Source organism: Poeciliopsis prolifica, unplaced genomic scaffold (assembly GCF_027474105.1).
Source record: "Poeciliopsis prolifica strain line A6 unplaced genomic scaffold, Auburn_PproV2 SCAFFOLD002, whole genome shotgun sequence".
Lineage (NCBI taxonomy): Eukaryota > Metazoa > Chordata > Actinopteri > Cyprinodontiformes > Poeciliidae > Poeciliopsis > Poeciliopsis prolifica.
In genome coordinates, this window is record NW_026562377.1 from 4,373,430 (window position 1) to 4,438,633 (window position 65,204).

The 65,204-nt window shown below is 37.1% G+C and overlaps 4 protein-coding genes and 1 long non-coding RNA gene across 5 annotated transcripts; 4 read left to right on the forward strand and 1 right to left on the reverse strand.

Annotated features, from left to right (window-relative positions):
- Positions 1–667: 667 nt before the first annotated feature.
- On the reverse strand, positions 668–5,322 carry LOC129374977 (uncharacterized). The gene is made up of 3 exons (XR_008607588.1): positions 4,748–5,322; positions 2,618–3,546; positions 668–1,181 (listed from the first exon to the last, which is right to left on the reverse strand). It is a non-coding gene; the product is annotated as an uncharacterized LOC129374977 (long non-coding RNA).
- Positions 5,323–5,451: 129 nt separating this feature from the next.
- On the forward strand, positions 5,452–7,447 carry foxd3 (forkhead box D3). The gene has a single exon (XM_055053698.1). The coding sequence runs from the start codon at positions 5,849–5,851 to the stop codon at positions 7,046–7,048; it is 1,200 nt and encodes a 399-aa protein (XP_054909673.1). The 5' UTR covers positions 5,452–5,848; the 3' UTR covers positions 7,049–7,447.
- Positions 7,448–14,739: 7,292 nt separating this feature from the next.
- Positions 14,740–30,805, forward strand: alg6 (ALG6 alpha-1,3-glucosyltransferase). The gene is made up of 14 exons (XM_055058128.1): positions 14,740–14,836; positions 15,055–15,139; positions 15,228–15,317; positions 15,801–15,889; positions 16,271–16,353; positions 16,441–16,505; positions 17,688–17,873; positions 19,218–19,353; positions 23,170–23,255; positions 24,320–24,404; positions 25,595–25,665; positions 26,702–26,770; positions 28,008–28,200; positions 30,075–30,805. The coding sequence occupies exons 1-14, from the start codon at positions 14,755–14,757 to the stop codon at positions 30,270–30,272; spliced, it is 1,518 nt and encodes a 505-aa protein (XP_054914103.1). The 5' UTR covers positions 14,740–14,754; the 3' UTR covers positions 30,273–30,805.
- A 9,694-nt stretch (positions 30,806–40,499) lies between these two features.
- Positions 40,500–50,546, forward strand: efcab7 (EF-hand calcium binding domain 7). Its single transcript, XM_055058141.1, has 13 exons — positions 40,500–40,757; positions 41,671–41,882; positions 42,491–42,577; positions 42,791–42,980; positions 44,232–44,353; positions 46,876–47,017; positions 47,579–47,688; positions 47,846–48,009; positions 48,128–48,261; positions 48,338–48,486; positions 48,595–48,804; positions 49,669–49,776; positions 50,174–50,546. Exons 1-13 carry the CDS (start codon positions 40,628–40,630, stop codon positions 50,252–50,254), a joined length of 1,839 nt encoding a protein of 612 aa, XP_054914116.1. The 5' UTR covers positions 40,500–40,627; the 3' UTR covers positions 50,255–50,546.
- Positions 50,547–53,473: 2,927 nt separating this feature from the next.
- Positions 53,474–63,495, forward strand: pgm1 (phosphoglucomutase 1). Its single transcript, XM_055048700.1, has 11 exons — positions 53,474–53,846; positions 56,079–56,241; positions 56,359–56,502; positions 57,147–57,272; positions 57,358–57,548; positions 58,309–58,463; positions 58,554–58,669; positions 58,754–58,889; positions 59,795–59,978; positions 60,637–60,771; positions 62,820–63,495. The coding sequence occupies exons 1-11, from the start codon at positions 53,601–53,603 to the stop codon at positions 62,907–62,909; spliced, it is 1,686 nt and encodes a 561-aa protein (XP_054904675.1). The 5' UTR covers positions 53,474–53,600; the 3' UTR covers positions 62,910–63,495.
- Positions 63,496–65,204: the final 1,709 nt, after the last annotated feature.

Consider the following 65,204-nt stretch of genomic DNA (forward strand, 5'->3'; position numbering starts at 1 on the left):
GTAATTGACAATTTAGAGGTGCTGTCTCTAATTTCAAGAGACAGCACCATGACTTTGATAAGGATGTGCACTTCCCCACTGCAACAATAGACAAGGACACTTTTATAGAGCAAATATGAGATAGTGTAGAAAATGTTGCTTTAATTATAAAATGAAGTCTGGATGAAAATACTATTTGTAATGTCAGAAAAGTATATTTTCTGGAATATTTCTGTTTTTAGCATAATATTACCAATAAAGAAGCCTCTGTATCCAAACATGTTTCTCTGCCAAGCCAAAACCTTTTGCCTCTTCCTCATCTTCTGTAATAATTGGGTTCGACAAGAGGTAAAGTGTCTCAGAGTGGAACCTGACAGATTAGGTGGAGGAACATTATTATGGGTACAGGGCAGGCAAATGCAGAAGGTAATTTCCTGTGATGTTATATATAAATGTATGCATCAATAGGCAGAGGATATTGAGTTCAAGGGTCATGCCGAATGAAAGGTCCCTTTTAACCTGGTTCATATGCAAACATGAATATCTGCAAGTTTTACATTTTCATTCGGTAACCTTGTAGATTATTTTTGTTTGGGGTATTTCATTTATTTTTATTTTGTTTAAAAAAATAAACTTTCCTCCAAGAATCAGTGAAGAAGAATCGACTTTCCACAAATTGTTGCAAAAATACACATTTATTATGATTTCATGTAACAATTTTACTCTTGTTTTATAATTAAACCATATGAGCAAATTATGTCACTGTTCGATCAGTCTCGGGTGTGTTATTAAGTCAGAGTTTGCCCCTTTTCCCGCATACTGCGCGTGTTTTAACTGCGCGTAAAAGGCCAGAAATGGGACCAATTCGCAACTGTTCGCCTTGATCTGCCTCATGCGTGCGCTCACGCAACGAGGCAACATCCTGATGCGTATCTTTCAGCCACCCTCTGAATGACAAAGAGCTACAAACTGAGTGACACCGTAAGTATTTAACGAGTATACATTGGCATGGTAATCCCCCGCTGCATTTAGCTGGAGGTGTCATTTTCCCAGCAGCAGCAGCAGCGACATTAGCGGATGAAAATCCTCCAAGTTTGATGCAGGTCTGTCCCCTCCCAGTGGTCTTCGCGCTGCCGGGGTGTCAGGATTTGTCCTGGTCTGGTGGTCCAACGATGAACAGGTGGCGAGAGAATTTTTTTAAACTAAAAAAGCAGACAAATAAATAACAATAGGTATTGTCTGGCGTAAAAATATATAACTATTTTATATGAGAATCAAATCCAAAATATATATAGGCCTATTTTATTTTCCTTCTAGAGTAGTCTTTCAAAGTTTATACAATTGTATTTTTGACAGATTAAAAAAAAATCACATATAACTTCATTTTTTTTATTAATTGGTGTTGCATTTCAGCAATATATAGGATAAAATGACAACCAAAGGAATGCATGAAAATGTATTAAGAAGAAAAAGCACGGAAGTCAATATTTCATCTTTTCAACTAAGACTGCAATTGGAGAAACGTGACATAATTTATACAGAATTTGTGAAAGCTTGTTGTTTTATTGCTGTCTATTGTCAAAGATGAAACTTTTGCAGCGTTATTGATTTATGTTGTTATTGTAAGTTAACTCATTGAAGGCCTGCATTTATTGAAGAGGATAAAAAACAACAATGGTCGGGCTCACTTTCTAGAAACGTATTGTAAAAGTATGACAACTGAAGAAAAATCTGTATAGACTTTTGTTAAGGTTGCCACTAAATTATTCGCTAAGCCATGAGAGTGCTTGGTACAAAAACCATAAACAAGAGGAGCGCATGAGATGCGTCATGTAGAAAATGCAAATTTGCTGCGTTTCTGTAGATGTACAAACATCTTTTATAAAACGGGGCCTCCCGACTAACAGAAATTCAGGCGCTTGAGACACCGCGTGGCTCAGCGTCGGGCCCCTGCGCGTCTCTGATGTGAGAGCCGCACATCCAGCAGGAGGAGGGCTTAAAGATGAGCTCCGTCATATTGTTTGACACAAACTTGCAGCTTGATGGAGTGGACGCTTTGGGAGAAACTGAACATTGTGATTTCCCCAAAATAAAAAGTGGATAAAAGGGGAGGAAATAAAACTACCCTCTCTTTGATGAGATACACATTGTCCGATGTGAAACATTCAATTTTTGTGACAAAAATAAATTCCATTACATCGCGCTTCCATTTTTTTGTCAACAGCTGCTTGAGATTTTCACTTGTCATTAAATCTGACAGGGTGAAGATTTTGCTGCTGGTATAAAATAATTAGCATAATTACAGACGCGCCAACAATGCATTAATTTATCATATCTGTGTAATAAAGCGGCAGCCCTCAGATGCACTCTAACCTAATTAATTGAGCTGAGTATGTTCAGGAATGCCTTGCACTTTGCATATTGCAAAAAAAGAAAAAAGAAAAAAAAAGATGAGGTACAGAATTCAGTAGAAAAACATTTAAAATTGCAAACATGTTTTTTGCAAACAAGTTTTTTTATGTTGTGTTTGTGTGACCAACTACAGAATAGATTTAAAAAAAAACATCCTGTAGCCTATTTAGTTCCAAAGAAACTAAAATTTGCAAAAAATATATTTAGAATGAGCCTTTTTTTTAACCTTTACTGAGCCTAAACAGCTTCCGCAGGTGACCCTGACCTCTGACTGCAGCTCCACGGGTGTGACCTGAAGGGAGCGGAAAAAATCTATTCATCAGAGTTCACCGGAGCAACACATTATTATGATCACAATTATTTGTTATACCAGCGACCTTGGTGGCAGTTTTTCCTGCGCTGTTTTCATCACCTCAGCTGCTGCTGCGTCTCCTCTGTGTCCCTCCCAACGGTTTCATTCAGGAGCAAGATGGCTTATTATACTAAAAGGTTTTTGTCGCGCTAAGCCGTGCATGTGTGCTTAAAACGTACATTTCATTAACAAACTGCGGAGGTATAAAAGCGGATTTACGAGGCTTCAAAAGATCACAGGAAGGACGGGTTAGAAAGCCCCCCTCACTCTGTGCTTGTTGCAGTGAGCTTTTATCAGCGCTACGTATACAGAGCCAAGCCAATACTTTATATGGCCCTGGGCCTTTGGGCCCCAATTCACATTGTTTATTGGATAACAGCAGAGAAAAGGGAGGGAAAAGGGAAGTTAAAGTTGGGTGGAGAATGGAGGATCTTTCTGTTGATTGATTAACTTGAATAAAATTTGACTAAACTGTAAATACAAAAATATATATTGCACTAGTTACATTACATTTAAGTGTAAAATGCATGATTTAAAAAAAATACTGATAATTCTTTAAATGTTGAAGCTAAATCTATTTTAGCTTCAAATCTGTCTTTTATATATATTTTTTAATTGTATTAATTTATTTTAAATCCTCAAAGCAAATTTGAAAATTAGCAGATTTTTCAACATTTAGGCACATTTTGAAGATCTACGTCTGTGTGAGAGGTCGAGCGGCTCATGGGAACGTCCCTGCTGCGGAGTGGTCCTGAGTAGGACGGCAGCTTGCTTATGCCTAAGGCTGGCTGTGCCAGCTGCACCTGCAGGTTCAAAGACAATACAGAAAACAGTGAAAGACAGCTGACTTATTTTTTTTTTAATTAAAACGCATGAATAGTACTTTTTTAAAAAGTAGATTATTTGAACTGCTTGTTTTGCTTCTATAAAACTATCTTTTTAGCATGACTAACTGATGCTTTATGCTTATATAAATGCATAAAGTAGAGCTAAAAATCTAATTTCCAACAAATAAAAAAGACAAATATGTTGTTTTAAGCATTTCAAGAGAAAAAAAAAGAATATAGTTCTTCAAGGTGCTTTTTTTTTCATTTAGGAAAGCAGCAATGAGCAGTTCCCTAAACACACACACACTCTCTCTCTCACACACACGTGCGCGCCACGGATGAGGAGGATGAAAGTTGACGCGGACTCTAGTTTCATCTGCTAAGTAGTCCATATTGACGGACCTTCGTATTTCACAGGTCAGTTCGAGATTAAGCGGGAGGCCAGGCTAATCGGAAGCCGGGTTTCCGTCCCTTTGACCCGAACGCGCGTTATTAATGATAGCGTCTGATTAATCCTCGCTTTTATCCCGGACTGGAAAGCAGCAAAGGTGCGACAGGGAGAAGCGCCTCTGCGCAGCGCTGATCACATGTCGACCAAACAACAGCCAAAAAAAATTAATTAATTAAAAAAACTGTTTTTAAAAGAAAACGAAAATTTATTTTTGCTTAGGTTTCTTCTGCTTTTGTAAGTTGAATTCTGCAAGTAATTAATTAACACAAATTACTTTATAAACAAAAGTAAATTTAATTAAAATAAATAATTATAATAATGATTCTAACAATAATAAAATGAATACATTAGGCAAATCCTTTGTAAGAATAACAAACTTAAAACGAATATTTATCTACATAAAAAACAACTCAGCATTTAAATTTCCTTTATATATTAAATAAAAAAATATAATTTTAATTCCTTAAGCTGCGGTGCAAACTTTCTATGTTTCGCTTCTAGTTCTACACATTTCTCTTCTGCATGCAAAGTTTGCGTCAATTATTCTCAATATTAGCGCCGAAACATAAGGATCTCGCTTTTTTTCCCAAGCCCAACCTTCAGCCTTTAGCGCTCACCTCCAAGCTTGTGAATAAAAAATGCTTCCTTTGCATTCACCCGCTGTCTACATTTCCTAGATTTCTTTTTTCAAATGCAAACACATGCAATGATCGGGGTCGTTTGCACCTCTTCCAAACTCTTAAGGAAATGCGTTCCTCTCCCCCAACATTCATGGTCGATTCCGCTGCAGCTGCTTCCTCGCGTTCTTCCCACTAATCCTGCAGGAATAAATAGACTTGGAAATCATGTTTTGTGTTCACACATTGAAGTTTCACAGCGGGATCTATGATAATGCAAACATAAAGCGGTGCATCTCAGCTAAGACAAGAAAAAGATTAAGCAGTAGAATTCACAGATGGGGAAGAAAAACCTTCTCATGCACAATTTCACAGTTTAAAAGGTAAAACACACTCAAAAGTCAATCAAGCAGATTCCTTTAACTTAGCTGTCGCTGTTGCCGCTCTGCAGCTGTCAACACAGTTCGAATTAGCAAAAGTTAAAGGTTGTTTTTGCGCAGCCACGCTTCAGATCTTTCAATCACGCAGGCCAATTTTCTCCCCCCGCTCCTCCTCCTCCTCCCTCCGCCACCGTTAAATGGTCTATGACGGACGAACACAGAAAATCAGCGGAAAGCAGCGCTGCTGATGTCCCATTGTTGACAAATCCAAGAAACAATTCCAGTTTGCCTGGTTTAACGGAGAGCGGAGAGAGCAAAGCTTTGGAAGCGACAGAGAGATGAGAGGTGGGGGGTGTGGCGTCACCGAACCACGTGTCCAGCTCTGATAGTATATCTTATACAAGGGGGGAAAGTAATCTATCAGTCAGTCCGGTTAAAAAGCTCCGGCCTTTTTTCCAAAAGCAGAATGTGTCAGTTCGACTCAGCTCGCCAAATATCGCTGGTTTAGGACGCACGCAGCCGCTCAGGAGAGACGCCTGAACGCAAAACGCAAAAAAAAAAAAAAAAAAAAAAGGAAAAAAAGTTGCGCTTTCTCTCCAAACAACTTCTAGGGCTAAACGCACCGCACTGCAGGCCCCGCTAACTTCCAGCGTGGGGAATATTTCTTGAAGTTTGAAGTTTTTCTGCACACCTTCAGATCGTTGGAGACCTCCGATTTTTGTCCAGCAGACCCCCGGTGTGCGCGCACTGGCCGCTGCACAGCTGTTTCCACTCCTGTGAGTTTCTTCTTCTCCTATTTTTCTTACACTAAAGTGTGAGTAAGCCGTGAGATGACCCTCTCTGGAGGCAGCGATCGAGCCAGCGACATGTCCGGCCAAACTGTGCTCACAGCCGAGGACGTGGATATCGACGTGGTGGGAGAAGGAGACGATGAGGGCATGGAGAGGGTGGACAGCGACTGCGACAGCCCGGGGGGAGGCAGCATCCTGCACGGCTTTCGAGGAGAGCCGGCCGACGATGACTTGGAGGACGAGATCGAGGTGGAGAAGGAGGAGATGAGGTCCGGAGGAGGGAGCCCATGCTGCGAGAGCTCCGGGGAAGGAGAGCCGGGCGCAGGGAAAGGAGAGGGTCACGACCAGAGCGCAGCGACGGGAGGAGCGATCCAGAAGCCCAAGAGCAGCTTGGTGAAACCACCTTACTCCTACATCGCCCTCATCACCATGGCGATCCTCCAGAGCCCGCAGAAGAAGCTCACCCTCAGCGGGATCTGCGAGTTCATCAGCAACCGCTTCCCGTACTACCGGGAGAAGTTCCCGGCGTGGCAGAACTCCATCCGCCACAACTTGTCTCTGAACGACTGCTTCGTGAAAATCCCCCGGGAGCCCGGCAACCCCGGAAAGGGCAACTACTGGACCCTGGACCCGGCTTCAGAGGACATGTTCGACAACGGCAGTTTCCTCAGGCGGAGGAAAAGGTTCAAGAGAGTTCAGCCGGACGTGCTCAGGGATCAGACCGCACTCATGATGCAGAGTTTCGGGGCGTACAGCCTCGGAGGCCCCTACGGGAGGCACTACGGCATCCACCCGGCTGCGTATTCCCACCCGGCGGCTTTGCAGTACCCGTACATCCCACCTGTGGGGCCCATGCTCCCGCCGGGAGTCCCCCTGCTGCCCTCGGCGGAGCTCAACAGAAAAGCGTTCAACTCTCAGCTGAGCCCGAGCCTCCAGCTGCAGCTCAACAGCCTGAGCACGGCGTCAATGATCAAATCCGAGCCGTCGAACAGGCCGTCCTTCAGCATAGAGAACATCATCGGGGTGTCCAGCTCGTCGTCCGTGACGCCGGGCGCAGCCCAGGCTTTCCTCCGGCCACCGGTCACCGTTCAGTCGGCCCTGCTGAGCGCGCAGTCCCTGTCTCTGACCCGGACCTCTGCCGCGATCGCTCCCATCCTCAGCGTCCCTTCAAATATTATTTCTGGACACGTTTTACCTTCAGCGACGGCGGCAGCGGTCTCCAAATGGCCCTCACAGTGACTGAACAGCAAGAAAAAAAAACATTTTATTTTTATATAGAGACTTTATCACTGGGAGGCGTGGAGAGTACAAATCAATAGGCAGCACTGGACTGTAAAGCCATTAAAAGACTCTTGAAATACAAGAGAAATGAAAAAAAAAATGACGAGAAAAGGATAGTATTTCTGTACAGGTAACATTTGTAAATATTTGTAAAAAAAAAAAAAAAAAGGGAGAATAATTTTACCCGTCTGACTTTTATCTGTCCTTTGTTTCTGTTTGAGATCTGTGATAATTATTTTTGATTTTTCTTTTTTTCTATTGGAGGCCCGACTTGACACATTTCATACAAGACACGATCAAGTGCAAAAAGACTGTTTATAATAATATTATTAATAATAATAAAAAAAATCAAATATATGTAATTCTATGTAGTTATCTGGTGTTGTAAGATGAAATTATTTGTAAATAAATTTATGAAAAAGTTAAAACTATTTTCATTTTTTTAAAAACGTTTAAAATAATCTGACGTGTTTAAGACGAGAGTAAACATCCGTATTGGTTTAATTAAAAAAATAACTAATAAATAGGCCTAGCTAAAAAAATACCTAATACAATGAATTTACATAATTTATAATTTACCAGCTAATAAAAAAACGGAATAGCAATAACAAGAGACCCCTTTTTATTAATCTTATCAGTTCCAAATTGTTCAGCTATTTGTTTTCATATATTATCAATTAATTTTTGCAAAACCCCAATAATAAAAATTGCATTCATACATAAATCAGATGTGTTGTAGAAGAGGATTAACCTGTTTAAATCATTTTGGTGTGAAGTTTCAACCGTAAATCAATATAATTTTTTTTTTTAAACTCGAAAAAATAAATAAAGCTTTTTAAAGTTTAGAATATGTTTTGGATATAAATTTATAGCACATAATTATGTGGAACTAAAGAGTTTTCCACTTTTCCAGTCAATGATCCCGGCCTGAGGTCACAGTTTAGACACATTTTCATCTCCCATCATATCACAGCCGGATCATCTTACAGAATATTCTGCGGCTTGGCCACCATAAAGGTAACAGTTTCGCAGTTGTGTCTGGCTAATCGCTTCTACACAAACAGCAAATGGCGAGTGTGTGTGAGAGAGAGCGTGTGTGAGAGGGCTTTCAGGACCTATATTTATCCGATCCACATGGGAAAGGGAAAGGACTTCTGTTTCTCTGTTCTTCCGCAGACAGTCAAGATGGTGCTGCTGATGAAGAGTCTCATCAAATTGCTTCTGCTGACGGATTTCATTCACTCTGTTTGGTTTACATTTATACATGTGACGGTATTACCTCACTAAACATGTATGTTGGGTAAAATTTATTCTCGTTGCTGATCGATTCGAATCACAAAACCAATTACGGCAAAAAAAAAAAAAAAAAAAAAAAAAGAATAAAAAACAAAAAAAAGAAAGAAAAGGAGGGAAAGAAATATATTTTCAATTATTTTCTTAAATAATTTACCCGCTTGTTCTACCATCAAATTAAATTTTAAAAAAGCAGTAAATAAAATAAATAAATCATATTTCAGGATCTCGAACTGTAAAAAAAAAAAAAAAAAAAAAAAAAAAACAAAACAATTCCAAAATGCATTTTAAGATATCAATGTTTTTTTTAGATTTAGATTTTTTACAAATCACACAAAAAAATACATCAGCAGTTCAGACATTTGTTCTGTTTCGCCTGTGATTCTCTTCAGAGAGAAACAAAAAGTCCTCGTCTTTATATTAAGGGAGGATGTCCGCATACAAATCATACACAATAATTGAAGTGGGACGTCGCACCCGTGACGCTGCAAGCTGGAAACGACTCAGCAGAGATTAAAACCCCTAGAGGGCGCTAATCAGCACCTAAACTCCCAATTAAGGAAATAACAAAAATAAGATATTAATAATATTTAATCACCATGTGATTAATCAGTTATGTTACTCTCCTATACTACAAACAAATCCAATGACGTAATATTTTTTTTACTTATAAAAATCCAAACAGTTTGGTGTGCATTTGTATTCAACCCTCTTCATTCTGGCACCACTAAATGAAATGCAGTGTCTCCCGCCCAAAGAAGATTACGTTTTTCTGCAAAGACCGGTGTATGATGAGGTTGTATTATTTAACAATATTACAAGTACAGAGTACTTTTCAATCCCTTAACCAAAATGGCACATCCGCAAATGTGCCATTTTGGAACATGGCTGTCCACTTACATTGACAGGCTGGGCAAGTAGAATAAAAATAATTATTTGTTGTGTTTTACACAAATCTGGCTTTTATGCAAGAGTGGCAAGATAAAAAACATTGGGATAAAAAAGCTTTGAGCGCACAAATTCTACAGTGAAACATGCTTGTGGCAGAATCTTGCTGTTCTTTAGCAGAGACAGAGAAGCTAAGAGGCTGCACACGATTTTTAACTGAGATAGAGGTCCTCCTTCCAGCAGGACAACAAAAATTTAACCAGTACTTCAACTGAATGGGGTAGAACAGGATTGTCCAAAGTCCAGCCTGGGGGCATTTGTTTTGAATTTATGTGCCCATTGCACAAATTTGACTGACCATCAAAGTCAAGTCAAGTTTATAGGAATGGCACATTTCAGCAACAAGGCAGTTCAGGGTGTTTTACATAATAAAAGCAATCACCAACTAGAAACAAGCAATAAACATTGCATGTTGTCAAAAGCCACCATCAAATCAATACACACCAATGTGTCAATGTTGCACTAACTACTAATGAAAAGCAAATATAAACAGGTGGATTGTTAGCCTTTATTTAAAGGAACTCATTGTTTCAACTGTTTTGCAATTTTCTGGATATTTCCAGATTTGTGGTGCATAGAAGCACCATGTTCTGTTCAGGTTCTGGGGATGCAGAACAGACCAGAACCAGAAGACCTGAGCGCTCTGGACAGTTAATACAATAACAGAAGATCTTTAATGTATTATGGTGCTACGCTATTCAGTGATAAACTAACAGAATTATTTTAAAGTCTATTCTTTGAGTCTCAGTCTATTCTCACAGGTAACTAATGAGTTGTAGCAAGCATTTTTTAAAAAAATTATGTGAGCCTTATTCTGTTCCTGTTGCTAAGAATAGACTGACAATTAAAACTCAAATGTCAGAAATTATTTATTTTTAATAAGTGCAAGACACTACATGAATCAATTTCCTACAAAAAAAATGTCACTTTGGTTCTGTCAATAAAATATTTCATGTTTAGTTTATTGCTAAGCACATAACAATTCAAAAAGCACAATGAAATAAACATTTATGCTTGAATTTTTAGCTTTTGTTGTCACATAGCATAACATTTGGGCCTCATTGAGATAGATTAAAGTACATCCATGAGTTGGAATGTCCCAGTCAAAGTCCAGATATGAATCCAATATTAAATTGCCTTTCCCAGTTGCCAGAAAGCCAAAACAAAAGACTTCAAATTGCAAATATATAAAATCATTGACTCAGGCAACATAATAAAAATGCATTGACTAATCAGGTCAATCTTATGCTACAATTTAATTTACTCCAAGTTATTGTATGTTGATCAGGATCAGGTAAAACAGCTGGGGCAACAATTAATTTAATTAGTCTCTAAGACTGGATCAGAAATGCATTTTATTTGTTTTCAAATCAAAAATATCAAACTATACATGGAATTTTTAATACATTCAAGATAAAATTGTTATTGTTGGAAACTACTATATATGATGGCAAATAGGCCTTCCAGTCTCAAAGACTTCAACCCATAAACAAAAGAGCAGTGGAAATATACAAAAAGCTGTGGAGCAATTGTAAGATGGACTTAATTGCTTTAATGCCAAAAGAGATTTTTACACTGATTATTAAAATGATTATTATTTGTTTTAGACTTTTCACATTTTATTCAAATGTGCAAACACAGATAAAATATTTTTTTAAACAGATTCCTCTTTTATTTTTTAACTATTTAGAGGAGTCTGTCTCAATATTCTACCAAAAGCAAACTAATTATAAATCTAAATCTACCAGTGTTACAAATAATTTTAGATTTTGCCAAGTATCAATGAAGTCTATCCATGTATTTAAATTTAGTTTTATTTCAGTTTATTTATGTAGCACGAATTTACAATACATGTCATTGGAAGTCACTTTAAGAGACAAAGATATTCAATTTATATAAAAAAATTCTATAGTTAAATTGAGATAGGTTAATATCTTGCTACAAACATTCAATCTTACAGTAATACAGTAAAATTTTATTTATTGTGTAAATTGATAAAAAGGCATTCTATCAAAGAAAATCCCTGAGACACCTAAAATGATAAACTTTGCAGCAACCAGTCCACCGGAATGAGAAGTATTGTACAGAATTGTTACCTTCATAGCAATTCCTCATATTAAGAATGCATGTGGTGACAGTGAAAAGGAACAACTTCATTTTAACAAGGAGTAACCTGCAGCAAAACCCAGCCCACTGTGAGCGCTCATCTGCTTTGACCAACTAGGGATTTGAGAAGACAGAACAAATAGACAAAAAAAAAAAAAAAAAAAAACAGAAGCACTGACCCTGGAGTACTTTCTATGTTAAACAAATATGTTTTTAGAGCTAATGACTGAAGTAGCACTTTTTTTGGTTTTAGCTCAGAGAGAGACATGTGGAGAGAATTATTATTTTTAATTACAATATAGGGCATGCCAAATTAAGCACTTATGGAGTAGTTAAGCCAACGCCGGGATGCAGAATATTACTTTGTCATCATTCTATCATTGTGCTTTTCGGAGTCACACATGTCAAATTCATATTAGCTTGTGAATTGGTCAAGTCATCTGCTCCATTCTTTCATTAAGATGACTTTAAACTGACATAAGGGTAAAAAAGTGATTGTTTTAAAACAGCAAGTTTTCAAACAGTTGACACTAGTAACCCACCCATGCCAACACTGCTGTGCAACATCATCCTCCACCAGATGCTGCAGTCCTTTTCTGGGCAGAGAACACAGACAGTAAACGTAGATACATCAGTTGCTGAATATTTAAAAAGGCATAGAGATGAAGCAATAAATGACAAAGTAAAGCTGGCGTGGCCAGGCATTAATAACTAATAGGTAGCACTGAGTTATAGGCTGCTGCCGTCGGAATGAAAGTGTCATTGCAAATCAGCAGTTGTGCGAGGTTATTATTATTTATGCATAATTGATGGCGGAACCACAAGGAACATGTCACACCCAACAAATCCTAACACCTTGGGAACAAGGATGATGGTGTCAACAGAAGAAAAGGTCACATGGAAGAGGAAATGGCCCTGCAGGCTGGGATTTACATTGTGAGGGGAAGATGTACCGTAGCACAGCATCTGTGTACAGAGGGTATCTGATACTAAACATACAAGGCAGGTAATGTTTTCACTACAATCTAGCATAAAAATAGTTCATTCGAAGAGGTTTCAATTTTAGCCATTAACACATTATGTTTGCTTTTAAATTGAGAGTTGAGGTTTTGAAAGCTTTGTAAGCTGTAATTACAGTTGTGTTCTTAGCTCTTTAAATTCTACACTTCCTTTTATATCACAGTCAATATGATGTGCAAGTCTCAAAAATATAAATACACCCCAATTAATGTTGCCTCAAATTCCCTTTGGCTCAGAAACCACACCTCTCTGGCTGAATATTTGGACAGTTTCTGTGCAAATAGAGACTGTTAGCTTTCAAGTTAGCAGTCTTTGTCAGCTTTAAAGGTAACAATTTTGAATTGTTAAGTTTAAAATTTTGACTGTGTTTCTAAATATAATGGCCAAATTTTTATTAAAGCTGAGATTTGGGCTTTGAGAAGAACATTTCAGGAGACTGATGTTACGCTGTTTCATCCATGCCAAATCCAATTTTAAAGTGTTTGGGATTTTTGCCCAACTGAAACCCTGATGCTTCAACCATCCGACTGTTGAACTGAGGTGAAAGTTAAAGAACTTAAGAGTTTGTTTTCCTTCTTCAATGTTCTATCCACTTTGTGCATTTCACTAATACCACATTATGCTGTGAGATATCATGCTATGTTTAGTGTAACACTAAACATAGCATGATATCTCACAGCATAATCCTGCCACCAACATGTTTAACAGTGGGAACAGTGTTCTTAGGTTGCAAAGCCTGATTTTGACTTGTCCAAAAGTTCAAAAAGTTATTTTTGTCACTGTGATTAATTATCTCAGTCAGTCTTGTTTGACTATTTCTCCAGTTGACCTTAAGATCAGAAATAAAAGAAGTTTTTATGTTTGAAAAAATATTGTGGCTCAATGGAAAAGCAGGCACTCTATAGAGGCTGTAGTCTAAGATTCGATTGTTGACCCTGGGTCATGTCCAGCATGTCCTCCCCTTCTCTCTCTGTTCTTTTTTCCATCTAGCTACCGATGAACAGAACCCAGAAAAACATCATATCTTTTATAAAACAAATCACACATTAATGTTTTACAATTTTTGATAAGACACCATCATTAAGAGTTTGAAAGATATGTCAAGAGATTAAGGTTAACTGCTCAAAAGCCACTTTTTATAAATAAAATTTTAATTTTTTTTCTTATTATAACCAGAGGAACAAGTTCTGATTTGTTCTGAAAAATGAACGACAAAGAGTAAGCTAAACCCCACCTATGAAACCAAAACATCTCATAATGTGGGGAATTTTAACAAGTAGGCTATATCTAAAAAACACAAACTAACACACACAAAAAATGTATTTATATATTCAACAAACTAAATAGGTGCAAAAGTATCTACTTCATGTTTTAGAACAAGACAGTGTCTTGAGTCAGAGGCTTCTTCAGACCGCTGCAATTAAACCACTACAGGAGACCCGCTGTGGACAGGACAATTTTGAAGAATCTTGGATAATATGAGTTACATTTAATTTTCCGTTGGGATCAATTAGGTATTTTTGACATTTGATTTTCAGTATTTTGCACTACTGTGTATAATAAAATTCTTGTAAGACATTTTGAAATCTTTGGTTGTAACATGACATGTTGTAAAAAGTATTTTTTACACTATATAGTTCTGCATTCAACTTATTTGAGAGTATTGTCGAAATTCATGCAAAACGTAAAATGGGTTGTAGTTTATTGATACTTATTGAAATCACAAATTTCAAGCTTAAAATTAAAAGGAATAATTTATTTATTTACGTATTTATTTTAGGGGGGGGGGGGAATAATTCCCTGATCTTTTGAGAAGTTGACGTACATTCCTACTGTAGTATTGTCAAAATAAAATGTTCTGTTAACTTTTTAGTTTCTATTAGTTAGAAAAATGCTGGGGGTGTTACTATAAATCGCGTACTGTTAAATGGTGCACTCAACCTACGTGGGGAAAGGAGTACCAGATTTTTCATCTGCCCTGGTTAACATTACATATGACAACCACTGAAAGATTTAGACTCTAAAACGATCTTTCAGATTTTTTATTTGAGGGGTAAATGACGTAATAAACGTTTTCTTGTCTATTTGAGCAACAGATTCCTGTATCTCTGTAAATTCCTGGTTTTGAAACGCCTCATTGTACTTCATCCTCACGTGAGAACTCTCTGACCAATGAGCGAGTGAGACGTAGCCATTGTTGGATGACGTATACGGAAAACGGACTCCTGAAGAATCTGAATGAAGCTGTTTTTGCCGCTTGTTTCTAAAACAAAGTCCTATTTTTATCAGTTAGAGTTATGCAAACGTGGAGTTTAGTATCGATTAGCGTTTTACTCGCTGTTTTGGTAAGATGGGGCGTGTCGTTAAACTCATATTCAGGTAGGGAGCGTGAGAGCCTGCATGTTTACACTAAGTTGTGTGGATTGTTTTAGTGCAGCTGTTTTGATTGTTCAGACACTACCAGAAAGATGTGCACTCTTTCATATTAGAAGAGTAAACTAGGTGACTTGCATTTCTGTCGATTGTTTGGGTTTTTTATTTCTTTGTTTCATCAGTAGAAGTTAACATTTGGTGACGGCACAATAATTTCTGTACAGGTGCAGGAAAACCCCCCTTGTATGGTGACTATGAAGCCCAAAGACACTGGCAAGAAGTGACCTACAACCTCCCTCTTAAACAGTGGCAAGTCTCACACTGATCATCGGACCATATCCTTGATTTGCTAAAGCCAAATCCTTGATTCTTTAGTAATAGTTTTATTTTTCTACAGGTACTTTAACACCTCTGACAATGACTTGAACTACTGGGGTCTTGATTACCCTCCTCTCACCGCCTACCACAGTTGGCTCTGTGCTTATGTGTGAGTAATGTTACTAATCTAGGCATAGAAAAGTAATTTTTTTTCTGGGGGTGGGGACTGTGGGGGTCACAGTTTTTATATATACAATAAATAAATAAATAGTTGTCACATAATCACAGCTTTTTAAAAAATACACAATTGCCTCCTTTATTGAAAATGATAACTAACAAAAAATATATGTGCTTCAAATTACACTTAAGTTTTTGTAACGGTAACAATTTTATTTCAATTTCCTATGTTTAAGCTGATCAAAAATAAGGAACAAATACTGAGTATATGGGGTGTCTCATTGTCCACCTGTCATGATTTTAGTTCATTATCAGTAGCTGTTAATAACACAATTGTGGAATTTTTTGTATGCTACCAAAGGTTAGCTATTCATTAGTGCATAGGCAGAATCTGGCCATTGTGATTATAGCATCTTGTGTGCACATGTGTAATGCTAGCTGTGGCTTCCCTTCTTCCCTTCTTTTCTGTTTGCAGAGCAAATATTCTAAACCCCGACTGGGTTGAACTGCACAGATCCAGAGGCTACGAAAGTCCTGCCCACAAGTTATTTATGAGAACTACAGGTATAGTTACATCAAAACCTTCTGCAATGTTTGTATTGTAATTCTGTCTTTAAATAATTGTGTTAATATTCCACACTAAAAAAATTATTTTTTCATCAAGAGGGTAAAGATTTTTAATGAAAACTATTTTGTTATAATTTCTTGTATGTATTAAATAAATATGCACTGACACATGCACATTTGAATTTATAGGTTTGTATTCAATTTATGATTCTTTTGTCTTTTTTAGCGTTTGTTATTTTTTTAAGATTCTAACAAACTTTATGGGTCCAAGAGCTTTTTTTAGCTAGAGCAACATCTTGTTGGCAGACACTAAAAGCTTTAGTCTATCTTTCTTTGTGACTGGTTTCTTATTTAATCTTGTTGTTTTCTGTTTTTTAGTCCTGGTGACAGATGTGTTGATATACATTCCTGCAGTTGTTTTATACTCTTTATACCTGACTGGTGGCTCTGCTAAGAGAAGGGTAATGGCTGTACCTAAATGTCTATATATAGCAATGTACTCTGAAGACTCAAATGTAGTCATTTGTTTTTTGAATTTGTCTTTCTAGGTTTCCACTCTTCTCAGCATTCTTCTTTACCCAGGACTAATTCTCATAGACTATGGCCATTTTCAGTATCCTTTATGTGCAAATGTATCTTATCTATTTGTACATTTAATGCAGTAAAGTTTTCAGTACTTTGATTTGTTTAAATGAAATATAGTATGACTTTTAAGAGTGGCAGTGGAACAGCATGGTGAAGTATTAGAATTAACATAAAGAATCAATCAAGTTGTTTGTCAGGTAGACCTTTTTCATTGCGTCTCAAAAAAAAATGCTGAATTGAATTTGACGGTCCATGTTACTGTTAGAACACAAAAATAGAGTTATAATGTTTTTCATAAATGTTGCAAAAATAAACCTTAAACATAAGAAGTTAAAACTATACAGTTTCACCTAGTATCATTCATCCTCCGTCATATTGGCTAACGCTAAAACATTGCCATGCCTCCAGTGAAGCATTTGATTCCTCTGGCACTAGAAACTTGATGTATGTTAAAAGAAAAAATTCACTCACTCAAACATTAGGACATTCTTAGAAAATACCTCTTGCTGTTCATGAGACAGCTGAAGATTAGATGTCATTAGACCTTCAAAAAGGACAAGGGTACTGAGTTTACCTCCAGTGCACTAGTACTGGGTTTCAGAAGACATCTTGGAGGATACTGAAGGAGTCATCATGCTTGACTGACGAGAACTGAATGGACATTCCTTAGGAATGCTACCAGCAGTTGGTGTCTGAGTATGAGTTACATTTTCAACAGCTCAAAACAACTAAAGGGTTCTGTGTTATGTTTTAAAGATGAATATTATGAAGAAGCTGAATCATTTTAAGGCTGCAGTAGTCATTAGTTTGGGTTTAATCTGAAGAAACCACTTGTGATAACAATTATGAACTATTTAAATTGTTCTTGGATTTGATTAAATTACACTTTATTAATTCCAGAAGAAAAAAATATTATTGTTTTTTGCAAACAGATGTTTGTATATTTTGACAATGAACCTAATTTCTTGTGAGGGTTTGGTAATGTTAGGTGCAACGTAGGAGTATCTTCGCTACATTATGTGGCCCGTTATATATAAAACACCCAATTATTTTCAAAAAAGTTTTGGTATTTCTTTACTGTCTGTACTGTTTTTTTATATTATTTAAAAATGTTATAATTTTAACTTTTTTCACCTGTTTTGTTTTTTGCTTAGACATTATTAATGGTCCCTGTGAAAGAAGTCATTTGTAAAAACCTTGACTGTGTCGGATATAATGGAGTGAGTCTGGGGTTTGCCCTGTGGGGGGTTCTGGCTCTGGGGCTGGGCTGGAACTCGTTGGGCTCCCTGGCCTTCTCTTTGGCTCTCAACTACAAACAGATGGAGCTGTACCATGCATTGCCCTTCTTCTGTTACCTTCTTGGAAAGTGCATCAAAGCTGGCCTAATTGGGCGTGGGTAAGCGTAATTGCTTTACTTGTGCACTTTTTTATTTTTTATGTAACTTTATTATTCTTGGTAGCAATGATACCTTGGAGCAAGAAGGTGCTGGGTCACAATCCCAGCTCTTGGTCTTTCTGTTTGGAATTTGCATATTCTTCTCATTTATGTGTCTGCATAATCCATTTTCCTTCTACAAACCAAAATCATGACTTTCAGGTGAACTAGTTACACAAGTTTTCCTTAGATATAAATGTGTGGTTAATTCATCCTGTGTGGACTGGCAACCTGCCCACTGTGTTTCCTGCCTCCCACCCAATAGCCACAAGAGCCCCAGTGCTGCCTCTCACCTGTAACAACTGATGGAATTGTTGGATAGATGGCATACTTTAGAGGCTACAAACATCATCTCAAACTGGGATACCATTAACTGTTTTTTTTTCCATCTGAAAATGAGGCCAAATCCAAGACTGTCAAATGTGTAAATTAAACTCTAAAAATACTGAAAGAACAGTTGTTCAGAAAACCCAAAGAGAAACTAGTGTTTCTTACAATTGGGAACATGGAGGGTGATTGGAAAAATGGACTGGTGCTAAGCTTTGGGAAATATTAAATAATACATTTATAAATGTTATATCTTCATGAAACAAAATTTAAATATGTCAAAAATTAGTTGGATTAATTTTTTTGCAGTATTTCTCTCTTGATGTTTTGTTAAACTTTGTTTCTATGTCCATATGCCTCCAAGGAAACTCCAATTTATAAGATAATTTAAATTGATCCCTGTAATAACATGGTTATTGAAGAGTGCATTTGTTGATTATATTGTTTTGTCAGTGTGCATGAATGTGTCAGCTGCAAGTCCACACTAGTAATGTGAGCCTGTAAGAGAGCAGTGTCTTCCTGAGAGTCACAGAATGACTGAGGTAATCAGATTGGATGCTATTACCAGTGTGTCCAGTGTCTGTTTATCTAGTAACAATGTACCAAGGGCATTTAGTAGCAAATGGAGTGCCGGATTAGGCCCCTGGGAAGATATGTCCAGATGACACTCTCACCATGCCCAAACTCCTCAGCTATGCCTGTGTGCGCAACTTAACCAGCAGCTTCACAGTTACAGCTGACAAGCTACTCTGACCCCCAATGGGGACTTTCAGCTGATGCATGGCTTTCACTACATTCCTCACCAGGAGGGTCAAACCCCAAATTTAGGACTTGCAGACAGTTTGTGCTAATTGTCGAGGGAAACCTTGCAGAAAAAGTAAATACCCCAGGAGGTATTTAGTTTTTTTTTTTTTTTTTCAATTTAGGTGATATAATTTTACTGTCCACAAAGAAAGATGTTGTTTTTCTTTCACATAGGTTCATCCTGTTGGTGAAAATTACTGCCACGGTGTTGGTGACTTTTGGCCTCAGCTGGCTGCCCTTCCTACCTGACCCCAGTCAGGTCTTGCAGGTGGTCAGGAGGATCTTTCCCGTGGCTCGTGGCTTGTTTGAGGTACAGTGCAATCTAAACTCTGTGAAGATAGATAGATAATTTTTTAAAATGGCAGTCATACACAAACTAATTAAAGGTGCCTTACAGTAAATAAGGCAACAAGGGTAAAAAAAAATATATTAACAAAAAATTCTATAAAATGATAACAGCCATTAAGATAACATGTTAAAAAAATTGTTAAATTGCAAACTAAAGTAAAACACAAAAATTTGTTTCATGGAGAAATGCGTTGAACACTAATGTTTTAGTCCTAAATTAATATTATGACACAGTACGATCCATGGTGTTAGTCATAACTCCAACAGCTGCATTTCACTTGAACTGGTTTATTTATGTTACTTTTTATGTTGTTCAGTAAAAACAGCATTACAATTTTTTCAGCATATTATGGAAGCCTTCAACTTTGGATATGTTTTTAGAGTGGCAACGGGCAAATTATTCTCGAAATGTCTGTAAGGACACCTAGGTTTCTTTTCAGTGCAATTGAGTCTTGACGTCAAGGCATTTATGGGACCAAAACAGTGACTTATGTCTTCTCTTAATTAGGTTGGAAGAAGTTCTAAATCATCCAGTCAATGGTCTGGATACACTTAATTAGTGGCATTTAATGACTATTGTCAAGTGGGACAGTGAAATTTTCAGTTTTGTATCATCTTCGCACATAGTTTAGAGATGTTTAATCTGAGCGTGGGGGAACATTTAAGCATTGAAAAAAGTGGCTCAAGAATAAAGCCTTGAAGAACTCCACATTTGATTTTTGCTTAGATTTGTAATTACTAAAACTGCATCATAGATTTGTAAGGTGAGCACATATTGGGAATTTACTTTTGTCAAAGTAAATAAGGTGAAAGAAGGTAAATAAGGTGCATAGAACTGTCAGATATTGGTTAAAAACCTGGTGATCAGTCCTCCATCCAGCTGGAATAAGATCAAAATATTTCTAATAATTATTTCAATGTGACATTTATTATTAAATCACTTAACTAATCAATAAACAATATTTAATCTTTAAAGTAATGTCTCTGAAAGCAGGAAGCTGCTTCACATTTTGACCAGTAAAGGAATGATTTTAAACTGAAATTCCCCATCATTCTTGATTTTTCTGTGTAGGATTTTTTTTTTTTGGATGAGTTGTAGTTTTATAGCCTGTGACATTCCACAGTTTATGCTAATTTTTATAATACTTTGACACCAAGTTATAGCAACAAAGCTCTGACTGATGCTTTCATTGACTTCATACGCAATCCATGAGGCATGCCTGGTTCACTACATGATGTTCCCAACTTTTAGCATAGTGAATAGCTTTCCAGCTCTTCCAGTGCTTAGATGGCTGGAAACCGATACTCTGCTGGATCAAAGAAAACAGTGGAATAAAATGGTGAAAGGTCAAGAGATCGGTTTCACCCTATCCCTGGGAGGTGTTGGGATTCATGATGTACAGTAGGAGGATGCAGATAAATCTAACTAATTTATGGCCGGATTGTTTTCAGCACTTCATAGCTCAGCCGTGTTCCAGCCATACGGACCGATGAGAGGGGCGAGTGATACACTTAAAGGCATATCAGAGCACATCGGACAGCTGGTGTCCCACTGCTGACGGCATCTTTAGAAAAAAAAACAAACACATGTGCTTGAGTGTTTCAAACACTCATTTTGTACTGTGATTGCTCAGCTAGATAGGAAGTCACTGGTACATGATATTTTACAAAATACAGGTATGATGGAGAAAAAGAAAACTTAAAACATTTCAGAAATTCCGGTGTTGAAAGGTGACATGGAAGAAATGGGCTTAAAGTGACCGTGTATGCTTCTGTTTGAATGTTTATGTGACAGCTCAGAGGCCAAAGTTTGCAGCTCTAGTTTCTGAAACCTTGTGACCCTGAAATTACTAGTCCTGGTCCCCGAGGCGACACCTACTACAAGTTGTCAAGGATATGTGGCGTAATTACATGTTGTACTGCTGGAGCAGGATGCATCGGGACAGTATTTGTTCAGCAAAATGATTCAAACATAGAACTTGGGCTTTGATGACAGCATTGAAGGCGTCCTGTTACATATGAAATCACGCGCTGCAAGCAGAAGGCCTGAGTGGGGAAGACGACGACTGCTGAGCGGTGGTCCTGTCGACTTCTGGAAGGGAGCGGTTGTAAGTTTACCCATTGAACTGCATTCTGCTGTCTCATGTTGCTGCCCGCTCACAAAAATGGCACCAAACGCTTCTCCCTGTGAAATTCCTTTGTGGCTTCAAGACTCGCATTTGCCAGTGGGCTTCTGCCTTCAACTTGGTGTCCAGGAACATTCCCGCAGTGGTTGTTTGATGTTGAGAATGAGAGGGGAAAAAGGAAAGGATGGGGCTGTGAAAACACAACCCTAGACAATTTGGTGCTGCTGAAGAGGATACCATTAAGAGCCATACAGTTGTGTAGTAAAGCAGCTGTAGCACGGAGAGGAGGCCAGGAATAGATTTTCTCGATAGGATCACACTTGAACACAGCTACAGAGGAAATATTTTGTTGATCTAAACATGTGATATCATGGGCACACTAGTGGCTCGGATCTTATTTTAAGTGATCCCTTAGCGTCCGCCTAAACACTTGACCTCCTCATTTGATTTTAACTACAGCAACCACACAGCTGTCATGATGTTTGTAGCATACTTTATCAATAAACTATATTATGTTCATTGAATAATCACACAATATTTATTGTAATTTATCCAGAATCTTTCTGATGAATGAATTACTTATTTTACCATAGAACAGTCAATTTAATTGTAATAATAAAAAAATACTTTTAGTTGTCATTTCTTTATAATTAACACTGTGGTCTATTTATATTATATTTGCCAGGCAGGAGAAAAATAATCAAAATACAAATTGGGAAGTAAAAATAAACACATTCTGCTGTTAGAGGGGGAGAAAGGGGAAAACTTAAGAAAAAAACAACCCAATATTTTATAACTCTCTAGCTTAATTAAAGCTTAATTTTCTACCTACCTCTGACTTCAGGGGAAAAGATGACTAATTTAAAGTTCCTTTGCCTCATCAGCTTCCAACACGAAAACTGCCACTAAAGAAAACATGCAGTACCTTACTGCGGCCCAGTTGTTTGTTTGAATGCCTTAGTGGAGTGGTCTTCGAGTCCAGGCCTAGAAGTCTGACGTCCTGCTACTTCTAGATGAGTATCAGCTTCAGCACATCTGAGTCAAAGACTCTAGAGAACTTGGCTGCATACTAATGAGCTAATTTGCTCATTTGATTCAGGTGTGCTGGCCTCAGGACACATCTAAAGGTTTTAGGATAGTGGCCCTCTAGGCCTGGATTTGAGGACTTTTATTTATGTGCATGCACACTTTGTATTAGGGTGACACACACACACACACACAAAAATAACTAAACCAAATTCTTCACCAGAACTTTACACAAAGAGTCAAGAATAGCAAAACGTTTGATCGAAAGTAAAATATCTCTTACAACCGAATTATTCCAAAAGGAATAAACAAAGACAGACTTTATTTAGTCTGTCTTTGTTTAAATCCAGTCTTTAAAAAAAGAAAAAAAAACTTATAATGGCAAAAATATGTTGCTGTGTTACACTGTGAACACAATCGTTAACATTCATTTTGTGGAAGAGAGTTAGTGTACATAATCAATTAAAAGTATTCAATGCTAAAACAGAAAATTTACAAAAGAAAAAGTAACAGTTGATTGTTTTTTGTTTCTAATTGTAATCTGAGATAAAATCATCACTCAAACATATGTTCCTAATGTTGTTTTTGCTTTCTGGTGGTGTGTGTGCGTGTGCGTGTGTGTGTAGGATAAAGTGGCTAACACATGGTGCAGCCTGAACACCGTGATAAAGATCAGATCCATTCTGACAAGTGACTCTCAGCTTTACCTCAGGTAATCCTTTTATCTGTGAAACAACTTAATTTTTATTCCACATTTCTCCTCCTGACACCTCTTTGTTTTTCCATCGTCATTTTTCTAACTTATTGCTCCAAAATCCCTTTTTAATTTTATGGGAAAGCTGAGCTTGCTCTTGGAAATGAAAGCGGGTTCGAGGGAATCAAAGTAGATAATCCCCGAAGCAAAGCACTCACGAGAAACTTTGAATAACAAGCTACATTTGTTTTTCCAACTGTTAAAGTCTCAAAGGGTTATCACAAAAACAAAGACTAATTCTGCATTTGTCTCTCATGAATCATGTTTTTGCTAAAAGCTGAAACCCTCCGCACTTGGTGTAATGAACTCGGCCCAACAGTTTTGACATGGCAGAACCAGCTTAAATAGCCCAGCGGGCTAATTTTAGGAGTCTAGTGTTTGCAGCATGGATACGTTTCTTCTAGACTGCTAAAACCAGGGATTAAGTTGGACCTCTTTTATTGTTGGGTATTTCAAACAAATGTGTGTTTGTTGGTAAATAGATTGGAGTGCTAAATACTCTGTGATTCTGCAGTTTATGTTGAACAAATCAGCTGTGAAAATGTGACTCGCATATTTCTGTAATGCAAAAGCCTGTTCTGAAGAAAATTATGTACACTAAACTTACTGTTGTACATCTATTATCATATGTACTGGTTATATTACTTTTAAAACCTATTTGTTTTGCTCTGCAGTGTTTGGATCTCGTTATTTCAATAGCCTATGATTTGTAGTACGAGCACATTGTTGCCGTCTCACATAACTAACCCTTGACCTCTCTGCACATTTATACACATTCACTCTGACACATAGGTCTGTCTCTTCTGGTCCCTGTATCCCCAGCAGGTGACAATTGAGGGGTTAAACTAATACTGACTGACCTTCAAGAACAATTATTATTTGGTCAGTTCTTACATGTCAAGAGGTCTTAGTTTCAGAGCAGGTCCTCGAAAGATATCCACACGAGTGTGTACAAAAGTATTTGTCATTTGTTCATTTAAATTTACATAGTAAAAATTATTTTCCTACTTTATGTGTTTCAGTTTGGCTTTCACTCTCCTAGCAGCACTTCCATCCTCTATCAGGCTGCTGATGAAGCCCACTTTCTGGAACTTTAAACTGGCTTTGGTGAGTGCATTTTGGCAGCAATAGTATGTCTTACAGAAGTATTTATGTAAACGTTATTTATTTTTTTCAATGTTACAACCACAAACTTCAATGTATTTTGAGGTTTTGTGTAATTGACACAAATCATTATAAATGTAAGAGGGAAAGAAGGGAACTTTAAAGCTGAGTTGGGTTATAAACCAAAATACCAAACTTTGTATAGTTCACATACCAATCCTCATACTGAAACAGTATTGCACAGCTGCAAACCTACAAATATACATTATTTTATCGCTATATATTTCCGATCATATTGTCAGTTTTGTTTTGTTTTTTTTTTTATTTACCATCAGTAGCTGAAATTTATCATGACAATGACAAATCATCACTATTTTCAGAATTTTTTATGATGAACTTCAAACAACACAACAAATAGGTGCTGTAGAACACCTATTTTTATTCTACAGGAAAGTAGGTGTAGAACAAAATAGAATACAGTAGAATCACCCACAGCATTCTAAACAAAATGTTGTGGGTGCTGGTAAGCTAACACAGCACTTCCCGTTGCACAAACTATCTCTGCGGTGACCCATGGTGGTGGAAGCATCATGCTTGGGGATTTTCTTTTTCATCATAAACAGAGAAGCTGCTTCTTTTCCAGGTGAGATACTGGAAAAACCTGAGACCTATTTAGAGGCTTACTCTGCGGTAGGCTAAATTCAGCCAGAGCTGCAATTGAGTTGTTTAGATCAATCACATGCATGTGTTCGGATGGCCCAGTCAAGCCCAGGATTACTATTGAACATCTGTGGAAAATCTTGAATGACTGAGTTTGAGATGCCTTCTAAAGAAAAAAATGCAAATATTTAAGTCTTTGTGTGCAAACCTGGTGAAAAGCGTTCCTACATTCTTGCCGAAAGCGTCTCAGTGGCAGTGGAGGATTAATTCAAAGGTGCTACACTTTAATTGCGCACTTTTCAGATTTATTTGCAGAATATTTCAAATATTGCACATCATTTTCCTTTTATTTTACAATTCCGCACTACTATGTGTGGTTTACTCTATAAAATTCCTATAACATTGTGAAATGAACCCTTTTGTAAAGCATGTATAGTTAGCCTTTTTATACAATTTATACTTAAAATGTGTTTTGCCAATTCATTCTTTTTGTACATGATTTAATTAAGATTTTAATGATTCTTTGCTCTCAGGTCAACTCATCTCTGGCCTTTTTCCTTTTCTCCTATCAAGTTCATGAGAAGTCCATTCTGTTGGCTGCTCTGTAAGTTGTAGTGTCTGAATTGTTTCCACCCTCATGTCACAGGAAGAAGGTCCTTAGTGGAACTCTAACTTAAACCAGAGTGGAGTTTGCCTCTCTTCTTTATCTATTCTTGAGTTTTCTATTTGGTGACATCAGTGAATAAAGTTTTCTCACAAACAATCAATTTTAGAAAAATGTAAAAGTGAGATAATTTGTGTGCTGATGTTATAAACCTCAAACTAATGTTCAATTTATGCCAAACTTTCTACATTATCCACTCCTGTCTTTATACTTCTAGTCCAAGCAACCATTCTCATGATATGCATTGTGTAATTTTAGAGGTGGTGTCATACGATAGTTTCAGAGCTTGGACATGTGGCTTAAAATGTGTTTTGTACATTATGGTTTACACTCGTGCTTATAAAGCTGTAGACAGAGAGTGAAACCCGGGATAGATTTTACGCCGTGGGATTTAGTCTCTGAATCTGGGCTCATCTATTAATCTAGATCAGTGTAGATTGTTGCTTTATTAACTATTGAGTTATATCTCCCACCTGTCCCCTTGAATCAATCAGTAATGCATGCCCCAGAGATTAGGAGAGAATGGTAGGCAGCAGCTCGGGGTGTTGTTTGCGCAGGATCAATTATTGGGCTGTAACAGGATCACCAAAGAGCGCTGACTGTAATTATGGGCTCAGGGACTGTTGGAAGGTTCCTCTGTTGGAGAACAGCGTAGAACTGAAGCTGGTAGCTTGCTTCAGTTATAAACAGATTATAAATAGGTTTACATACGAACACACAAATTTTCTCTCTGTTGCCACAGCTGTTTTTACATCTTGAAATTTAATAGTCATCAGCAATCGAAGATGTGAAATTATTTCTCAACAAAGTATACATACTAAGTGTCTCGTTACTTCTAACACTCAATTCACGGTTTTTGATGGCCTTTATCTTATTTATTTACTTAGCTTATTTCTAGTTTATTTTCATTTGCAATGTTAGTGCTTGAGAATCAGCTTAAAACTGTGTGCAATCACCTTTTTTCTTTTCTCTTCAGCCCAGTCTGCCTCCTTCTGAATGAATTTCCACTCATGTCCATTTGGTTCCTGCAGGCCTCAACATTCAGGTAAATAAACTTTCAACAGCAGAAAGCAAATTAAACATTAAAGTTGCATCTTATTTTTGTTGTTACCATTTTATTAGTTATAAAAAAAAAAGTCAATTCTTGTCATACCAGCTTTCGAAACTTTTTACAATGGAGCCACATTTATCAAGTATTGAGAAGCTGTGTAGCGTGTGAGTCTATTTACCTTTCAAAGATGTTAAAGTGAGTTTGCTAAATATAAACATTTTAAAGAACAAAATCTGATACACCTCACTAGAAAACGGAAATGTTTTGGAATATATGGCCAAAATAAGTGTCAGAGGATTCTGTCAATAATTCAGTTGGACGATATGTAATTAGTCTGAAATCTGAATCTGACTGCCGTGATTTGAATGAATCTTGATTGTTTTTTTATACAATTAGAAATTGTTTGTCCCTAGAACGCTTTAAAAAGATGGTTGGTATGGCCCTAGATGAGAACACCTGAAATGGAAAAAGAGAAATTGCAGTGCAAATGCTCCAACTAACTTTCACCAGCTGTTGTAAAATTCTTCCGGCAGGGCTAATTGTTGTCCGTGTGGTTTAGGATAAGGATATGTGGGGCTTACACAACATACTCTGCATGCCTGGTGTCCAAATGTGCTTTGTAGGAACAGGAACTCCGTCTGGAACTGTTCATAGTACAGTCTGACTTGGGCTTTCACATTATCTCTCCAGACTCTTTCATTAAAAAAAAAAAATACATCTTTTGTTTATACAATTGGCTGATGGAATGCTCGAACAGTGGCTATTTTATGGGTGAATGAACCCAGTCTGCTCACATCGAGGAAGTATGTATTTCTTAAATGTTAAACATTTAGCTGCTGAATGGAACTTTTTAGTTTGAGTAAGTAAATTGTTGTGCAGAGAGAGGTTTTTCTAAGCCGGGTGTTGTGCATTTACTATGAGGCAACTGCTGTTCTTGCTTCTGCCCCGCTGCTAAACTGAGATAAGCTCTGCATGAATGTCATAACCATCTCTCCTCAGGGGACACTCTGCTCGTAAAGGCTTGCAGGATAAAAATGTTTTGATTTCTTTAACCGAGTGTTGTGCTGAAATGAATCAATTTCTGTTGGAAACGGTCAAATTTTGTGTAGCTGTTACAATTTTTTTTTTCAAATTTGTTTGCAAAAAAGTCTGCAGATCTCAAGTTGTAGATAGGACTTGACAGGTAAAGGATAAGACTTTAAAACCTCATTGTTTCTTTCCTTCTGTCAAGCATGCTCCCTCTTTTCCTGAAAGACAACCTGCTGGTTCCCTACACCGTCACCTTCCTGGGGTTTCCCTTCCTCACCATCTACTTATTGTCCGCTCTGAATGACTGTTCAGAGGATGAGTTGAAACTTGGTACCTGTGGGAAGATGTTTTCCTTTCTACCCAAAATGCACCTGGCTTGTATAATGAAATGGAAGGTAAGTGTTGCCTATGATTGGAAAATCTTCAAATGTTTCTTGCTTTTCTCAAGGGCCTAAAGTCTTTTGGAGGGTTTTTATTAATCCATTCACTAACACTGAACTGACCACAATGAAGGAGAAAATGTACCAAATAATAAGTAAAAAATGTAAATATTAAAGTATTTTTAATCATTGTTTTGTGCAATCATTTGGTTGGAGGCTTAAGTGGCAGTTCAAAGAAAGATCATACTGAATATTCTTTATACTTTTAAAGCTGTAAGAAAAAAAGAACGTTTTTGTATAAATCTCTGATACAGCTTAATAACCTGAGTGAGATAGTAGGCAAGGCTATAAAGCAAGAATTCAATCTTTCAGAAAATATTTCTATACATATATCCTGTAACATTTAAGCTGGCTTGGCTGTAAAAAGAAGGGTGCTGATTCGAGGATCCCAGGTGCCTTGTATTTCTAAAGTGCCTCCAGACCTAAATTGCAACGTTGTCAGAAGATATGTCCAACTGTATAAATAAATATCATCTGCTGGTGTAAGCTTTGTAAGCTGTCCTGGGACGACCACTGCTGCCAGCCTTAGAATTATTTATCACTTATTTGAGTTTCCACTGCATCTGAAGTGGCTTTGCCGACAACTCCTTAGTGACAGCGGTACCGGTAGGGTGTCAGAGATTAAGAGAAGGTGTCTTTTTATAGGACATGTCATAAACACAGGTTTGCCTAGATATATTTATTTACACAAGCAGCATAAATAGTGAGCCCTGACGATGGAGATAAGGTTTCATAGGTTTTGGGTGATGGAGAAGAGAGGGCATGAGATGTTTCCTCTATAATAGTCACAGACTTATTTTTTGCATCACAAAGCAAAAACAAACACAAGTACTCTAACTCCTAGAATCCCATATGTTACTAGTAACTTTGAATGGCAATAAAGAATGGTTACATGGACAAATAGTAATCCTGAATTCTTGAATTCAGGATTCATTGGTTTCACTAAGACAAATGCCAACAGTCTGTTCAACTTTTAAGCTCCTGATCAGCAGAATAATTTTAAAATCTAGTTTTCAAATAAAAAAGAAATAAGAAACAGTCCCTTGAGTTAGAAATGAATAATTTTAATTAAAATATATACATTTTCTTGTGTAATTTATTTGGACTGGAATTATCAACTATCTATTTACATTAATCTGTTGAATCATTGTGCCATATAGTAGAATAAATTATTCTACAGAAAAAGTTTTTTGCTAAAAATTATAGTATTTTTTCATGCCACAAATGAAAATGATTTATTTATTTGTATATAAAACAATCCTGAATATTCATAATCGTCAAGCATGACGGGATTGACCAAAGAGATTTCATTCTTACAGGCAGGAATGAAGAAAGCAGTGTGTAATTACGAGTTAAAGGTGGGAAAATGTACATTGATAGTCAAAAGGATACTGGCACAATCGCTTCCACAGTGTTGTGTCGTGTTAATTAGCAAGTGAAGTTTTAATTTAAAACATGATTTAATCAGAAAGAATCATTCAGTCTCTCTTTGAAGATATTATTTCCACTTCATTCTCAACATATCCTCAGTTTGTAAAACAAAAACTGATGATTTTGTGAACATTATGAAACCTCCCTACTAGAGGTGTTCCCTGAAACAGTTTGTTACTTTGTTTTATTTTTATTTTTACTATGATCCATGAAGTATAAACAGAAGGGACTTTACAGCCAAAAGTCATTAAATGTTTTATATAATCCTGAGCTATGTTGCTCTACATCCTCAGTGTCCATGATAATTTGCCAGCTGATGCATCTTTGTTCAATCCGTGTAACATTTTTTTTGTCATTTCATGTTTTTGACACATCCATTCTGTCTGTGTCGTTGATAGTTCTACATCAGCATGGCTCTCATGGCTGTTTTGAGCGTCCTGAGTGTAGCTATGGACCCTCCGCCACATCTACCAGACTTGTTTCCTGTCCTGGTGTCAACGGTCGCCTTCATGCACTTCTTGGGAGTATTTCTACATTTCAATATTGTTCAGTTCATGGAGCCACCCAGAAAAAAGAGCCGAAAGAAAAATAACTAAGATATTTTTTCCTGGAAACTCAGTGTTACACCGTAAGGCTATGTTGGCTCTGACCACTTCGACTGTACATGAGGCTTTTCTGACTCTGAAATAGAAAAATGAGACGAGTTCATATGAAAAGTATCTATATTTATAACAGCAGATCAAAGAAAGTTGTGAGATCAAGTGAAAGGAAAGAGATTGGTGTTTTCCCTCTTTGGACCAACAGTGCATGCAAAATATTTTCAATTAATTGATTTTTCTGAAAGGGGAACAGCAATAATGTGTGAGTAATGATAAAGATTTACACAAGGAGATTTTCTGCAGCCTAAATATGAGACATTCAGATGCCATGTCAATAAAAACTTGTAATAATTATGTTGGGAACATAAAAGATGTTGATGTAGTTGTGCTATTACTATTCATTTTGCCTCTTCTCTTGGACTCTGTATGGATTGTGATGAATGCATGTTGACCAGTTTTGTATTCATGCAAACTTTCCTTTTTCTACTGTGGATTTCTATTCATCATTAAAGTTATTTTGTACGAATGTAGTTTTCATAAAAATTAATTCATATTTCTCGCTGTGCTGAAGTGAACATCATTTTTAGTGGCGTGTTTTTAAATAATTAAATTCAAACCGGCTTCAAATAAATTGTCTACATTAGCCAAGTAGTGCGCTAAAATCACCCTCAAAGCCCTGGTGGAGACTGAGCTCATAATTAGACGGAAATTATATCTTTCCAAGCTTTTATTCAACATCATTAAATATTGATTATGAGCCCTTGATGCTACAAGGGTCCTCCACAAAAGACCTGCACATTTAAAACAAAACCAGAGACAGGAGAGGCCTTAAAAGGTTTGATGGAAGGTGACATATCTGAGCATAATGCTATAAAGTTGAAATACCACACAAAAAAAGGTACAAGCAATTTCTTTCTCCAATCTCTGCGAGTTAATGACGGGCATAAAAAAATCCATTACAACTATAAATGTTATCGGGTCAGCGATGGGGACATGTGGATGGAGAGACCAGCCGGCTGCTGGTAATGTGCTGTAGGGATAAATAGAAAGCCTACATCTGAGCTAACTGTTGCAACAGAGGCAGGGACACAGAGGGACACTTGTGCATCTGCAAAGTTTAAAAAGACAAATTGTCAAGGTATTTTTTTTAAATGATGCTAAAGAAATTATTCTAACATCTTTTGGTAAATGAAATTTATCAAATGAAATGATAAATGCAACTCGCAGGATCACTGTTCAGAACACTAAATCTTGATAGGGTAGCTCTGACTTTTGGACTAAGTGACTACAGGCAGCTAACAGCCTGTAAATTTTGCAGCTATAGTAGCTTCATCCACTAGCTCACTTTTACCTCATTAAATGAAGAGTTTTTAGTTTCATATGTCAACTTACAACAAAAAAACATATATATAATAAAGTGCTCTGATGGTAAGAAGTTATTCAAGCCATCACGGTCTCTCAATCAGCTGCAAAGGGAGACCTGTATCAAAACATTAGTTTTATTTATGGGCATGCTTGCTTTGTCCTTCACGTGGCCTCTAAGGGCGATAAAGTGAGAGTTACACGATCCACCTTGGGCAGAAATAGGAAATGTTGCTGTGAACGCCATCTGTTGCTTAGGTCGACTGGGGCAGCGAGAGGCCTCGGCCTTCCCAGGCAGGCGCTGCCAAATAAAGACCCTACAGTGCTGCGTAAGACAGTTTCCTCACTGCACATTTCTTTCCAGAAGCTGTTACAAACTGCACAGGTGGGGGAGGATGGTGAGGCTTTAGTCATAAAGGGGATCAGGGTTGCCATCTTAAAGAACATTATTTGCACAGCGTACCTGCATTGTGTTTAATGTAGAATCAACATTTGTCAGCTGCCAGATTGACGCTTCGCTGGGAGGGATGGGGGTCTCGCACGTCAGGCCGTTCTCTCCTACCATCTTGAGACACCTCTCTCAGAAACGAATGACGTCCTCCATGTCTGTTCAGCCCCAAGACTGACAGCACAGATTCCTCATTCATCTTCTGCCTTATCTCCTCGGGATCATACGCACAAGCGCTGAAGAGCAATTCTATTACCTGTCAACAGCTGAGATCCCTCGCTAACAAAGACCGGGGGAATATGTGGGAGAAAAACATGATTGTAACCCCTCTGGCAACAAATGATATTCCACACATGCTGCATTCACTGTCAAGACTGAAGGTTTATGAAAAAAGGAGACGTTTTTGCATAAAGCTGCACTACCTGCTTGCAAAATGCATTTCAATACATTTCATTCATAATTTGTCAGAGGATTATTATACCAGCAATCCCTCCTACTGACACCACATACAAAGAAAAGTACATTTATACATATAAATACAGTATCTCTGACAACTCTGTACTTCACTTTCACAATACTTCTTTTTTGTAATGTGAAAAATGCAGGCCAGGTAAAGTATTTTGGAACTTTTTCCATCTTTAATGCTGCATATTTCTTGAACAATTCAGTGAAATAAAAAAAATGCTCGTTTATCTCTTCTATTTAGTTCTGAGCACTGATCTGGCCATTCATTTTCTACTGGAAAAGCATTTCTGTGATTTATTTATGGATCCCTGGATTCAAAGCATTGCTAAAAACTAAAATTTTTCTTTATTCTCAACTTTCTAGCAAATAGCTGAAGGTTTGCAGTCAAAATTGCCTGATATTTAGAGGATATAAAATCAGCTACTTCAACAAACAGCCTAGATCCAGCTAGAAAAAAAAGTAATCGCAGACTCCACTGAGATAATACATAACAGAATTATGCTTCACTGAAATTGCAGCAGGTAGTTTTTATGGCTTATGTCTTTGCTCGGCTTTACATCTCAAGAGACTAAAAATTTTAACCAGATTGGATGGAGAGCTTCTGTGAATATTTACAGTATTTCCCATTTACAAGTGTTGCCTCTGAGTTTTATTTGTATCAAAGTCTGGACTTTGACTGGGGCATTATAACATAATTATTTGCTTTCACCTGGACCTAGCCTTTTGCAGATGCTCAATAGATTTTCTTGCACAATTGCCCTTTAGCTCCATCCACATTCCCATCAACCCTGACTGGCCTCCTTGTTCCTGCTAAAGAAAAGCATTTCCATGGAATGATGGTTCCACTGTGAAAGACCAGTGATTCCACTGGGAATAGCTTCTTCAGAGAGAAGTTATATTACGTTTCCTTCACTTACAGTGTTTTACAAAAACAAAGAGTTTTATAAAGACCAGCTAAGGTGGACAAGAATGTATTTCTATGTATTTCAGATTTGTTTTTGGATTATGGATTAAGCGGTTCTCCAATTTCTTTTATAACCTCTGCTTAAAACAACTTCCTTTATCTCTGACCTGTTTTCTGCGTTGATGCTGTGATTTGTAGTCTCCATGATGCTGTCTGCTCTCTAATGTTCTCCAAACGGCCTTCATAGAGTCTGGAATCATCCTGAGATTAAATTAAACATTTTTAATTTAATCACTAATTTAGGGACTTCTGAAGGAAATTGGGGGCTCCATACATTTGCACTTCTATTGTTTAAATTTGGAAAATATTTTTTCAATTCTGAATTATTCTTTGTGTAGGTCCATCAAATAAAATCCCTACACCATATGTTAAGATTTGACAAAATGCAAAGAAGTTCAAGCTATGTGTGAACACTTTATGGTACTGTATATATATACTGGACATGTCTGTTGCTTGTTTCGTTATCATTTCAATAAAACATGGAGGCATGAGGTTTCTTTGGACCTGAAAAAAAATGTAATGGCATTAACTAAATCAGAAATCACATCTGAAAACATTGCAAACTTGGTTATACACGATGCCGATCGATATCTTTCGAGTTCGCTTTGATCAAAGTCATCGAATATAAAACTCTCCCCTTTAATTACAACCATGAGTCCAATCATAAAACACACAGAGTAGGTGGCATCTGTCTATGAGCATCCTCCCCTCCCTAAAATTGATGTGTTCGAGTGTTTTAGCTTCCTAAGCTGACGGCTGCATGGCCAGCGACACTGTCCCATCACTTTTATGTCATCTTAAGGAATCTTTTTAATACAGTCCATTACTGCAGCCATACAAATCTTCCCCAATGCGGCTCCATCTATGGCCTGATCAATTTTTACTCTGCTGAGCTGTACCCTTTCCCTCATTTTGTCATCTCAAAATTCATATTATATGGGACTTCCTTATGAGAAAAACTGCAATAAAAGTATGTTACCACTCTGATGATGTGCACGAGTCAGTACCTGATTCTACCTAAAAAGTCTTTCCACAAGATAGAATTTGTTTCTGCAGTAAGCAGAACTGTTTAAATGTTATTTATTTTCACGTTCCTAAGAAAATATATTGTGAAGTGCAGCATTGATTTAGAACATAACCATGTCTTGATATGGGTTGGAGGGGCTGAATTTATGAATCCTTTGCACAACTCCTTTAATTGAATTTTCCAAATCTCTCACCCCACACAAATAATCAATACACACTGCTGAGAGAAACTTGCCTCAGAATTATTAGGGCCCTTCTTTTTCAATTTTGTAGTCATCAGCAAATACAGGCATTGGGGGTATTTGTGATGCCATGACTATACCTGGAGGATTTATGCTCGCCCGAAGCCTGATTGCTCACCTAAAGTGGCTGTTTTTTAGAATTCATACCGAAACTTTTGTTAATCTTAAAGGGGTAGTAATATGTATTTTCCTGGCACATAGTGCTATTTTATAGCACAGTTAAGTAACCATGTTACCTTCAGTTGTTGTAAAAAACTTGACTTTGAAATTTAACGCCTAGAAATTGGGCCTCTGACTCTTTAAGAACCTCATTCTCTTTATAAAGATTGTTGTGCTTCTTTGTATTATGGTACTTTAACATCAAATATCAATGAGTTGCAATAACATCCATTTTCTGTATTTAGACCTCACTGAAAACTGCAACAAAGAGTGACTTCCTGGATCCACCCAGTCTTCATTAGAACATTTGAAGGCTTTTGCACACTTCTCAACATTCTACTCCACAAAACGAAAATGCATAAATATTCTGTTCGGATGTCAACTATCTTTTTCTCTGGAGTCTCTGAGGATTTCATAGACATTCAATACGTGAGCCCAAAGCCTGAAGAGCATATCAGTCATCTGAACAAACACTTTACACTAGTGGACACTCATGCATCAAGATACCATCACCATCATCTGTTTGGATTTCATGCTCTCAGCAGATATAGGCCAGAGCTATCCAGCAGCTTTGAATAACAGTTTGTTTACTTAAAATGTGTGTCTTCGTGTGCATAGAAGGCTAATTCTATCTGCCTTGACTCTGTGAGGTCTGTTGTTGTAAGGAGGTTTATGCAAAGCTGATAAATTTCACGGCTCCACCATGTGACAGAAATGTGACATTCCTGGGGTGTGGACCCACAATGTATCACGTATGTTCGGTTCCTTTGCTGGAACGAATTTAAAGTAATTTTTAACAACCTTATCGGAAAACAAGCTTGCCTCCCGACAATGCCCCCTATTCATTTTCCACAAGTCCCCATTGTATGATTGAATCACAAGAATTGCTCCACTGCAGGCACAATATGTGCCTAAAATAATCAAATTAATACTTTCCTTAGGAAATCTACTCATTGACTTGTTTGTTCAACCATAACAAAATGTTGTTTTTCACCAAAGGTCGCACAACACACAACTCAAACAAGCATCCATTGATGCCGAAGTTAAGTAGCACAGAAGATACAAGGGAAAAGATAATCAAATAGTGAAATAGTAGCAAACGGGGATGTCCGAAAGAATGAAACAGCCTTGTGACTTTATCTGTTTTTCTTCTAATCATAAAGTCAGCCAAACAATTGGAGGAAATTTTTTCTGACACAAAGTAGAAAGTTTCATTGATTCAATATACAAAAATGATACATTTGAGAAAAATCATTTATAGTAGACAAGAAATGCTGTCCTATTAAAAAGTATAATCATATACTGTATCGTGCACTGTTTAGTTGATTGAGATGTCTTTTGCAAGAATTATTGCATCAACGTAGCATTGCATGGAAGTGATCAGACTACGGCTGAGATGCAGTTGGCTTTGGTGTCCCAGAGAATTATCTCATAGATTCTGTATGATGTTCAGGTGGTCAATGAAACAGACACTGATATTACTTTACAGCAGAGGGAGGCATGGAGCTACTCTGACTTTGGATTTGATTAAATACAGTGAACAGTCTGTAGAAGTTGGTATGAATACCATAGTCATCAAATTTTACTTTGGACTACAAGTGACATGGATTCCATGGCTCTCCCCTCTTTATCTAGACTGTGGGGCCTTAATATCCAAATAAAATACAAAATTTTCATTCAGCAGAAAAGAGGAGTTTACATCACTGAGCCAGAGCCTTGCACGGGTTACCTGCTGAGTAGCTAAGCCTTGACTCCAGCTGCCTTTCATGTTTTGTAAATCTCCTCCAAACTTTTAAATGGGCTTTGCTTATCATCCTTTCAAAGCTTTGATTTCCTTATGTACTATAGCAGCTTTTTATTGTCATTGTAAACCAATTTAAGAAATCTACAGTTTTGTTTGAAGACTGTTATTACAGTAATAATAGTAAAACCAGGGTGTAACTATGAACATGGTTTACATTTATCACAGGAGTCTTTGTTGTCTTTCCATGCTGAAAAATCCCCTGATATTGGAAACATAATCTCATTAAAGGTACGTAGAAAGCCAGAAAGAATGTTGAGATTCTAAAGTTTGACTATTTCTTTTACTCTCTTGTGTCAGTAAAGTTAAGATGACTACAACAATAAATGTCATTATGGTCTTACCATACATGTTTTATGATCTCCTTCAAATCAAGAGAAGGAATGCACTTGTTCGCTGCTGCCCTCTGGTGATTTACTACAAAATTGAAAGATTAAGATAAGTAGAACATAAACGTGGAGAGGTTGCATTGGAATAGGACCAGAAAAATCCTCCAGTCACACAAGCATCCATCATTTCCATCAGTCATTTATTTGTAGGTAACCCTGAACTACACTCCTCGTGTAACTAAAGCCCTCCTGCCCACAGGACCAATACATTCGATTTCAACTTTTTTGTCAATAAAAGCAAGACCAAACAGCTGTCAGCTGACGTCTAGCATAGAACACTAGATCTGCACAAGGTTTTGGTGGACTACACCAAGAACTTGGGTAACAACTCATGGTGCAACTCTTCAGAATTGGAGTAAAAAGGTCTGGAGTATCATGCAAAAGTATTGCCTTAGGGGGTGAAGATGAGGTATCAGTTTACCACATCACTCAAAGAGTTTCTTTGTGAAACAAAGACTGTTGAGACCAGAATTATTTAGAATTTTCATCTCTATGCTATGAAAGGGCTACAAGCCCATATTAGGTTTTCTGGTAAACTTACAAATAATGGCCTGGACTAAAATTAAGCTCTGTGGTGTCAACTTGACACACAATGATATTTAGCCAGGAATTCCGTCCTCACAGTTAAGCACAGAGATGGAAACATTATGCTATGGGGCATGTTTTTTGTGCTAAGGGTACAGGTGCACTTATCTCCATTGAAATGAAAAATTATGAGTAACATGTTCATTATCTTGTACAAGAATTGTCATACTTCAACCACAACACTGATAATGGTTTTCCTTTCATGTAAATGACCTAAAACATTCCATCATGACAACAAAAGAGTCTCTAGGAAACACGTTAAGGTCACTTAGTGTCTTGGAAAGTCTCCAGACCTTCATAATATACTATATATAAAAAATCTACCCTCTGCACTAGGAGACACAAAGGATTTAAAGTTTTTTTGTAAATAAAGATGGACAACATTCCTCTGGAGATGTTTGCAAACCCAGTGAAACATTTCATTGTCGTATTCACCAATATTTCTATGGTGTACTACGTTTTGATGAAAGGTCCAATAAAATTGTAAATCTTTTTTCACTTAATGTCCTCCGGATCATTTTTAAAAAAAACTTTTAGATAATGTACTCTTTGTACTTTGTCCCTCTTAAAATAAAACTGCTATTGGAATTACAATTAATGCCCAGTCTGACCATCTAACATGTGTGTTAATTTGTCTTTTTTTGCAAAGTTTCTTCCTATCTTGTTGAGTTGTTTCTGTTTATGCATTGACATTTAGGGTGTTCAGTTTTTTACACATTTCAAAGTAATGTCTTTGGATTGCTGCTGTATTCAGAGTTACCTTAAGATGCCAAAATCAACCATGTGTTATGAATTCTCTGTAGATTAATGTTGTGTGACTATAAAATTCTAAATTAATCCTTGTTTTGATAGATAGTCCAGACACAAATTGTCTGCCTCAGCTAAGGAAATGGTTCTTGACTTAAGTGACTCTTACACAACTATTTTTAGTGCTATGTAAATCACTAATAATTTGGCCAGTGATGGATCTCCGTCATTCCATGTCTCCTGTCATTAAACTCTGATTTGTCATTTTGACCATCAGAAGAGTGTGACAGTTGAAATATAGACACTCATAAAACGCAGCTTTCTGTAACTCAGTACTTATTACACTTTGGCACATAATATGTTGGCATTTTAGAAAAACCTTCAACTTCTTTGAAATTATAATACTTCATTCATTTTGAAGCACCATTTTTGTATAAAATTTGGGATGGATAAAAGACAGAACTCAAGCTGAACTTGAACTCTCATACACCACACAGAGAGCTTGACTATACATTTGAAGGAAAAGAATATGTTTTTGAACAAATAAAAATCTTTTTATTTTACAAAAAAAATAGTAATGTATTCTTGTTGCCTCTCTTTCAGGTGTTTCCTTGTGACGCTCTGGAAGAACCTCCTTGAAGCCCGAGATCCTGGCTTCATGATGCCATGGATAGTTACTAGTGATGGGTAAATGAGGTGTCATGAAGCATTTCGACCCATAGTGAAACTGTATTGATACTGTGTCACTGAATACTGACATCTGCTGGACATTAAAATCCCTACAGGCAACGTAGCGGACAGACTGATTTGATGACCTAGTCTATACAATAAGATTTAAGTCATTGTATTTTATTATTTATTACATAGTGTGCCGTATCCTCAGTTAAATTCAAAGTATATTTGATATTCTTAGATACAGTCAATAAATAATGTGAACGTACGATCAAGTGAAAACTGTAGTGAACGTGTTTGGAATGAGGATGCTTGTGGACTGTTTGCGTTTTTTATCACAAATTTTTATTTAAAAAAAAGTTTTCCCAACATTTTGAAATGTAGTCTGTAGCGCTTTTTTGCAGAACTTCTCCTGCTGTAGAAAACATAAAGTAAACTATACATTTATATGAAATCATTTATAAAAAGCAGAGGAGTAATTTGTAGAATGGCTATATACCTGAGTTTGGGTGTATTCTGATTCCTGGCCCTATAGTGCCTCGGCATTGAGGAGGTGGGTTTATTTAAATAAGACAGTTCTGTCAAACATATGCAACACTTAATCTGCAGAACATAATATGAAAGTAAACTAAGAGTCAATTTCAGCTGAATTTGGATTCAGATAGATCATAGATAACAAGAACCACACATTTTCAGTTTTCATCATTGTTAAAATAAACTTTATTCATCTGATTATCTGTTCTCCTGGTGTTCTGTATATGGGAAAAGAAGCTAGAACCCATCATGACAATATTTAGATATTCAGAATTATCAGACACGGACTGTAAGATACATTTTAAAAAGATAGCTACTTTTTTTTTTTTTTAGATTGTATTTGTAAAAATGAAGCATTTGATTTGAGGCTGTAATATGATAAAAATGAAAATCTGTCATCAGACTATATATAGCTATTTGGTTATCAGTCATTAATTCATAGTGTAGCACTGCGACAAACTGGTGGCCTGTCCAGGGTGAACCCGGCCTGTCCAGGGTGACCCCGGCCTGTCCAGGGTGAACCCGGCCTGTCTGAAACGTTCGCTTCCCGACCCCACTGGGGACACGGGTATATAGAAAATGGATGGATGGGTTTGTAGCACAAAAAGTTCCAGAAATAACCAGCTATTTCATGCTTTTATTCATCTATTTTTTTCTAAACTTAGAAAATCTTTGGATAGTTTTACCACACTGGAATTTAAAGTTGGTTTGTTTAGTGAAAGACACTGCATTGCATTAGATTTGGCAACGTAAGAGGAACGTTTTATTTTTAGTTGTTTCCACCCGGCCCCGTTTGATGCGCACTGTCGAGATTTTGTTTCCTTAGCAACTGTCCCCGCGATAGCAACAATGTATCACACCTATCAACGAAAGAGCAAATGCAACAATTCAAACTTTTAGTTGCTCTCTATTCATAGATGTAGCGAGTCGTTGCCATATTGTTTTTCTTTCCTACAAAATGTCTTTTCAGGAATCAACTCGTCCCTCCGATGATGATGAGGTTTTCTACACGCAATGTCGAGCTGCTTATCTTGCTGTGTTCCGATCAAGTTTGTCTAATATCTCTTCAAAACAACAGTTGTGTCGGGGTAAGAACCGCTTTTAAACCACTTGCTAATTTGCTGCACAACGCTGTGTGATTGTAACTCCTATTAAAATCTACCACTTTGCCTTGATTTACGTGAAAGCTCAGTTTTACGTCGAAGTCAAGATAAATGCGTCTTTGGTAGAATAGGACAAAATGTAAAGTGTCACTGAACCGTTGCAAATCGCTGACTTAGGTCTCAGTCGACCATTTTGATTTTCCACAATTTAGACCACATAATTCTAATTTTATAATACCTTGATTTGTAATCAGGAAAACTATAATAATGTCAAAGGCAGGGGGGAAAAAATACATCGATTAAGTGCACATCGGTATTAGTGAAAATTAATAACATACAGTTCTGAACCAACTAGCTCCCAGTCAGACACTTTAATAATATTATTAAAAGTAGCTGTAGTTTTGAAGACAAACTGGTATAAAAAATATATAAGAATTTTAAAAACTGTATTAAACTTTCTGTTATATACAGTCCTTTTATAAAACCATGCTTGGAGGTGATCAAATGCAATTGGCTGATATACTGGGAAGTACCTAATGACAACACAAAACTGTAGCTCCAGTTTTGAATCGTCTGACTACAGAAATATCGATTCACTACATTTTTTTAAATTGGTTAACTTTTTTCTTTCTTTTAATCACATCAGCTTTAGATTTATCTGGCGTAGTCACAAGAAGCATTGGTGGTTCTCAGTCTTTATTGAGTGTTCTTCAGAATAAATTAGTTTGGTTTTACTTATTTAATAATTAAATGCCAAACTATTGAAAAATGCGTTTTTTGATGGAGACAAACTTTTTTTAAAGATGTTGTTTATGTTTCCACTCTCCTTGTTCCATCTTTGTTTTCTGTTTTTACTGACAATCATATGAATATCATGTTTTTTATTTATCTTGTTTAGTTCTCCAGCAGGCTGGTAGAAATCCGTCCCACGCGATTCTCAATAAATACTGGACTTCGGGAACATCTAAGCTAAACTTTGATGACTTCTGCGAGATTCTGAAATGTGAAAGGAAAACTGAGGAGGCTGAGCTAATGAATGCTTTCAGAAAACTGGATGTAAACTGTGACGGCTACATCACGCACAGCGTCCTGGAGAAGGCTCTAACATCTGTAAGTAAAATGTTTTTTTTTAGAATCTTATGAAAAATATGTTCCATAAAGTGCAGAATATTCTCTCAACATTAGCTTCTCATTTGGTGGTTTAATTTCTGATGGTTACGATCATTTAGCATAGGGGTCTTCAACCTTTGACTTTTTCACTCATTTTATTTGAAACAAATGTGTGTGTACAACTCAAGAAAGTGGATTCAGTTTTTTGTTGATGACTTTATTCTTGGAACATCAAAGTTAAACTTTGATCACTCGTCAGCATCTAGGTATTTGGAAAAGAAACTGTATTTTTTTTATTCTCCACCGATTGCCAAAAAATGTAATCCATTCAGCCATTTTGTCTGGATTAAAAACAACAGAGAACTCTGGGAAATTAGAAGTTTAAAACTATGGAATTTTACTTTTAGAAATGTTTCATAGTAGCAAATGTCAACGGGAAGCTCCTGTCTTGGACAGCAGAGAGCATGAAACTCTTTTGAATTCATTGAACTCATTGAACTGATGTAGATACATCAAGAAGTACATCAAGATGTACATGAAGATACATCTAGATGTATCTACATCATGATCGGTCAGGATATTATTTGAAATTGTTTTTGTTGTTGCAGAGCGGTGAGAAGATGACAGCAGAGGAGATAAATGCTCTTTTTTCATTGGCAGACATTAACAAGGATGGCAAACTGGATTATGCTGAGGTATGCTCAGGCAAGCTAAGTAAATAGTTCCATCCAAACGACATTCTTTTGAACTTTTTCAATTTCTGTGCTGATATTTTTGTTTGTTGCAAATCTATATGGATTTGTAGCTCATTGAAAAACAAAAAATGAAGTCATTTATGCTCCTCTTTGTTGGCTCCAAACATTGCTCCTGTAACATTCTCTTATTACTTTTTCTCCTGCTGCTGTCAGTTCTGCAGGCGGCTTGTGTCTACAGCAGAGCAGTGTCAAACAGCTGCTAAGGAGAAGCTAGAAGCTGACGCTAAGCTAAAGAGGCAGAACTTTGGCAGCCATTTGTACAGCCCTCCTAAAAGCTCATTGGCATCAGCTTCATCTGCATCACCAGCTCAACATGCGGAATCAGACTCCACTGCCAAAAAAGGTATTGAACAGAGGTTTTAGAGCAGGTTCACCCCAAATCTCCACAGTGCAGCCCTATGACCTGTTTTGATTAATGAGTAATAGCTCTTTTATTGATCAATTTTTCATCACCAATGTGACAAATCACCCCATTAAGGTAGTCCATGTTTCATAATCGCCAAACAATTAGGGCAGCTTGTTTAAAGGGCGGAGACATCAAAGTGTTTTGATTCTGGTAGTTATTACTGCCATTATAAAATTGACAAAAAAAAATCTACTTTGGTTTGAAACCACTTGGATTCAGTCAACTGCATTTTTTCAGTAAAGAAGCTGTAGATTCTCTGTCAATCCTCCTTTGTAAGTTTGCTTTTTAAAATTTAGAACCCAACTGTTCAAGAAAGGATTGGAAGGGCGGAGCTCTGGGATGATAAGGCGAGTGAGGGCCCAACATTGGGAAGATGGATTGGGTTGATTTAAGTGGTCAGTCCATGTTCTTGTTATTGATTCGGGGAGGATTCCACCACTTCTCACTGGGGAGGTGATGAGGGATTAGAGAGGAGGAGCAGTCAACCACCACTGCAAAAACAAATGAGCTCCCACGCAGTAGTCTGGATTATCACGTTATTGTGCCTCTCCCATGTATTGATTTCTACCTGTTGCGCTTTATCAAGGCTTTGACCTGATCATCAAATGGGTTATTTTTGTAGCCTCGATAATGTTTTGATGCAGGTTTTGCTTTCATTCAAGCTGTAATTTTACTTATTTCTTTGAATATTATTAAAACTTTCAGAGTTTCATTTTAACCACATAAATCTAAAGGTGGATTACAGGGGGTTCATTTATTTCTGTATCTGTCTGATTACTCACATTTCGAATCGTCCTGATTTTCTGAGATTGGTAACAATCCGCCCCTTCATAAAAAATAGGAAAAAAATTCTACCCTCAGTTTATCTTCAAGGAATAATGTTATGCAAGAAAATTAATTTGAAGGGGTGCCTTTAGTGATTTCATGTGGCAACGTAATTACAGGGCGCTAGATCTCGAGATTACACTTTCTCAGAACAAAAAGCAAAGTCTGCATTATCACTTGAACTGTGCAAAAAGACTTCCAAGAAGGCAGACCATTGATTGAATTTTATCACGTAGCTAATTTTGGTTTTGGAGAACTGGGTACTGTTTGCATAGACTCCTGAACTGCTGTTAATTTGCCTAAGTCATAAATTAGTCTTTTTTAAAATGGAGTATTTTTCTAACTACTGTGTGTGTTTCTCAGACAGCCAGTCCTCCTTCCGTCCTCCTTCCGCTCGCAGCAGACGGTCGTCCCTGTCAAACTCAGTCACAATGGCATCCAGCAGCAGTAAGGCAGGCAAAGTTCAGGAACCGTCAGGGTTACAGGTAACAGAAGCACTTGTCCTAAATGTTTGGAAATGTCCTGAAATGACATGAAGTCCTGCTTTCTGTATAAAGCAGCATTTATGAAAACCTCTTGGTGTTTCTATGTCCATACTAATGAACACTGGTAGTTCTTTAACACATTTTTTCCTTCCATTAAACTTTTTATTGATATGCTTGCCTAGAGCACTATGAAAATAATATTTTGTGGCAATATAACATATAACACAATAACATAATATTTCTGCAATGAAACCCATTTTATTTATGTAATGATCAAATTTTCTAAAATGCAGTTGTGGCAGTTCATCAGATGTACAATTTAATTATGAAAATGAATGTTTAACATAAATCGCGTGGTTTATGGTCCTTATGATATCTGATATCATAAGGATATCAAATACTTATGATATCCCTCGTTGTTTCTTTGTCCATACCTAATGATCAGCGTACAGTCTTGGTCTCTTGGAACTTTAGTGCATTTTTTCCCTGTGTTAAACTTTTTGTTGACATGCTTGGATGGAGCACTTCTACCCACCTTCTTTAGCAATAATATTTTGTGACAAATAGCATATTTCTGCAACAAAACCCAATTTGATAAGTTTATGTAATGATAAAATTTTCTGAGAAACCACTCATGGGACATTTTATGAAAATATTTTTTTAATATACAGCACAGGGCACTAAATACTACGAGTAACCCAGTTATTTGAATTATATTCCTATTTCTTAAGTTCCACCTGTACATACAGTACTATTAACTATATAGTTTATTGTAAATGCCAAATCTAACATTATTTACCAAACGTTATTTACGTTTGGTAAATAACTGGATATCTTTTTGTCTTTGTATGGAGTATGGCGTTACAAGGAAGACCCAGCGTGCCGTGCAGCCACGTGGATGGCTGAAAGTAGCCTGGGGTGGATAGATATACACTGTATTGATCTGGCGCTCTTTGTTTTCACTCTTTTTGGCTTAACCCTGGCTGGTTTGCTTTACAGCAAAACGAAAAAAAGGTAAATAAATAAATAAACAGAACAGAACAGGTCTAAGCACTGTGTTGAGATTGGAAACGGCCAGACATCATAAAGGGTAACAGAATGTGTGTCCAGAGAGCACCTCGAAGGGGAACTTCTGCTCCCTGGATTGGCTCCCTATATAGCCACAGGCTAATAACTACAACTGATGGAGGGTGGATGTGTTGCTGCATAAGTATGCAGATATTGTTGCATCTTCTGAGACACAAATATTTCCTTGTACTCAGAAATCTACATGGCAATCATTTATGTTTTCCTATGGCTTTTTATGTGTAGATAAGAGCAGAAAGAGATTAAAGGAGGTTTAATATACTGTGTATGTGAGTGTGCTTGTGTGTGTGGCCGGTTTGGTGTCCTGCGACCCTGTGAAACAGTAAATCAGACCTGTGGCTGGAGCAGGTGACAGAGCCTGTATTAGTCTGCAGGCTGACCCTCTCTCTATGGAGGCATTAATTCTGATGTCCTTAACCAGTGGATGGGTGCCCATGGCATTTTCCCTCATTTAATATTGTCTGGACAAACCACCGAAGTGTTATGGTTTGATCTTTTATGCCTCTCACAGCCCAAGATAAATACTCTGAGAAAATGGCTTTTCTCTAAAGGAGTGGCATGCTCCGTCTTTATGGCACTTTTCTTTGTTTAACTTGGTGATTTATTTGTCAACTAAAAAGATATATGGCCTATTCTAGCCTTGCTTGGCCCTCAATGTGCTTTTTACTGTGTCCACGTCAACTGTGTTTTCATTTAATGTGTCTCCAATGAGGGGAATGAAAACTTCCCTGTGTTGATGTTCCTGTTCAATTTCAAATTATTACCTAATTTCGGTTGTGTAGCCAGACAAAGCAACAACGGGATTGCAAAATGGAAGAAATATTAGAATTCATAAATATCACCAAAGTAGCCCCTGGACGCTTTTGAATGACTGCTCGCTCAAGATTGAAGAGGCCATATTTATCAAGGTTAAATGGACTCCAATTTGCCCCAATCAGGTCCAGAAGGGAGACTTTCCCCAGCCCTCTGCAGACCCAGAGTGTGACACTTCTGCCCTCTTCTGGCCAGCACAAGAATAGCATCTGTTTCATGCCAATGAGTTAATAAAAAAAAGAATGTTGCAATGAATTTTTCCGCTAAAGATTTGAGTGGTAATTATAACTGTGGCAGCCTTTGTTAATCAACTGAGCTTCTTCAGCTTATTTATGCCAAACTATACATCCTCTGTCACAAGATCCATCCTGCTTTAAATAGGAAGTCCTAATTAGTTTTGGTTTCTGTTGACTGAATAAATGAATTTTCTTGTGTAGTACTGTCAGGATCTGAGCTGAAGCCACACACATAAACATGTCGAGATGCATAAAGCAGAATTGAATCTTGATAAGTATTATAAAGACCTTTAAGCAGAGATAACCATATTTTTATGATTGTTCTCCTGATTTGCCATCCAGACAACCATTAGAAATGTAAACCAGGAGTGTTTTCTGTCATTGCAGGATTGGCATCACTGCTTTATGAAAGGCTGCTTCTTTGTGGACGATAACAGCAGCATTAGCTCTTTGCAGTACCACCTTCATCTTCCTCAGAAAACCAGTGTATATCTAACCATCCAGCCGCTGAGCTTCAGCCACAGACCTGGTTAGTTTCAACATTTTCTTGAAAGAAAAACATGCAAGACTGTGGCATACACAGCGAAACGTTGTAGCTTGGAGAAGCCCTTTGCAAGTTTTTTTTTTTTTACAATTGGTAAAATATTGTATGATGTTGCCTGCAAAATGCCTTTAACAGAAAGCAGTACTTCACACTTTGCTTTAAGAAGCAAGGTTTTATCTGACATTTTTAAATTAGACTACAGCAATTTTGAGTAAGGATTTATTTGGGTCAGATGCAATTTTTAGGGCATATAAAATTCCAACATATAGTAGATTCATTACCTTTCATGGGCCTATTTTTCATACTTTAGCTCATCAAGTTTAATTTCGTATGAAGGATCTGCCATACAGCTACATGGTGGTGCAGTTGGTCGTTCTGCTGCCTTGCAGCAAGGTCCATGGTCTCAATGTAGTTTCCTGGAGGTCCTCTCTGATTTTATTTGTCATCATTGTCCTAATTCATAGAAAATACATAATGTGTGTTATTGATTTTAAAAATAATTTGTGAAAAAAAAAACAACAACATTTTCTGTTTTCATTTTTTCAGATAAGCCTCCAGCATGGATGAACGTGGACACGGCTGTTTTTGTCATGACAGCAGGTGAAACCAAAGAGGACTCGGCTTTAGTGTGTTTCACCGAATCAAAAGACAAAGAAGTATGTTTAATGTAAATAGGCTCTTTCATTACCAGATTCATTCGTGTTCTAAATCTATGATACATAGAATCAAACATCAGTGTTCCTACCTGCTGTTGTAATTCCTGTCTGTCTGCACTTGTGAGATTATTTGTTGATTTTTTTTTTGTTCTTGTAGAAGTATGTTTGGAAAGGAGAACTAAATGCTGGGACTTACCGCCTGCTTCCCTTCACCAGTGGGTGCAGATTAAAGAAACAAAACAAAAGTGACTTTTCGGATAAATCTGTCAAACTTGTCTACAAGACAGACACGGGAGAACTAGACCTCACCAGCGAGCTGAGGTAAACCTCTGATGTTGATATCTGTTGCTGCCACAGAGTTTGAATGGAAAATGCTCATATGTCGTGTTTTATAAAGGAAAAGATGTCATTTATCTGCAATATTCTGTTTTTGCCACAGGGAGGTGCTGTCTGAAATCTTTGAGATGATTGACCTGGATGGGAATGGTTTGCTAAGCCTGGATGAGTACAACCTGTTTGAGCTAAGGACCAGTGGGGAGAAGTGTGATCAGGATGCCTGGGCAGTGTGTAAAGGTAGACACTAATCAAAGCAATTTAATGTGAAGAGTGCCCCCGGGTTTTTATTGTTCTTTTATGCTTGTGGGGCCAGAAAACTTTGATATGAGGAAAAACCAGCTGACCCGGCAGGGTTTTATGGAGCTGAACCTGATGGAGGCCACAGAGAAAGATGGAGACCCCGCAGACCTATGGGTCACACTGGAATCTATGGGTTACAATCATATGCTGGAGTTAGTAGAGGTAGGTGAGCACATGTTATTAACTAATTCATAAAAGTTCACTCATTTAGTTTTGTGGTGTAGGATGAATGTCAGCCGGTTAAACAAACATTTCCTCCCACTCTGTAAGGCATGTCCATTCCAAATAGATGTGCACTGTGAAGGCACTCAGCCATCCATGCAACCACTTTCCTTGGACTCAGGCACCAAGCTTTTGAACCAAGCCCTCCAGAAATCCATCACCTCGAGGTTTGGGGCCAAAGCACTTCGAGGGCATGACAACGTCTTCATCTACACCTACAGAGGAGACCACCGGATTTCCTCCCTCATAGTCAACAAGGTGGACCAAAAACTTGTTTATTCTTATCTAGCTATGAGGGTAACAATTAAGTTTTCAACACTCATTAGAGACATGAATTTTAGATTATCTGGGGCTTTTAATGGTTTGAATTGTGTTTTTGTTTGTTTGTTTTTTTGTTTTTTCAAGCTTGCATACATGCAAGTACCCCAGGAATATTTGTTGGAATGTCTTTTAGTTAGTTGCAGACAAATCACAGTTTTTGTCAATATCAACAAGGTGCTGTCATGATTCTCGCTACGTATTTGACCACACCCTTGGTAGAGATGATAGAGCTTATCTAAAATAAAGTTTACTTTAACTAGAGACAGACTCAGTTGGAACATCCATTTGTGTCCAGTTTCCAAGCTTTCACCCTCAGATAGAAGAACATTCATTTTGAAAAGTCTGAGCTGTTTGTCCACAATAAGAAGTTTGAAAAAACTAACTTGAGGTTTTTAACATCAGAACATTGTAGCAGCTGTCAAACATGTCAGTGGTAGTACCGTGCTGAGGGTTTGTTTCAATACAAGTTGCAAAGTAGATGGGTTGAGAGGAATATGAACTTCATTTCCCAGGACCTTAGCTAACTCAATCAGTAGTTCTTATTCATTTCAGAACCATTGACATGCAGGAGGGGTGTCTATTCTCTTGGCAACAAAAGCTACACTTAAAGAATGGCTGTTGGGCTCAGAGAACAACTGAGGAGAGAATGTTGTTTAGATTTTTACCATGACTTAATGGTATGCAAAGACAAATTTGTGTAAACCTTTTTATTCTTTTAATCCTATTTACCTGTTTAAACTATATTCTATGTTTTCATAGATTTAAATTGGAGAAAGTTAAGCTCTGCTTTCTGTTCTGCAGGCAACTCAGAAAGTGACGGTTCATGTAAACAATGAGCAGAGCAGGAACTGCTGCAGCAGCAGAGGGATGGCTACGTTTGCTGTTGAAGTTCCAGCCAGGACCAAAATGGTAAAAAATTGTTTTTAAAAATCACTAAAAGCTGGTGTTCTCTCCAACCTTGTGTGTCTGTTGTTGTGAACATTTTATTAGCAGTATGACAGTAGCAAGCTTGAGTATTTTTCAAGATAGTCACACTGTAGAAATATCTGCCATAGATTCATTTGGAACTTTTGTATTTTTAAAATGGGCTAAAGGAGATTGAGAATTCAGAAAATTTAAATTGGGAAAAGTAAGAAATTTTAGGTCTGAAAATGTGTGTGAACCCCTGACTATACCCACAGAAAACAGAAAAAATAAAAGTAAACCAGTTCTGGTGTTATGACAGCTTAATATTGTACCACAACACATTGAATGATTATTTTAAATCTTAGATTCTAATACAAACATGTATTTCTTTTACCTGTAGGTGTGCCAACACGTGCTACCCATTAATGAAAAGCAGGAATGGGTCTATAACTGCGTGGAGACCAGTTTACCCAGCACATAAAACTGAAACTACTGAACATATTGCAATTATAAGAAGGTTATACGACAGAAAGACTCTCTGAAGCCTGTGTTGGAAGGTTCTACTTCTGGTAATCTATTTCAATTCTGAAGATTGTTGTATTTCATTTAAAATTTAGCAAAGTTAAATGACATATTTTATCATGTCAACTTACGCATTGTTTGAGAAAACTGAGAACTTCTTTAATGGTCACATTCATTAGCTCCATTAGTAAGAATCATGCAACCTATTACAACCACAAGGTAACAGTGAATAAAAGACAGTTTTCCCTTTGTGTATTAGTCTACTTCATGTTGGTTGTTTTTTTTTAGTTTTTTTTTATTGAAACCTGATTTTAATGTTGAAGTCACAAAAAGACTAAGACTGCTCTACAAACTGCATATCAAATTATCATATTCAGATGAGAATGAAAGAGCGCCCAACATTGGTGCTAACATGTATTTAATTGACAGCAGATGCCTCTCATTCAACACTTGGTCTGTCAATTGACAATGTTTATTTTTTACAGTGAAATTCAGTGAAACTTAAAACTATTGGTAAGTTTTCTAGTGTGGTTGTGTCAGGATGTGTTGTTTTCAGTGAAATGCATTCCTCTGGACTGCACTCTGATCTAATCTTTACTTGGCCTCGACCTTTCCAGTGCATTCCTGACCTCCTATTTTTGTCTCTTGGGTCATTATCTGCCCTTTGACTTTCACTGCTGAAACAGTCGAGCCAGCTGACTTAAATGTCACCTGGCATTTGAGATGTATTTAATAACCTGAGCCTGTCTGCTCTCCTTTTCCCAATACAGTAGTATCACTCTGTGCTCTGCAATGTTGTTTCAGTTTAACCACAGTAATTGTCTCTCAATAAGGCAGTGTGTGGTACTTCAGAGTAAAACATTCAAAAATAAAACAGGTGTGAAGGCCAAAAACATGATTGTCCACCTGGGCAAGGAAGGAAGAAATCAGAGAAGCACCCATTACTGTAATTTTCTTACTTTCATTATATCATAATACTATGTCTGGCTGGAAATTATCAATGTACATCACTCTGAAAATACCATTCCCACTGAAATCAAATCATATTCATATCATAGAGTGGCCTAGTCAAAGTACAGACCCAATTATAATTAAGGATCTATATCAAAACTTCAAAATCTTCAAAAACCTCAGCTATTTTACAAAGAAGATTAGAAAATGTATCAATTTGTAGGGAATGTGAGGTTGCTTAAAACCAAAAAAAACTTTCAGAAAAAAGGATTTTACAAAGTATTCTCAGTTGTGTTGGATAAAAATGCATGTGACACTTTCACACATTTTATTTGTAAAGAAAAAATGGAAAAAAGAAAACCTTTTCTCTTCAAGTTCATAAAAATACACTACTTTGTGCAAATCTATCTCATAAAATCCCCTAAAGCTTGTGGTAATAAAGAAATATGGAAAAAAGTAGTTTAAGGTTTATGAATACCAAAGTGGAAACCACTTGAATTTTAAAGTTCTAAAGAAAAAAGGGGTTCTGTTGACCAAGCAGTGTGATGCAACAGGCAAACTGTTGTGGCAAGTTTTGAGATATGTCCCAACAATTTTGTTTTGTAATCCACACTTTAAATTGACGCTTTAAAACTGAATCCGACAGTGTACATGGACAGCTTTATTAACAGTTTATGTTTAAAAACCAATTGCTTTTGCACATGTAAGCAACATTTTTTAACTTTCTGTTTCTATATTTACACTGATATGCTTTGAGGGTCACTGGCCTTCCAGAGTACATAGCTGTACTCTGGAAGTTATGTACTTTAACCAGAGTACAGAGGTCTGAAATGTAGGTGGTGTTAATCTAAATTTGTTAAATCACTTTTTCACATATTTCTCAACTAACATTGCTAAACATTATGTGAATCTCTTAATGAATACATAGACAAAATCAAATCAAATTTTATTTGTATAGCACATTTCAGCAAGGCATTTCAAAGTGCTTTACATCATAAACACAAGAATACAAAGTCATGCAACATATAATAGACAATACATTGTTACATATTAGATTTCAAAAATGTAAATAATGCAGTAAATGTTATTACTTATTTAAATTCTGTTTTCTAGCAGGTTTTGTTTTAAAATACTAAGCATTAAATTAAATTTAATTATATTTTATTTAGTTGTAGCACCAATTCACAGCAGATGTACTCTCAAGTCACTTTCCAAGTCAAAAAAGGTCCAAATCATATAAAATCAAATCTATTCCAATACAAAGCAGTGATGGTTCAAAAAGTGGGAACATTTAGTAATTTTATATCTTGGTTTACTAGTAAACCAAGATATAAACCAAGACATATTTACTTACTTAGTAAGTAAATAATTCATGACTTTGTCCAGAAAGGAGACAAAGCTGAACACAGAATCACTGAACCATGAGTACTTTCAATAGGAAAGAACAGGTACACTGCAAAAACACTTAATCTTACCGAGTATTTCTTTTTTCAAGTTTAGTGCAAACATCATAATACACTTGAAATTGATTTAATTAATTTACAACTTTTCAGCAATATCTAGCTTATTTTAAGCAAATAAGTCTCATTGATAAAAGGTACTGGGTGCACTGACATATTTTGTTTTCACTTACAACATCAGAAAATTGTAGTAAATTGTATATTACTTATTTCAAAAATATTTGCACAGTAGCATTGATATTTCAATAACATTGTTGAAGAAATGCCACAATCATTGGACCAGGGGTACTTTCAATAGAAAAAAAAAAAAAAAAAGGAAACAGAACAGGAAAAACTAGAAAATTCCTGAAGAAATTTAACCGGGGCCCTGCCAAAGTGTGCCCGTCGATTTGGATCCAGCGTTCTGATGCTAAACATTAGCATCCATTGGAAAGAAAGCTGCAATGTCATCAATACAATGTGGAGTCACAAGCATGACTGACTGCATTCAGTATACTAAATATGGGTAATAAGTAAGGGAAATAGCTAATAGCTCATGCAAGGTAAAAGGCTAAATAATTCTCTTATGACTGTATTTTACAGAGCATACAGTTTACGTTTGTTTTACAACTAAATTGATGACTGGGCCATAAAAAACACTAAATGTCTTTTGTTGCATTTGACTTTCATTTAACACGTGTTTTAAATGAATGCTACTTTGACCAGTGTTCAAGAGTTATCTCGCTGCTGGCTGTGAGGAAATCCTCCTCGGCTTGGTTCCCACTTGCCCTTTAAACACGCAGGGCGGGTTTGTGTGTGAAGAGGTCGGGGTAGCTGCCTACGTGTAGCCGCTTTGCTCCTGCAGTCGCTCGGACCACACTGCGGATCACACGGGCTGCACTCTGGGTGTCAAAGATGGTGAAAATAACGACCGTGAAGACCAAACCGTACACGGACCAGAAGCCCGGGACGAGCGGGCTGAGGAAGCGGGTGACGGTGTTCCAGCAGAACCAGCACTATGCGGAAAACTTCATCCAGAGCATTATCTCCGTCATCGACCCAGCCGAGCGGCAGACGGCCACGCTGGTGGTGGGAGGTGATGGGAGGTTTTTTATGAAGGACGCGATTCAGCTCATCGTTCAGATTGCAGCAGCCAACGGGGTCAGTTGGATAAAGTGAATTATGAAAACTGCTGCTGTTAGCCTGTGTGGTGAGCTAATTTAGCACGTCTGCTAGCAAGTGTAAATCTCGCTAGCTGTCAAGGTTGTTGACTATTTGATTCTTACATTCCACTGGACTTTCAGGAGATATAACACTACGTTACTTCATTTCGTTTAATTGTAATGCTTATTGTATTTCATACTGAAATATAGTTAATATTAACCTAATAAGCGTTTTGCAAGAGTAAAAAGCATGCTTCAGTTAATAATAAGCTGATAGATAATACGTGATGCAACTGGTGCTATCAAGCTGTCGATTGTCCCCAAAGGTTGCAAAATAACCGTGCGAGCCATTGCAAGCTCTCTCCATTCGCTTGGTTGGAGCAACAACAGCATTCCTGCCTTCACTTGTCAGTCTCTGATTATTACACGACTTACAGTTTAGTCTGCGATTATGAAAAACTACCTGGCTGTTTCAGAGCCTTTCAGAGTGAACTACTCTTGTATGCCTTCTGTGTACTTTACCAACAACCTACATGGCAGCAGATGTCCTTCATATGAGGTGCAGAAGGGATCTTTATGGCAAGCGCTTGTATAATCAAACCGCAAACCGTTTTTAGTATTTTTTTTTTAACTATTTCAAAGATAAATAAGATAAGAAAAACTAAGTACAAGTATCAGAATTTATGAACTTAGGAAAAACTATTATGATGTTTACATAAATTTGATCCTTCTCCTTTCTGCCCTCCAACCAGTAGTTGCATATAATTGTCACTATTCCAATGCAATAGCAGCAAAGTGACATGCAGTTGAAACATGTAGCCTCATACAAAAATGAGAATATAAAATATAAATAAAAACTGAATTAAGAATAACATTGGAAGTAGCTTTCTCCCATCTAAAGGAGTAGGGTCATTAAAAAAGCACACGATATTAAGTTTGTTTGTATAGCATATTTCAGCTACAAGTCAGTTTAAAGAACTTTCCATTATAAAAGCACAACATTAAAAGTCATAACAACCACCACATGGTCAAGAATTGAGAAACCAGTAACAAACATTACCAATACACATCAAATATGTTGGTCAATGTTCCATTTACTAAAAAGCAAAGTGCATGTGCATTTGAGCATGAAAACAGACTATTTACAATAAGTGACGAAACATTTGTGGAAATGGAGATGTGCAAATAACAACAATAATGTTATTTAATATACAAATATTATCAGATCTCACTGGATTTGAACTACAGTACCAGTTGCCAATCCACCATAGGCTGAACCCATATTGTGTCATAAAATGACATCACACATTTATTACATTGAGAAATACAACTTGCAATTATTATTAATGCGTATATATATGACATTATATTTCAAGTGTTTGAAAACCTCTTGCATTTGCCACAATATCAGATGTTTAGCGTGAAATTTTCTTGTTGAAATTCTGATATTCAAAACAATATCCCAATGCGATTTTCTTTCTTTTGAAACAGACATGATTCAGACGACCATAATACTCATTTCAGTTAAACCCGGCTTACTATTAAATAGTGAAACAGCTTGCCACATAAACCATTACCTTTGACATTTGTGCACTAACACTGCTGCAGTTTGCGGCTTGAAGGGTTGAAACCATTTCACTTGCTTACTACGGAGTTCCCGCTTGCGTAGTTTTAAAAGAAATATGCAAAGCAATTGGAAAAGAAATAAAGACATGCTTATGTGTTGCTTCACAGAATAGGCAGAGGGATACATCCGCGGGTTGGGGGCGTGTCATGCGTGCAGCGAGTCACGTTGCTCTGCAAAGGCCTGCAGCCTTGGAAGCAGCTGTGTCCTAAGCTGCAAATATGCATCACTGTCTGTGGTTTAAATTCGGACTTTAAGGCAGAGTCTTATTGAAGAGAGGACAGTTTCAATGGAAAGCACAAAACCACCATTCAAGGACCATAGTGTAGGTTACAGTCTCCAGCATAGGTGGCCTTATCCTTGCCTGAAAGCAAAGAGATATGTGCAAAATCCACATGTTGTGCTGGTTGTGATGATTGCTAAACTGAATGTGACTTAATGGATGTTCAAAGTTACTTTAAAACAGGACATTAACAATATGCTAAAAGATAACTGTAGTTTGCAGCAACATATATTTACATTAACCTTCCATTGCACGGAATTAGTTCTTGGAACTGAGAATTTATCCAGACTGGAGTTAATGTGTGGATGTGCATTGTTTTGCAGATTAATCACCTTGTAATTGGTCAGAATGGCATAATGTCCACCCCAGCAGTCTCCTGTGTGATCCGCAAGATAAAGGCCGTGGGTGGCATCATCCTCACAGCCAGCCACAACCCAGGAGGCCCCAGTGGAGACTTTGGCATCAAGTACAACATTTCCAGTGGAGGTGAAAAGAGATTAAAAACTATCACTGTGGAGAAGTGGTTATATTTTTCTACAATTTATGAGTAATTAATGCAGTATTTCTGTAAATGATGGTTTTCTTCAAACTGTTTTTCTCCAGGACCTGCTCCTGAAGGCATCACAAATAAAATATTTGAGATCAGCAAAGGCCTTCAGGAGTATCAAATCTGCCCTGCACTGAAGGTGGATCTGTCTACAATTGGGAAGCAGACCTTTGAAGTAGACTCTTTTAAGCCCTTTATAGGTAAATTCTATCTTCAATTTGAAATTAGTGGCAAGAAATTTTCATAAAATTTTCGTTTGCCTCATCAAATTGTTATTTCTAGCACAGCTTTTAGACCAGGGGTCTTCAATCTTTACTGTCTAAACAGCCATTTTTACTCTCAAGCTAATCAAATAAAACTTGTCTAGAGCCACAAATGTCCCGTGACTCTGGGGACTAGTACCTTAGATAAGTACCTGCTATAAGAAACATTCTGTCATTTTTAAAGAACTACAATTTTTATTTCTGTTTTTAGGATTTGAAATACAGATAAACACAAAATTTAGCGAAAAGACAATGATTTTTTTTTTGTGGCATGGAAAATGTTGTTACAAAAAACCCCACATGGAGTCAACCCAATCAAATGAAGTAACAGATTAAAAAACCTAAAATAATCACTTTTAGTTTTACTTTTACTTTTGGTGACTTTCTTTGTGAAAATTCCATGTATATATGGAAGGAATAAACAGAAAAACTGTTAAAAACATGCTGCAGGGTTGCAAGTTTCTCACTTCTGCTTTAGACGTTGGATTTAATATTTATTTAATTTGAAATGTATTGACTCAAGCTACTAATGTCCACGTCTTCATAATTTCTGGTCTAAAATGCTCATATTTTGCCCTTAGTGGAGATTGTTGACTCAGTTGAAGCCTACGCTGAGATGTTAAGGGGCATCTTTGATTTTGCTGCATTGAAGGATCTTCTTTCTGGCTCTAACCACATTAATGTGCGACTGGATGCGATGCACGGAGGTATGAAGCCGCTATGAAACTCATCTAAAATCCTAAACTTGTATGAGGATATTACCTGTTATTTATCGATGTTTTCTCCCCCTAGTGGTGGGTCCTTATATTAAGAAGATAGTCTGTGAAGAGCTGGGTTCTCCCGCCAACTCTGCAGTCAACTGCGTCCCCCAGGAGGACTTCGGTGGTCATCACCCTGACCCCAACTTGACCTACGCCGCTGACCTGGTCAACACCATGAAAAGTGGAGAGTATGATTTTGGAGCCGCCTTTGACGGAGATGGTGTAAGTTGCTACATATTTTGGGGGAATTACGTTTATCGTTTTAAATCTAGCAGTGTTTGGTTGTTGCATTATTAGTTGATGATGTCAGTGCTAATAAAATAACTTTATTAAACACTGTTTTTATTGGGTTATATTTCTTTTATAGACTTCATTGGGGTATACAAATCATTGCTTCCATCTTGTTTTCTTCTCAGTCTTTATTCTTGACACTTATGTCATGTTTCATTAAATAAATAGAATTCAAGCCTACATTTTATGAGTATAAAAAAAGATGCAGCATATTTACCATGTTCATCATTAGATTTCTTATATTTCAGTTCAGTTTAAAAACATATATATTCAATTTCTTCAGTTAAAAAATGTAATACCTTTTGATATTTATATTTCTAGTTTCAGATTTCCTTCATGTTTAAATAAATTTCACAGATAAATATTTAACCATCGAAAGAGGATCAACTTGAAAAAAAAAGGAATAGTTGTAAATAAAATATTATCTTGACAGAGTTATATGACTTTTTTTTTCAAACTTATATTTTAACAAAGTTCAATCATGTTCAAGACTGTTCCAAACACTGATAAGCTGGATTTTATGAAGTAATATTTGAGTTTGGTCTTAATATTTTAATGAAGGGAAAAGTGTAATAGAAAATGGAGGAGAAGGCAGCAGTCATCCATCGAAATAATGTCATACTGACCAGAAGACATCCCAGTGAGTTTTACATGATGAACATTCACTCTTGATCTCTGGATCCCTGATTAGGATCGAAACATGGTACTGGGCAAACATGGCTTCTTTGTGAACCCTTCCGATTCCGTGGCTGTGATTGGTGCCAACATCACCTCCATCCCGTACTTCAAAAAGACTGGCGTCAAAGGCCTGGCCCGCAGCATGCCCACCAGTGGAGCTTTGGACAAGTAAAAGACAAACACGTTCTATAAATGTTAATCTTAATTTTATGTCATATATCCATTATGTGGTTTATTATGTCCTCTTACTTGTTCCAGTGTGGCCAAAGCTCTGAAGATGCAGTTGTATGAGACTCCGACGGGCTGGAAGTTCTTTGGGAACTTGATGGATGCTGGTAAACTCTCACTGTGTGGGGAGGAGAGCTTTGGCACTGGTGAGAGAAAGTCTGCCTCTCTCAGGAGAAAACACCTCTATAATTTTCACACCCATCCACAACCTCTGTGTTTTACCCTCACAGGGTCGGATCATATCCGTGAGAAGGACGGCCTCTGGGCTGTGCTCGCATGGTTGTCCATCTTGGCCAGCAGGAAGCAGAGTGTGGAAGAGATCATGAAGGATCACTGGCAAAAGTTTGGCAGGAACTTTTTCACAAGGTCAGAAATATTACAAGCTTCAATTCTTTATTTCTTAGTCATTAATGAAAGCTAGTTTTATAGTAGCACCATGTGGTGGAAGAAGAGGGAACTGCAGCACACAGAAAATTAAATTATCTTCTTGCCATTTATTTGATTTTATTTCCCCCCTTTGTAGATATATGCAGGATTCATACAGGTGATTGAAATCCTTGAAAATGAGGTTTAGAAAGTGCTTGATTTATGTATAAAGTTTGGGAACGTGCTTGATACTGAAACTGCACAGTTTGGTTAAAAATGAAGGACAATCTAACGTTTGATTAAAAACCTACATTTAGAAAACATTATTTACAGTTGAAGCCAGATATTTAAACATATCTTATAAAAATACAAATTTTTTTCACACTGTCTAAAGTTAAATTAGACTAAACTTTTCATGTTTTAGGTCAGTTAGAAAATGATTTCTAAGTGCCAGAAGACTTGGTGAGAAAAATTTTTTTAGCAATTTCTTTTGTAACTTTCTTTGTATATTGTGTTTAAGTATTTCATTTAAACAGGTGGATCTTTGACCTATCTGTAATTTGTTTGTTAAATTATTGTTTTGTTCACCAACCAGTCAGGTATATAGCAACTTATCCCTGCTCTAGAAAGTAGAATACTTTCACAAGATGTAATCATAACTTGAAACAATCTTTTTAGTTCATTTACATAATTTTTAACTCCATGTGGTACTGGAAAAGTTTCAAGACCTCCATTAAAAAGCTTGAAAAGTGCTTGAATTTTACTATTTGGAAAGTATACAAACCCTTTATATGAAAACTTTCCAATCACGTCTCTTTCACGTATAGAAAAAGTATCATAACACATTAGCAACCATATTCAGCCTTTATTCCACTCTGTGTATGTATAAAATTTTCTTCATCTAGATACGACTACGAGGAGGTTGACTCAGATGCCGCAAACAAGATGATGAAGGATCTGGAGACACAGATGTCCGACCCGTCATTTGTTGGGAAGCAGTTCTCATCGGGTGACAAGACGTACGCGGTGGCCATTGCTGACAATTTTGCCTATACGGACCCCGTGGATGGAAGCGTGTCCAAAAACCAGGTAGGAATCCTGCTTAACTGTTTCCTGCTGTTGGTAAAGGGCCTATTCATAGTGTTGACACCCCTCCAGAGCCTTCCTACAGTTGCCATGTTAGCACAACACAATTGACTTTATACTTTATTAGAAAAGTGTATCTGTATTTAATTTTTTTAAGCACATGATTTTCAAATAAAGACAATTGTGTGATGGTAATTTGTTGTTAATCTTGCTTATTTTGTTTACAGTCTTCCCATGGTATAATGCTGCCAAGACCATGTTTTGCTGCTTATAATGTATGTTATGTTTTCAGGGTGACTGCAGCATTTTCTTGCTGACCAAAAAGTTTTATGTTGGTCTCATCAGACCAGAGCATAAGTGTCTTTTTGGGTCACAAATCTAAATAAAACACATGAAAGGTTGTAAGGCACCATGATGAAATGTGAAAAGGTTCTCCTGCTTGTGTCTCTGAGGTCGTTTCATATTTTATACTGAACCTATATTGTTTGATATATTATGATTTCTATTATTCAGAAAATGGCTTGACGTTCGGTTAAGTCATCAGTTCAGTTTCGTAATCCCACCATGTGCGTCCTAATTTCCACACCTGGACATGGTTCAGCATCTATTTTCTTTCATCAGCTTTGGCCCACCTCTCTTTACCTCTCCTTTGCTCCCTCAGGGTCTCCGGATCATCTTCGCCGATGGTTCCAGGATCATTTTCCGTCTCAGCGGCACAGGCAGCGCGGGAGCAACCGTCCGGCTCTACATAGACAGCTACGAGAACGACGGCCAGAAAATCCTCCAGGATCCGCAGGTCAGGACATCCAGCAGTGATCTCAGCTGATAAGAAAATTAGAGGGAAAAGACGTATTCATTTCTTTGTCACAGCACCCTCCACCCAGATTCCAGCAGAAGTGCCAGAACTGGACTCCTCTGTGGTTTCTGCCAGCTCTGAGAGGGTGGAGGTCTTCAAAAAACAAGCATGAGATATTTTATTCAATATGAGAGCTGATGATGATGGAGATGTTTGGCAAAGTTTCGAGTTCTGACAGCTTATCAGGGCATGTAGGAAGAGAGAGAAACACAGCACACAGGGAAAAAAATAGAAAGCACATGTTCCAGCTGACACTTTATAAAGTGGTTCTGACTGGTGTGGACAGGGAGGTGATGCAGTACAAGAAGGAGAGAACGTGGAAAACAGTTCTTCTCCTGGTTCCATGTTTTTCCTTTGAGATTATGGAGCGTGGATAAAGCATTAAGCAAAAACACGGCGCTGCTGATTCTTCACTTGACAGGAAAATATCCCTGGAGGAATGATTCAGTTGGTAACTGAATCATCCCGGAGGAATGATTCAGTTGGCTGATCTAGGCAAGATGTGATTTGCAGACCGAAAGGAAAAAAGGAGAGAGCAGTTTGTAAAAAAAAAAAAAAAATCTAAATTCAGGATTTCATTTTCCCCTCTGAGTAATCAAATATTACTTCCCAACTAAATATGGCCATTTACCTGTTTGCAAGGTTTTTGGCTGATTCTTAATGGCAGTGTAAAGGAATTCTTCAACTTTTCAAATTAAAATGTTAATTTTATTTTGGAATATATTCAAAATACAGGGTTCATGTGGAGTCTTTATGTTTTCTGGAAAAATTCATCAATGCATTTTTCAGATCTGGAAAAGTATTGGAAAATATTTGTGTTTCCAGACTTTAGTTTTTGTTCAATTATCTAAAAGTTGGCTTTACTTGTCCACTCATCCATTCACTCATTCATCCGTCTGTCAATTTGTCCATTTTTTCCTCTGATCGTCTGCCCATTCACTTAATCAGTTGTTCAGTCATTTGCTCATTTGTCTATTTATCAGTTTTTCCACTGTTTAAAAGTAAGGCTTTGTGGAAACTCCTTAGTCCTTAGTCTGAAGACAGAAGTTGCTAAAGCAATCCTCTGCTTCAAGCAGCTCTGGGAATTTGGTTGATGTTTGCATATGAGAATTGTCTATTTTTAGTTATGATTGCTTTTCTTCTAACATCTCAGTTTTCTCAAACTGCTCAAGTTCTAGAAGAGGCTCTGTTCATGACCGGCCGGAAAAGCCACAGCTGTCTCAGGTTTAGACAAGTGTCCACTTCGGCATCGAGACTTCTCCCTGAACTTTAAATATGTATTTTAAACCCAGTGTAAAAGCTATTGTTTGTATCTTCTTTGTTCAAAAAACAAGACAATATTTAGTTAAGTGCAGTTTTTCAACTTTTCCTCAACATTTTACACAATGAAAAATAATTTATTCTTCCACCAGATGAAGAGTAAATGAACACATTGTTGCGGATATGTTCATGTGTTAGTTTTTCTCTGTTAGTGACGTCTGATGTATCATGTTTTTATAGAAAGCATCACAGAAAAACAGATAAAAAAATAATGTATTCCAAAAGTGAAGGAAACCAATGAAGGGAAATTTATGCCAAAACGAAGTGAAATTTGTTGGTCAAAACCGAAATGTAGCGTATCATTTGGATGTCTCTCATTTTGTGTGGTGGTTGCACATTAACTTACTTTAAAACATTAATTAAAATAGAGAAAATGTCAGTACTTTTAAAGTAACACTACTTTAAGAAAGAGTCATCTGAGTCTCCTGCTGTAAGACCTTAAAGGCTGTGAAATCACCACTAGATGTCACTACAGCCTACACACCATAAGAGGTAGTAAAATCTTGGCAAGCAATGGTGGGATTTTTTTGTTCTTTATGTTTAGTATAACACAGCTTTGTCTTTTCTCTGCCAGTCACCAAGATATTTTTTACTGTGCATGTAGCCTGGTTGCTAAACTGAACATGAAGTAGGTTCCATTTACTTCCTTTCGCTGTGTCCGTGTCCAGGTGATGCTGGCCCCTCTGGTGGACATCGCCCTGAAGGTCTCCCAGCTCCACGAACGGACCGGACGCACCGGCCCCACTGTGATCACATGATAAAGCAACGCAATACCTCCGTCCCGTTTAGTGGGGCTAAGCTGCCCCTGAATGCTGTTACAACCTTCCTAAAGCCAGAGATAGATTCAAATAAAGGGAAACAGAAGGAAAAGAAGAAAATACACAAGAGGTTTTTTCACATATTCACTGCCTTCTTTTTGTATTAAGCCTCAGTGTTGTATCGAGCTGTTTAGGTCTAACTGGGACAGTTAACTATCCTAACACATTTCTGTCATCTGCCTGACCTACACATACTGTTAGCTTATGTTTTCACTTGTGATTACATAAAAAAAACAAATTCACTGGAGCTCACCTTGTTTCCTCTTTAGAAATGTATTTAGTGCAGGAAATGTTTTTGTTCAACTCTGATGGACAGCAAAATCACGTAAAGCAGATCCTGCTAAACTGAGCATAAATCAGCTTTTCTGGGCAGCTTTACCCCTTGTGTCGTCACTTCTCCCTGTGATGCTGTTGGATCTTACTTTGTTTGTCCAAGCAACCAACATCGCCTTTAAACCTGAGCAATAGCTGTAATCAAGAATTAACAAACATGAATAATGAATAAAAAGAGCCTTGTGGGAAAGAACAGTGGTCAGATTTGTTTTTTAGTGTTTTTAACGTAGATATTCTTTTCAGTTTACTGTTGGATCTTAGTAAATTAGAATATAATAATAATAAAAAAAATAGTCTGTAATTTAGAATAAAAAAAAATTAATGTATGATTCATTACATCTTAATTATTTGTAACAGAATAAGACATAGACCAATAAAGCTTGTCAGCATAGTGTAGAAAAAATATTTCTACAATGCTCTTCCTTCCACTTAACTTTCTCTTAACATGTTTGTTAAAAGAAAGTTTAACACACTTTCCTTTAACCAGCTGTTTTCTGGCTGGCTCTTTCTATGAAGGGTGTCATTTACTACTAACCAAACGTCAACTTACAATGCAAGTATGTATTTTCTTTAATAAAATACATTTTTTCATTGGTGTTCAGAGAAATAGAATTATGGCTTTTAATGAGCTGTAAGCCTTACTTGTAAAACATATGCAGAACTAAATACTTAGACATAGCTCCTACTGTAATGAATATATATAATGAGTAAAATTTTCTAAACTGATTTTTTTTTTAAATGCCCTGTGACATTTAGTCTGCTACACATTTATGTGTCATCTTCCCTTTGAGAAATAATTTCCTGAACAAGCCAGGATTAAAACCCTGAACGTCCACAAGATAAGTTTGTGTTTAGTGCTGATAAGGAACTTTTCTTCTCTGAGTTGAAAAATTACTGTAGATAAACATAGACATCCTGTTGGACGAGGAGCAAGCCAAGTGTTTCAGTACTCCTCCAAAAACAATCCTGAAGAAGACAGAAAATTATAAACATTATTCCTGTCCCTCCTCAATCTTTTTTTGAAATGAGAGACACTGTATTTATAATAAAAAATTACATCTATAAAGTTTCAGGATGTTGAGAATCCCTCAATCTTTATCTAAGTTAAGCTGATGTTTTTTTTCTTTCCTTTTTTCGTAAGAGTATGTGAAATTTTAGAAGGCCAGCAACAATCCAAGAAGCAGCTTGGATCATTTTAGATTGAGGTGCTGGATTAGTTTAAGCCTTTTCCTCAAAGACCTCAGTTATTTTTGGAAAATTGGTCGCAATTTAGTTAATTTGACACTTGGGTGGAAAATCAGGTGAACCTTGGCAAGCAGGAGGACCAGTTCTCTTTTCTTGGATTGCAGTATGGAAAACTTGCCTCAGTCACACATTATACGACATTTATTTATGTCTCATGCTCATCCAGATCAACCAAATAAACAATGTTAATATTTATGCACTAATGGTTAACTTTAGTGAGCTAAAGTTTTTCATGCAGCTATCTCAGATGACAGTACAACCCACAGTTTCATCGGACATTCATGTCCTGTCTTTTAACCTGTGGGTGCTCTGAGACACATTTTGCATGGCGTTGTTGGCTTTAGATCTGAGTAAGACTGTCCGATCTTTTTTATCCACGTTCACATTAAGTTTGCTGATAAGGTCTTTATGGCTGGCTGCAGCTCTTCAAAGGTAGAAAATGGAGCTTTTGGGCTCTACATATGCAGCAAGTTCCTTTTTATTCCACGAGGAATCAGGGCAGAGTGGAAATTTTTTTTCCGTGCAGCATTGTTTAAAACTTGTCAAGCTGATATAGTGCAATGTATAACATGTTCTTTTTGTTTGCTTCATAATAGCACACAGACTTTATTTGGATTGGCTGTCATTACATAGGTAATCATTGAGAGGCTTACATTA

What these genes read in the sequence shown, in the direction of transcription:
- foxd3 (XM_055053698.1), top strand. Translation starts at nt 5,849, where the DNA reads ATGACCCTCTCTGGAGGCAGCGATCGAGCCAGCGACATGTCCGGCCAA.
- alg6 (XM_055058128.1), top strand. Translation starts at nt 14,755, where the DNA reads ATGCAAACGTGGAGTTTAGTATCGATTAGCGTTTTACTCGCTGTTTTG. An exon ending in GCTGGCCTAATTGGGCGTGG is followed by an intron (nt 17,874 to 19,217) that starts GTAAGCGTAATT and finishes TCTTTCACATAG; the next exon opens with GTTCATCCTGTTGGTGAAAA. An exon ending in GGAACTTTAAACTGGCTTTG is followed by an intron (nt 24,405 to 25,594) that starts GTGAGTGCATTT and finishes CTTTGCTCTCAG; the next exon opens with GTCAACTCATCTCTGGCCTT.
- efcab7 (XM_055058141.1), top strand. Translation starts at nt 40,628, where the DNA reads ATGTCTTTTCAGGAATCAACTCGTCCCTCCGATGATGATGAGGTTTTC. An exon ending in AAAACAACAGTTGTGTCGGG is followed by an intron (nt 40,758 to 41,670) that starts GTAAGAACCGCT and finishes TATCTTGTTTAG; the next exon opens with TTCTCCAGCAGGCTGGTAGA. An exon ending in TGCCTGGGCAGTGTGTAAAG is followed by an intron (nt 48,262 to 48,337) that starts GTAGACACTAAT and finishes TTGTGGGGCCAG; the next exon opens with AAAACTTTGATATGAGGAAA.
- pgm1 (XM_055048700.1), top strand. Translation starts at nt 53,601, where the DNA reads ATGGTGAAAATAACGACCGTGAAGACCAAACCGTACACGGACCAGAAG. An exon ending in GGCAGGAACTTTTTCACAAG is followed by an intron (nt 58,890 to 59,794) that starts GTCAGAAATATT and finishes TTCTTCATCTAG; the next exon opens with ATACGACTACGAGGAGGTTG. An exon ending in AAATCCTCCAGGATCCGCAG is followed by an intron (nt 60,772 to 62,819) that starts GTCAGGACATCC and finishes GTCCGTGTCCAG; the next exon opens with GTGATGCTGGCCCCTCTGGT.